Raw genomic sequence first — 72,089 nt, 5'->3', positions numbered from 1 at the left:
TGTGTATATCTCTGTGTACTTTATCCTTAAAACTAATAGTTAGGAGTAAAATTACTAGGTCAAAGATTATGCTCATTTTTTAGTAGTCATTGTTTATGTATACTAGATGTTAGTGTTTAATAGGTGTATTCAAGACCTTCTTAGTGAAGTTTAATTTTGCTCTATAATATAAAGTATTGAAATTTTTCTAATTTTTTGATTTCAAGAAACCTTGTCGTGCAAGTGGCAGCATTACAAACATGATTATAAGTACTCAGTAAAGAACATAGTGTAAAGTGAGTAGTCAGTAAATGGATGAATGACCGTGTTTGCTTAGGATTCTGTCAGGCTGCAAAATTTAATCAGCCTAGATGGCATGAGTAATCTTACATGCATACAGTGTGCAGCGCCAACATATCCACAGATCTCCTTAGTGTTTTTTGTCAAATGACAGATTATATTGTTTTGGAACAGTGACTCACAACCTTGGCTGCACATTGTAGTTGCCTGGCAAGTTTTAGGAAATACTGCAGACTAGGCATTGATTTTAGAAGCTACCCAGGTGATTCTACTATGCAGTCAAGGTTTTATATTCTACTACTCAGCCTTTGAACCATACTAGACCATTAAATCAGAATCTCCAGGGGTAGGACAAGGGCAACAGCACTTTCTAGAGTGCCCCATGTGAATACCACGTGCAGACCAAACTGAGAACCACCGAAAGGGTCCTCAGGATCAAGTCTCCAACCCATTTGTTTTACAGGTGAGGATAATTGAGACCTGAGTGCCCAATAGTCTTCCCCCAAGGTTAAGTGCCTAATTAGATTCCGTGTTAGAAGTCAGGCCACATTTAGCATAGAGATTCAGAGCACAGGAGAAACCATTTTAAAAGACAGACATTTTTCAAACCACTAAAAAGAGATGAAAATATGGCATCATTTAGAATCTTCTAGGAGAACTAGCCAATTATACATCTTACCTATTTATTGCTTCTACGCTCTCTGGTCCGATTATCTACTGACTCACCTAGGCTCACTTTGCACTTTAAGTGATTCTGAAAGGCCTTTGAACTAAATTTGGGGAGAGTCTTGGGGTTATGAGTGTTATGCTCCTGAGGGTCCCATGTCCCAGTAATTGGTCCACTAATGTGTTAATGGCTGGAGTTTAACAGAATGAAAACAATAGGAAAAGAGAAGACATATGGTTAGAGGACTGACTGTTCTGTGCCGGGTTTCCTGTGTGGAAAATCAAACGACTTGATACTAATTGTTTGTGTGCAAAAGTCTTTGGCAGTGAAGCCAACAAAAGCACTGGATAGTGTGTCGGCTCAAAGCAAAGCACATCAAATCATGTATTCAGAAGTCCTTATAATCAGAACCTTGGTCATGTGAATCACTTGCTTTTTACTTAGGCTTCAGGAGGCCCTTCCTGTGAACAGAATGTCTGGCCTATTAAACACAGAGCTGCCAAGTCAGAGCCACAGGTGGCCGTGATTTGGCAAGTGATAAAACACCAGGCATGCTGAAGACAATAAAAAACGGATAGGATTTTTTTTTCATCTGGTTTTCAATACATACATACAGAACAAAAGACTTTCTTGGGAGAAAGCTGAGTTTTATGATTGAACATAACACCCAATATGATTCCCTAATACATTACCAAGCCCCTACTTAAGGTTTGGGAATTTTTTATTGAAAGTCACTGATTTATAAGTCTGTATAAAAGACAGTATTATAGCTGAATAATAAGTAGCTATATTCATTTAATTTTTCCCCTGTTTCTTCTTATGTTTTTAAGGATTCATCATAGATATTTACATTCTCCGTAACCTTAGAAAAAAGGCACATAGAACTTGTGTACTGAGAATTTTACAAATCCACAGTCAAACTTCACCTTCTATCTCACTCCCAGCCACAATACACAGCCAGCCAATGCTCACAAGATGTCATCCACTTAACTCTACAGACATTTGCACTCTTCCTCTCTTAACAGTTAGGTTCAGTGTATTTCTTATCAGTCTGATCTTTCTCAATCTCCCGAGATACCTATGTTGACCCAAACCTTATTGCACCTACCACTCTTCAATTTCACCCTACATCGTGTTCTGTATACGATCCTGTCTCAACGTTATCTATTTCCTCTCCTGTAAATCCTCCAAATTAATGTATATGTAATGGAGAGCATGTGAGCAAACCCTAGCACCGGCATCTGGGTATCTATTTGCTCCTCCTGTTCTCTGGGGTTATAAACTCCAGCTCCAGGACTGAAAAACAGGACCAGTGCCAGGGAAACTGCAACCTATTTCAGGTTCTGCCACTTCATAGATTTACCAGAGCGAACGATTTTGGGGCCCTATTTTCTTCATCTATAAAATAAAAATACAATTTTTACAGCGTTTTGTTCAGAGTGGTTGTTAAGATCATGGAAGCCAATGAAAAGTGACCATCTTACAAGGCATGTGATTGAAAATCTGTGTCAGAAAGAATTTCCATATTTCCAATTTCTTTATAGTTTGAAGAAACCTTAAAATGTAACTAGTCTAACTTACAGTTAAGTGCAAATTTTCATTCTTACTCTCTGATAGACGGTTACCAGTTTCTGCTTGAATATATTTAGTGATGGGAACTCTTTCTGTCTGAAAGCTACTCATTCCAGTCTTAACAATGTGTATTTATCTGTGATAGTTTTTTTTTTTTTAAAAAAAGCACCATCTCTGATATAGCTTATAAATTGACAAGATTTTACCATAGGATATCAGGAAAGAGAAACAAAGCAATTTATTTCCTTGTTTCCTTTTTGCTTTTTGTAATTATCACCAAAAGATAGATAATTTACAATTAGGTTCAAACCTCCTATTTAAAACAGAATTGGTAAAAGACCACAAGCATAAAGACGATCATTTTCTGTTCTTAAACTTAGACTCCTGCACTCTGAGATATTAGAGGGTCCATCTTGCAGTGATTTTTAAGTGCAGCAAATCTAGGTTTAGCTTGCAAATAACTAACAAAAAGGAAACAGTGACAAGAATATTAAGAAGTAGTAAAAGACTAAAGGCCAAAAGGAATTTTTGAGTAACTAGGGATAAAAAAGACAACTTGTATTATGGCCCAAAGCATATGGAAAGGTGCTCAACACATTATGAGGGAAATGCAAATTAAAACTACAATAATATATCAATACACACAGCAGATTGTTGAACAAGAGAATAACTGACAATACAAAGTGATAGTGAAAACGTGGAGTGACTAGAACTCTTATGCATTGCTGGTGGGAGTGACAGTTGGTACAACCACTTTGAAAAATTATTTGGCTATATAGTAAAACTAAAAATACCTATGACCCAACAAGTCTGAACCTGGCAATATACGCAACAATAATGAGTACAGTTCATGTCTTAGATCCACTAAAAGACATGAACAAAAATGTAAATAGAACCTTTATTCATAATTGTCCAAAACTGAGTTTGACTCAAATGTCCCTCAACAGTAGAAGGGATAAACCAATTGTGTAGTATTCATGCTCTCAGTAATGAAAAAGAACAAACCATTGTTACAAGCAACAACGTAAATGAATCTCCCAGACATGATGTTCAGCAAAAGAAGACAGACTCAGGAAAGGAAATACTGTATGATTCCATTTACATGAAGTTCAAAAATAGGAAAAATTAACTCATGGTGGTAAGTTATAATTATCCTTACCTTTGTATGCTGACATGGGGCGTGAGGGAACCTCCTGAGGTGCTGGAGATATTTTGTATCTTGATCTATAAGGTGATTACCCAGGCATCTACATTTATAAAACAATTGATTTGTATATTTAAGAATTATGCACAGAAAGACTACTATCAGTAGAGACTTACAGCTTTACTATATTATATTCTAAAATATAATTCACTTTTTTCCATCTCAGCCTTTTTAGAATACACCAAGATAATACTTCATGTAATTGGAAAGAGTTGTCAAGAGCTTAATTTGAATTAATTATTGTGTTTAAGAAAAGCTGCTCTATAATTGTATATCTTGATAGTAAAAAAGTATATTTAGCACTTCTAAATGTCCTTCTATTTACTTAATATAAGCACTTATTAAAATGAGTTGCAGAGTTTCTCACTGATGAAAGCATTCGTGAAAAAATAAGTGTATTTTAAATAGAACTTACTTTATTTACTACGAACGCAAATCAGGATGACCTGGGTCAACAAGTGCATTTAACTGAGAAGGACTACCTTTTAATTTGTGGAATTCTATAGTAAATTTGAACTAAAATGATTTTTACCACATAACTCTCTTTAAAAAAATGGAATTTGCTAAAGAAAGCAATTATTTAGAAAAGTGTTCTAAGAGTGCATACCTGAGTATCATAAACTCGAGGACGCAAAGTTTCTAGTCACTAATTCCCTGAGGCAAACACTTTGAGAGAAGTGGTTCATCCGCCCATGAGCTCCCTTCTCTGAAAACTGTACAGCTGCCTATGCACCCAGGTGCACTCGATACTTTCCTTATTCAAAACTATTCATGTGATTTTCATTGAAAAAAAAAAATACTATTCTAATAGCATCTACCCCCTTAGAGAGGAGTATGAAAACAAAAGTAACCTTACTCTTTTGCTGTTAATAAGATAAAAACTAAAGAAAAATAGAGAAAATCTACTACTTAAAACACCTAGTACTTTACAACTAAGCCACAAAAAAAAAGAAAGAAGGAGAGAGAGAGAGAGAGAGAGAGTGTGTGTGTGTGTGTGTGCGCACGTGCACACAGACTGGAGAACTAGAAAAACATCTAATCCCTTCCGTGAGAATTTTTTTTTAATTGAATGGAAAGAGAAATTAATCAGACAAAGGAAGGAGGAGAAAGGGTCCATTACAGAATTGAAAATCAGATGCTTACACCTTTTATGATGTCATATAACATTACCTGAGTAGGGCCTATGAGAAAAAAAGGAGCATTTCTAAGAAGGGCACAGAAACCTTGCTCCATGGGGGAGCATGTAACTTAAATCCTGCCTTTTAGCCCCACCAGAGAGCAAGCTTTAGGAATCTCCCCTGCTAGAAACGGCTGCTCATTTTCAGCACCACCACTCGCCTCTACGGTCTTCTTAAACCCCTGCCCTCCACGTCCCCACACTATGCTTGTGTTGGTTTTGTTTTTTATATTGAAAACGCAGAAGGTATGCTGTAAGATGCAAGGAAAATGTTCTAGTTTCTGGGGAGTAGTCCAACTCTTGTGGTTTTATTAAATAAACATTCAGCAAACTTCTACTACATGCAAAGCACTATGATAGATCCAGGAGAAGAAAGATGATTAAAGGAAAATAAAACACATTCTCTGAAAGGTTGACTTCAAATTGCTTAAAATCCTGGAGAGGGAGGGGTGCGGTGGGGATGTTTGAAACCAACAGAAAAACATGAATACAATTAAGGAAGTAAAAGAGGGAAAGGATATCCTAAATGCATCATATCTGGAACAATTCAACTTTACTTTTCCATAGGAAATAAGGGCATTTTAAGCCAGCGAAGGTCATTTAAAAATCTGGTCCCAGTGTCATGGTGAAGGTAGAGTCCAAGATGGTCTCTAAGGACGGGAGTGTAGAACAGGGCTGAACTCAAACTGTTCTACGGAAAAGTAAGTATAGAGTAAAACAAATAATTCTGTTTTTAGGAGGCTAAGTACATTCAACTATTGCGGGCACTAATAACTACCTTGGAAGCTTCAGAAATTCCTAAGTAGATGAGTCTAGGGGAGTAAACTGGTTGAAGAAAGGTAAGCAGACTTGTCTTCAAGCTTAATTTTCATAGCAAGCGAATCATTTAGTTTCACTTGTTTGTTTATTTTGCAAGGTTTAGGAGAGGCTAATGGACACCAGTCTGGCTCCCCATACCTCTTCCCCCTTCCCCTCCCCCATATCACTTGGTGCCTCCACTGATCATGAATAAAAATAATAATAAAGAACATGAAGAAAAACCAAGCAGTTGTTCCTTAATTAATCATTTTAAAGGCAACAATTTAGAATAACTAGATATTGTTTATCATTTCAGAATCAAATGATAATTTGCATAGCTATTGGCAGGTTGGTGATTCTTGAACTTTTGTTGATTACAGAGGCTTGTGAGAATTTCGGAAAATATGACAGCGTCTCTTTCTTCCAAACTACCTATATTTGCCTCCCCACATATACTCAAATTGTATCAATTTAATGGAGTTTATGGGTCCCTGGGAAACTCATATACTGTTTTTATTTTAGCCTTCCCCTCAACCTCCCAGCCACTCACCCCTCACCACTAATGTTTGGAAACGATAGACTGTATTTCTATTTTCTTACTGCTCTCTTTATATTTTTACACAAACATCCTTCACTATAAAAGGAAATACAGAGGTGGTTTACAGATACCAATCCTAAATGAAAATTCAGGAATTTCTGTATGATTTTTTAATTTGGTATTGGTTATTATCACTGCTCTTGGTTTTTTTTAGAGCAATAAAGAGATAGAAAAAAAGGTCAAGGATTATTTGGATGAAAATTTTGACTTTGGTGCCTGTAATAGGCTGCTTTTACATACTACAGCTTTTGATATGTCTAATAGTTTAAATAGAAGTAAATTATTAAAGTAAAATAGGCTCATCCCCCAAATACAGTTCTATTAATAAAACTTGGAGATCTGAAACCATAGTAACAAAATGCTCAACAGTAATAATTTATTTGCCTTAATACCTTCTATCAAACTTACAAATGCAAACAAGACAAATAATATGAAAATTAAAATCTTTTCCTTCAAAATATTTTACTTATAACCAAAAGAAACAGAAATTAATACCCAGAAAAATAAAATTAATTTATTTCAAGATATTAAATTATTTATAACAATTATTCTAATTCCTTCTGAAGAGTATCTCTTGAACATAATCTCAAGGACTAAATTTTAAAAAGAAAGAAACCAGAGGAGCTTCAAGATGGCGGAAGAGTAAGACGCGAAGATCACCTTCCTCCCCACAGACACATCAGAAATACATCTACATGTGGAACAACCCTTACAAAACACCTACTGAACGCTGGCAGAAGACCTCAGACCTCCCAAAAGGCAAGAAACTCCCCACGTACCTGGGTAGGGCAAAAGAAAGAAGAAACAACAGAGACAAAAGAATAGGGACGGGACCTGCACCAGTGGGAGGGAGCCGTGAAGGAGGAAAGGTTTCCACACACTAGGAAGCCCCTTCATGGGCAGAGACTGCGGGTGGCAGAGGGGGGAAGCTTCGGAGCCACGGAGGAGAGCGCAGCCACAGGGGTGCGGAGGGCAAAGCGGAGAGATTCCCGCACGGAGGATCGGCGCCGAGCAGCACTCACCAGCCTGAGAGGCTTGTCTGCTCGCCTGCTGGGGCGGGCGGGGGCTGGGAGCTGAGGCTCGGTCTTTGATCGGATCCCAGGGAGAGGACTGGGGTTGGCGGCGTGAACACAGCCTGAAGGGGCTAGTGTGCCACAGCTAGCCCGGGGGAAACCTGGGAAAAAGTCCGGAGCTGCCGAAGAGACAAGAGACTTTTTCTTGCCTCTTTGTTTCCTGGTGCGCGAGGAGAGGGGATTCAGAGCACGGCCTAAAGGAGCTCCAGAGACGGGCGCGAGCCGCGGCTCTCAGCGCGGACCCCAGAGACGGGCGTGAGACGCTAAGGCTGCTGCTGCCGCCACCAAGCAGCCTGTGTGCGAGCACAGGTCGCTATCCACACCTCCCCTCCTGGGAGCCCGTGCAGCCCGCCACTGCCAGGGTCCCGTGGTCCAGGGACAACTTACCCGGGAGAACGCACTGCGCACCTCAGGCTGCTGCAACGTCACGCCGGCCTCTGCCGCCGCAGGCTCCGCCCGCATCCGTACCCTTCCCTCCCCGCAGCCTGAGTGAGCCATAGCCCCCGAAGCAGCTGCTCCTTTAACCCCGTCCTGTCTGAGCGAAGAACAGACACCCTCAGGCGACCTACATGGAGAGCCGGGTCCAAATCCAAAGCTGAACACTGGGAGCTGTGCGAACAAAGAAGAGAAAGGGAAATCTCTCCCAGCAGCCTCAGAAGCAGCGGATTAAAGCTCCACAAACAACTTGATGTACCTGCGTCTGTTCAATACCTGAATAGACAACGAATCATCCCAAATTGAGGAGGTGGACTTTGGGAGCAAAGATATATATATATATTTTTTCCCTTTTTCTCTTTTTGTGAGTGTGTATGTGTGTGCTTCTGTGTGTGATTTTGTCTGTATAGCTTTGCTTTTACCAGTTGTCCTAGGGTTCTGTCTATCCGTTTTTTTTTTTTATTAAGTAAAAATTTTTTTTCTTAATTATTTTTTATTTTAATAACCTTATTTTATTTTATTTTACTTTATTTTATTTTATCTACTTCTTTCTTTCTTTCTTTTTTTCCTTCCTTTTATTCTGAGCCGTGTGGACGAAAGGCTCTTGGTGCTCCAGGCAGGCATCAGGGCTGTGCCTCTGAGGTTGGAGAGCCAAGTTCAGGACACTGGTCCACAAGAGACCTCCCAGCTCCACATAATATCAAATGGCAATAGACTCCCAGAGATCCCCATCTCAATACCAAGACCCAGCTCCACTAAACGACCAGCAAGCTAGAGTGCAGGACACCCTATGCCAAACAACTAGCAAGACAGGAACACAACCCCATCCATTAGCACAGAGGCTACCTAAAATCATAATAAGGCCACAGACACACCAAAACACACCACCAGACGTGGACCTGCCCACCAGAAAGACAAGATCCAGTCTCATGCACCAGAACACAGGCACTAGTCACCTCCACCAGGAAGCCTACACAACCCACTGAACCAACCTTAGCCACTGGGGACAGACACCAAAAACAATGCAAACTACGAACCTGCAGCCTGCGAAAAGTAGACCCCAAACACAGTAAGTTAAGAAAAATGACAAGACAGAGAAACACACAGCAGATGAAGGAGCAAGGCAAAAACCCACCAGACCTAACAAATGAAGAGGAAATAGGCAGTCTACCGGAAAAAGAATTCAGAGTAATGATAGTAAAGACGATCCCAAATCTTGGAAATAGAATGGAGAAAATACAAGACACGTTTAACAAGGACCTAGAAGAACTAAAGAGCAAACAAACAATGATGAACAACACAATAAATGAAATTAAAAATTCTCTAGAAGGGATCAATAGCAGAATAACTGAGGCAGAAGAACGGATAAGTGACCTGGAAGATAAAATAGTGGAAATAACTACTGCAGAGCAGAAAAAAGAATGAAAAGAATTGAGGACAGTCTCAGAGACCTCTGGGACAACATTAAATGCACCAACATTCAAATTATAGGGGTCCCAGAAGAGGAAGAGAAAAAGAAAGGGACTGAGAAAATATTTGAAGAAATTATAGTTGAAAACTTCCCTAATATGGGAAAGGAAATAGTTAATCAAGTCCAGGAAGCACAGAGAGTCCCATACAGGATAAATACAAGGAGAAACACGCCAAGACACATATTAATCAAACTATCAAAAATTAAATACAAAGACAAAATATTAAAAGCAGCAAGGGAAAAACAACAAATAACAAATAAGGGAATCCCCATAAGGTTAACAGCTGATCTTTCAGCAGAAACTCTGCAAGCCAGAAGGGAGTGGCAGGACATATTTAAAGTGATGAAGGAGAAAAACCTACAACCAAGATTACTCTACCCAGCAAGGATCTCATTCAGATTTGATGGAGAAATTAAGACCTTTACTGACAAGCAAAAGCTAAGAGAATTCAGCACCACCAAACCAGCTTTACAACAAATGCTAAAGGAACTTCTCTAGGCAAGAAACACAAGAGAAGGAAAACACCTACAATAACAAACCCAAAACATTTAAGAAAATGGGAATAGGAACATATATATCGATAATTACCTTAAATGTAAATGGATTAAATGCTCCAACCAAAAGACATAGATTGGCTGAATGGATACAAAAACAAGACCTGTATATATGCTGTCTACAAGAGACCCACTTCAGACCTAGGGACACATACAGGCTGAAAGTGAGGGGATGGAAAAAGATATTCCATGCAAATGGAAATCAAAAGAAAGCTGGAGTAGCAATTCTCATATCAGACAAAATAGACTTTAAAACAAAGACTATTACAAGAAACGAAGAAGGACACTACATAATGATCAAGGGATCAATCCAAGAAGAAGATATAACAATTGTAAATATTTATGCACCCAACATAGGAGCACCTCAATACATAAGGCAGATACTAACAGCCATAAAAGGGGAAATCCACAGTAACACAATCATAGTAGGGGACTTTAACACCCCACTTTCACCAATGGACAGATCATCCAAAATGAAAATAAATAAGGAAACACAAGCTTTAAATGATACATTAAACAAGATGGACTTAATTGATATTTAAAGGACATTCCATCCAAAAACAACAGAATACACGTTCTTCTCAAGTGCTCATGGAACAGTCTCCAGGATAGATCATATCTTGGGTCACAAATCAAGCCTTGGTAAATTTAAGAAAATTGAAATCGTATCAAGTATCTTTTAGGACCACAACGCTATGCGACTAAATATCAATTACAGGAAAAAATCTGTAAGAAATACAAACACATGGAGGCTAAACAACACACTACTTAATAACCAAGAGATCACTGAAGAAATCAAAGAGGAAATCAAAAAATACCTAGAAACAAATGACAATGAAAACACGATGACCCAAAACCTATGGGACGCAGCAAAAGCAGTTCTAAGAGGGAAGTTTATAACAATACAATCCTACCTTAAGAAACAAGAAACATCTCAAATAAACAACCTAACCTTACACCTAAAGCAATTAGAGAAAGAAGAACAAAAAACCCACAAAGTTATCAGAAGGAAAGAAATCATAAAGATCAGATCAGAAATAAATGAAAAAGAAATGAAGGAAACGATAGCAAAGATCAATAAAACTAAAAGCTGGTTCTTTGAGAAGATAAACAAAATTGATAAACCATTAGCCAGACTTATCAAGAAAAAAAGGGAGAAGACCCAAATCAATAGAATTAGAAATGAAAAAGGAGAAGTAACCACTGACACTGCAGAAATACAAAGGATCATGAGAGATTACTACATGCAACTCTATGCCAATAAAATGGACAACCTGGAAGAAATGGACAAATTGTTAGAAATGCACAACCTTCCGAGACTGAATGAGGAAGAAATAGAAAACATGAACAGACCAATCACAAGCACTGAAATTGAAACTGTGATTTAAAATCTTCCAACAAACAAAAGCCCAGGACCAGACGGCTTCACAGGCAAAATCTATCAAACATTTACAGAAGAGCTAACACCTATCCTTCTCAAACTCTTCCAAAATATAGAAGAGGGAGGAACACTCCCAAAGTCCTTCTATGAGGCCACCATCAGTCTGATACCAAAACCAGACAAAGATGTCACAAAGAAAGAAAACTACAGGCCAATATCACTGATGAACATAGATGCAAAAATCCTCAACAAAATACTAGCAAACAGAATCCAACAGCACATTAAAAGGATCATACACCATGATCAAGTGGGGTTTATCCCAGGAATGCAAGGATTCTTCAATATACGCCAATCAATCAATGTGATACACCATATTAACAAATTGAAGGAGAAAAACCATATGATCATCTCAATAGATGCAGAGAAAGCTTTCGACAAAATTCAACACCCATTTATGATAAAAACCCTTCGAACAGTAGGCATAGAGGGAACTTTCCTCAACATAATAAAGGCCATATGTGACAAACCCACAGCCAACATCGTCCTCAATGGTGAAAAACTGAAACCATTTCCACTAAGATCAGGAACAAGACAAGGTTGCCCACTCTCACCACTATTATTCAACATAGTATTGGAAGTTTTAGCCACAGCAATCAGAGAAGAAATAGAAATATAAGGAATCCAAATCGGAAAAGAAGAAGTAAAGCTGTCACTGTTTGCAGATGACATGAAACTATACATAGAGAATCCTAAAGATGCTACCAGAAAGCTACTAGAGCTAATCAATGAATTGGGTAAAGTAGCAGGATACAAAATTAATACACAGAAATCTCTAGCATTCCTATACACTAATGATGAGAAATCTGAAAGTGAAATTAAGAAAACACTCCCAGTTACCACTGCAACAAAAAGAATAAAATACCTAGGAATAAACCTACCTAAGCAGACAAAAGACCTGTATGCAGAAAATTATAAGACACTGATGAAAGAAATTAAAGATGATACAAGTAGATGGAGAGATATACCATGCTCTTGGATTGGAAGAATCAACATTGTGAAAATGACTCTACTACCCAAAGCAATCTACAGATTCAATGCAATCCCTATCAAACTACCACTGGCATTTTCCACAGAACTAGAACAAAAATGTTCACAATTTGTATGGAAACACAAAAGACCTGAATAGCCAAAGCAATCTTGAGAAAGAAAAACGGAGCTGGAGGTATCAGTGTCCATGACTTCAGACTATACTACAAAGCTACAGTAACCAAGATAGTATGGTACTGGCACAGAAACAGAAATATAGATCAATGGAACAGGATAAAAAGCCCAGAAATAAACCCATGCACATATGGTCACCTTATGTTTGATAAAGGAGGCAAGAATATAGAGTGGAGAAAAGACAGCCTCTTCAATAAGTGGTGCTGGGAAAACTGGACAGCTACACATAAAAGAATGAAATTAGAACACTTCCTAACACCATACACAAAAATAAACTCAGAATGGATTAATGACCTAAATGTAAGGCCAGACACCATCAAACACTTAGAGGAAAACATAGGCAGAACACTATGACATAAATCACAGCAAGATCCTTCTTGACCCACCTCCTAGGGAAATGGAAATAAAAACAAAAATAAACAAATGGGACTTAATGAAACTTAAAAGCTTTTGCACAGCAAAGGAAACCATAAACAAGACCAAAAGACAACCCTCAGAATGGGAGAAAATATTTGCAAATGAAGCAACTGACAAAGGATTAATCTCCAAAATTTACAAGCAGCTCATGCAGCTCAATATCAAAAAAACAAACAACCCAATCCAAAAATGGGCAGAAGACCTAAATAGACATTTCTCCAAAGAAGATATAGATTGCCAACAGACACATGAATGAATGCTCAACATCATTAATCATTAGAGAAATGCAAATCAAAACTACAATGAGATATCATCTCGCACAGGTCAGGATGGCCATCATCAAAAAATCTACAAACAGTAAATGCTGGAGAGGCTGTGGAGACAAGGGAACACTCTTGCACTGTTGGTGGGAATGTATATTGATACAGCCACTATGGAGAACAGTATGGACGTTCCTTAAAAAACTAAAAATAGAACTACCATATGACCCAGCAATCCCACTACTGGGCATATACCCTGAGAAAACCATAATTCAAAAAGAGTCATGTATCACAATGTTCATTGCAGCTCTATTTACAATAGCCAGGACATGGAAGCAACCTAAGTGTCCATCCACAGATGAATAGATAAAGAAGATGTGGCACATATATACAATGGAATATTACTCAGCCATAAAAAGGAATTAAACTGAGTTATTTGTAGTGAGGTGGATGGACCTAGAGACTGTCATCCAGAGTGAAGTCAGAAAGATTAAAACAAATACCGTATGCTAACACATATATATGGAATCTAAAAAAAAAAAAATTGTCATGAAGAACCTAGGGGCAAGATGGGAATAAAGACACAGACCTAATAGAGAATGGACTTGAGGATACGGGGAGGGGGAACGGTAAGCTGGGATAAAGTGAGAGAGTGTCATGGACATATATATACTACCAAACGTAAAACAGATAGCTAGTGGGAAGCAGCCGCATAGCACATGGAGATCAGCTCGGTGCTTTGTGACCAACTAGAGAGGTGGGATAAGGAGGGCGGGAGGGAGGGAGATGCAAGAGGGAAGAGGTATGGGGACATATGTATATGTATAACTGATTCACTTTGTTATAAAGCAGAAACTTACACACCATTGTAAAGCAATTATACTCCAATAAAGATGAAAAAAAAAAAAAAGAAACCAGGTTATTAGTCAGTATTTAATAAAATGTTGCTCCATACTTCTTTTGAGATTTTTTAGTTAATAGTAAGAAAGGAATGGATAACAGACATTAGAACTTAAGTTACTCCATTAAGCTAGTTAAGCAGATGGGTAAATAACACATGTTACAAAAATGGTCAACTTTGCTATTATAATAAAGCAAAAATAATAATGAAGGAATTATAGCTTTTTTTTAGTTGAATGGACCTTAGAATTATTTAATAAATCCTTGTTTTAAAAAGAAGAGGAACGAGAGGGTTGGGGTTGGGGGAGGGATAGACTGGGAGTTTGGGATTAACATGCACACACTGCTATATTTAAAGTAGATAACCAACAAGGACCTACTGTATAGCACAGGGAACACTGCTCAGTATTCTGTAATAACCTAAATGGGAAAAGAACTTGAAAAAGAATAGCTACATGTTTATGTATAACTGAATCACTTTGCTGTACACCTGAAACTAACACAACATTGTGAATCAACTATACACCAATATGAAATAAAAATAAAAAAAAAAAAAGAGGGAGCAGGAGGTGTTCACATTAAGGATATATTTACAAAACAAACAAACTGTACTTGGAGTCAGATGACTGACTCAGTATCAGTTACTGGACAAGCCATTTAACCTGCCTAAGCTTAAGGTTTTCAGTCAAAGGATTATTTAACAACCTCATAGGATGGTCAGACTCATAATATAGTTAACTTAAATAAATGCTCCATAGGAAGATGATTTATGATTTGCATTGCTTTCTTCAAATATCAGTTATAATTTTGAAGCCCTGGGTCATGAAGTTATTGAAGAGGCAGAACCAGGATAAAAAACACCGGCTTCTTCCCTCTCATTTCTGTAGACTGGTGAGGGCACAGAACTGCTAGGATCCCGCAGGTTTCTTACAGGGCCAGGTAAGCCTAGACTTCTCACAGCTCATGGGCTGGTTGGAACTGGCTGTAGTAGTTGGCTTTTTTCCCCAACAGAAGTACAAATAAGAACCCCTCCTACTTGTGCAGTTCCAGGACAAAGTTCCAGAGCAAAGCTTCATTACCGTGGACCCCTCCTGTAGCCCCACTAATGGTTTCTCCTGGTGGTCAGGACTTGATAGTTTGGGGTAGAACAGTCACTGAGTGCTGGGAAGGCAATTGGAGCCCTTAAGCTACTGGCCAGAAGCAGAGCTGCCTTCCCACGGCAGCCAAGGAGGGCCTTCAGGCAGCCACAGAAATGTCCTTCTGGCCAGCTCTGTGGTGACTGTGCAATGATGTTGTTGTCTGAATTATGGACACAAGGTTCAAGTCTATTCCAATTTTCCTTGGAAATTTTGATATGTACCACTTTGACTGTTTATACAGTAAAATGCTGGTGTACGTTGAGGGAAAATAAGTCAGCCGAAGATTTTCTGCCCTAGTTGAAAAGCAGCATAAAATCAGTGAGAAGGCTCATTGCCCTTGGAGCCCTCAAGTCACCTGTGGTGGAGGCCAGTCCTCTGAAGTTATAAACCCTGTAACTGGCAGCACTTAGTAGAGATGCAAACAGGTCCACCTTCTTCTTGAGGGATACAGTGAACTTCCTCAGCAAAGAACAGAAAAGCGAGTCCCCTAGAATTTCACTTCATGGAGTAAAGATGGCTCATCTTGAAGGACAAATATAGTCGCTCAAAAAGACATCAAAATCTCTCCAGACCTAAGTGACTGAGGCCAAAATTATCTTAAAGGCATCTTAGAATAATGTAGAATAATGTCAGAGGAAAATAGCTAATGGTTTTGAAGAAAATGTTCAGGAAAGGCTAAAGCTGCTTGCCCAAGAAGATGCTAAATGGTAGGACAGAGTGGCAGAGCTGAAGGAACAGAAAGAAATGCTTGAAAACTTTAACACACAAGGAAGCAGGTTGTGGATGATAAAAAGAGCCAATTAAAATCTGACTGAACCTGTGCTGAAAATGATAAACTTACCTGCTCTCTTTATAGAAGATTATACAATGATGCAACAGGAAATTAGAAAAAAAAGAGTGAATCAGAAAACGGAAACCAAGATTATGGATCAGTTGACAATTTGAGGAAACTCATTGATGATGTTAACTTAAAAGTTAACTTTAAAAAAACTTGAAAAAGAAAAACAAGGAAAAGTTATGTGATGAAAATCAAATACACAAATTACTTACAGTTCAAATCAATCAAAAGTCCCCAACCACAGCAGTGTGAAAATTCACAATTTTAAAGTAAGGTTAAAGGTTTCAGTTAAAACACCAGACACTTCCTGAACTACATCCAGAATATGAAATGCAATTTCACAGAAAATCAATGGAGGGGGGAATTTACCTCTTCGAAGTAAAGGAGAAACTTCCCAAAGTGGATGAAAACATCAGCCTTAGACACCAAAACCTTGGCTTAGTACAGGAAGATGGCCCAATGCCGGGAGGAAAAAAATTGGAAAGCATCATTTCCTTCAATCGAAGGTGGATCAGCTCCCATGAGAAAATAGCTCAAGGAAGTTGGTTGACAGTTCTGTTGACCAAGAAAAAGCTCAAAGATCTAAGGAAAAACATCCTTACAACAGGAAAAAATTGCCTGAATTAGAATTGTAAATCCAGCTTTTTCCAGGGGACCCCATAGCACCTATTCCACACGTGGCCCTGAGCAGCAGTCAAACAGGGTCAGGAAATCTCTGCATCCTCGGGGCTGCAGGGGAGCTGGAGGGGTGAGCTGTGAGGGCACCTGGACGGACAGCAATCTGCAGGTTTGAATCAGGTGTACAGTGGGCAACCCCTCCCCACCAACATCCACAGGTACAGCAGGATAGCAAATGTGTTTTCTCTTTAAATTCATTCTGATTGATGCCGTTTTAGTTTAGTTACTTAATTGATACTACAGTTGCTCTCACTGAAGTTTTATATAATTATTTAAGATAGTGTTTCCAGAATATAAATGGCTTTAATATAATTCTTAACCATAAAACATTCCCAGTTCACTGGACCCTCTAGAATTAGATCTCATATGTATTGCATTTCAGTTTAATTGGTTCACTATTATTTAAAACATAATTGAAGTCTGGCATGACCTGGTAGAAACAAGTGAAACATGAGAAAACATGTTGTACGGTGTGACAAGAAATCTCTCTACAAGTAACGTCACATTTATTTCAATAAATGTTGCTTGGTTTTAAAAACAAAACAACAGGTGGCACAGTGGTTGAGAATCTGCCTGCCAGTGCAGGGAACACGGGTTCGAGCCCTGGTCTGGGAAGATCCCACATGCCGCGGAGCAACTAGGCCCGTGAGCCACAATTACTGAGCCTGCGCGTCTGGAGCCTGTGTTCCGCAACGGGAGAGGCCGCGACAGTGAGAGGCCCGCGCACCGCGATGAAGAGTGGCCCCCACTTGCCGCAACTAGAGAAAGCCCTCGCACAGAAACGAAGACCCAACACAGCCAAAAATAAATAAATTAATTATTTTTTTTTAAAAAACACAAAACAAAACAATCAAATCAATTATCACACCCTTGTTAACTCATTCATATTTTTATTAATTTAGCCCTAAATTCATAGATCAATTTTGGGGAGTTGACATTTGGTAAGCGTCTGTTTCTTTCTTAAAATTTTGTTGTGCTGTTTCTAACACTCATTATACTTTAAACATTTCTAAATTATATACAGTCAAAATAAAGTTTTCTTTTATGGCTTCTAGTTTTAGTTTCTTACTTGGAAACAATCTCCTCTAAGTTTTTTTTTTTAATTTCCTCTTTGGTATTTCTATGGTTTCAAATTTGTTCATTTAAAAGTAAACCCCACTCAGCTTTACATAAGAATTCAAAATCCAGCACTATTTTCCCTACACCATCTGCCAGTTTTCAAATATGATTCATGAGATAATTTGTTTTCTAATTATTTGAAATGTTACTTTTATCAGTTATTAAATTCCCATGTGTATTCAGCTCTATTTCCACTATTTTATAACAGTGATCATACGGATTTTAAAAACTAACAGGGATAGAGAGTCTCTTACATTTTTTTCTTTCCTAACTTTTCTTGGGCATTTAATCTTTCACTTGAAACTAGCAGCATTTGGTCAAGTTCTCCCCCACACCCCCAAAACACAAAATTTATAGCTTAATTTAAGACAACTGACCTTTTCCTAATGTCTCCATTCTAAGAAAAAGCATACTTTTATACTTATGCTCTCATCCATATATTAGACTTCACCCATGTAATGCATATTTATTTTTAGGTTTATAGGCATTTTAACTTGTTCTAATTATGAGTACATGATGTTTTGAGATATTAATCTTTGTCTTCTTCAACCTGTATCTTTCCCATTCTTTAATTATGTACTGAGTAAAATGCCTTAGGAAAGGAATATGATGGTAAACCAAAAATATGCAGAATATTCTTGCCTTTTATTTGGAAAATCACAAGCCCTAGAGGAGAGTGAGAATTTGGAGAGTGAAGAAAATATCTTGGCAAAGAAGTTAAGGAAAGTAGGATACCTCCCCCAACCCCTGCCACCTACTACCACACACAAACACAAAGCACAAACCTTACCCAGACTCTGCGGGAAGCTGAGAAGAGAAAAATGAGGTGGGGCCGGGTCTTCTACTATCCATGCTTCTTCCAGCTTTATTTGAGACCCTAGAAACCTTTTGCAGCAAAAGACATAGGAACCTAATGAATCATAATGAACAAGAAGATAAGCAGAAGGGCAGAGTCCCCACCCTGACATTCTTGCCAATGTGTAGCATATGCAGCCCCTCTCCCAATAGCCCACATAATCCTGTCTTCCAGAAAAAAACCTTAAACTCCCCCAACATACTCACAACAAAAGCCATTTTCTTATAACTATGGCGTGCTTCCTCATTTTAGTCTTATCTTCCTGTCATTTTGTGGAGTGATTTGGAATTCCTCCCTTGATTTTGTCATGTCAGCTGAGAAATAATAAGTTTATATCATTTGCTGCTATTTTTAGAGAATTCTGTGTGCTGCTCCAAATCTAGAGAAACACACTTTCTCTTGGACTCTTCCCTTGATTTAGTCCATATTTCACTAAATTGGGGGCGTATGTTTCATAGTTTGAGACAGAGTTTTGGTTGCTTCCACATTTGATTTTTTTTCATTTTTTGCTATTATACACTTTTAATGTCAAATACAACTCACATTCACAAAACTAAATAAACCATAGCATATTGTTACCCATAAGTACAAAGTGACCCCCCTCTCTCACAGTGCTGTGGTCAACAGAAATATCAGCAGTACCCCCAAAAGCCATCCATCCCCCCATGCCTTGCAGAACCAAGACACTTAGCCACATGAGATATTTTTTTGCTTTTGTTGTTATTCTTTTTTAAATTAATTAATTTTTATTTTTTAAATTTTATTGAAGTATATTTGATTTACAATTAATTAATTTCTACTATAGAGCAAAGTGACTCAGTTATACATATATTCTTTTTCATATTCTTTTCCATTCTGGTTTATCACAGGATGTTGAATATAGTTCCCTGTGCTATACAGTAGGACCTTGTTGTTTATCCAGAGATTTTGTTTATGGATATGAATCATGAGTGAGACCAACATTCTATTCCTTTTTCTTTTCTTCATTTAAAGCATTAACATATAATTTAAATACACTAAAATTTACCCTTTAAGTGTACAGTTCTGTGAGTGTTGACAAAAGTATACAGTCATACAGTCACCACCGCAATCAAGATATGGAGCAGTTTCATCACCACCTCCCAAAGTAACCTCTTTCCCTTTGATGGCAGTCTTTCCCCACCCCACAGCTCTTTTCCCTGTTCCAATAGTATGGCCATTTCAAGAATGTCATATCAGTGGAATCAAACAGTATTATAGCCTTTTGAATCTGACTTCTATCACATAGTATAATGCATTTTGATTAATCTATTTTACTGCATGTGTCTGTTCTGCATCCTTTTTATTCCTGAGTATGAGTGTACTACAGTTTATTTATCTCTTCACCACTGGAATGACATTTGGATTGTTTCCAGTTTGGGTGATTACAAATAAAGCTATCAATACTGCACACATTTGCCTACAGGTTTTTGTGTGAAGGTAGGTTTTCATTTCACTTGAGTAATGACAAATTGGATTGCTGGATCATAAGGTAAGTAAATGTCTTCCTTTATGAGAAACTGCCAGATTGTTCTCCAAAGTAGCTGTGCCATTTTGCATTGTACCATCAATGTATGAAAGTCCCAATTTTTTTGCATCTTTGCCAGTACTTGGAGCTTTTACTTTATTTAAAAGCCATTCCAAATAGATATGTAGTGATTTATCCACGTGGTTTAATTTGCCAAATGAGTAATGATGTTAAGTATCTTTTCATATGCTTCTCTGCCACCTTTGTGTCTTCTTTGGTGAAGTGTTTGTTCTCATCTTTTACGTGATTTGCTATTTTTGTTGTTATATGTTTTCTTATAAGTGTTAAGAGGTGTTTATTATTTACATACAGGTGCTTTATTAGATGTGTGATTTTGCAAATATTTTCTGCAATTCCTATGGCTTTAGTTTTTAATTTCTTAACAGTGTCTTTCACGAAGAAGACATTTTTAATTTTGTAAGTCCAATCATATATATATATATATATATATATATATATATATATATATATATATAGTGTTTTGGCAGTGTATCTGAGAAATCTTTGACTAACTGAAATTCACATTTCACATAGAAATACCAAAGAGGATAATTTTTTAAAATTCTTACATAGAGGAGATTGTTTCCAAGTAAAATAGTAGAACTAGAAGCCATTTAGGGAAACTTTACTTTGACCATATATAATTTAGAAATGTTTAAAGTATGATGAGTGTTATAAACAATATAACAATTTTTTTTAAAAGAAACAGATGCTTACTAAATGTCAACTCAAAATTGATCTAAATTTTTAGAGCTAAATGGATAAAAATATGAAAAAGTTAACAAGTGGTGTGATAATTGATTTGATTTTTTTGTTTTTTTTAATTTTGTTTTAAAAGCCAATCAACATTTATTAAAATAAATGTGAGGTTACTTGTAGAGATTTCTTGTCACAGCTTAATAGTGTATAAAAATGTCTTTTCATGTTTCCATTGTCTCTAACAGGTCATGCCAAACTTCAATTATGTCTTAAATAACAGTGAACCAATTAAATTAAAATGCAATAGAATGAACTGGGAATGTTTTATGGTTAAGAATTATATTACAACCATTTATATTTTGGAAAAACTATCTTAAAATAAGTTGTTATTTCTATATGGTTTTGTCTAGAAATTTTATAGACTAGGTTTACACTTAGGTCTATCACCCATTTTGAGTTAATATTGTATATGTTGAAAAGTGTAGCGTTTAGAAGAATGACAATCACATACTAATCACCAAGTAAGTATTTGTAAGTACTAAAGTATAAGTATTATATTAACATAGTAAATAATATATTACATACTTAGTATCTATTATATACTAAGGTATAAATATGTAAAGTATGTTATATATTGAGTTGTATAATAACTCAAGTATTATATCAGTGCATTTGTATATACACATGGTCACATGTATACAGGTAATCACCATATAGGTATACAACCATATTCTTTCTTCTATTTCTCCAATTTCCAAAAAGAATACAGCACTTTTCGATTTGCGAGTAGCTGTCTTAATTGGCATTCTTTACTTTAGAACCAGAATTTTGGAGAAGCTAACACTTTTCCTTCTCTATGTGCAGTGATGAAAATAACGGCAGCAACAACCACAACAAAAGCATTGTATTTTCCTTTTCAGAGATCAAAATTACATTCACACTTTATGTTTTAAATGAAATAGTTTCTTCCAGGATAGAGAGTGCATATTTATGTTTAAAAACACAGGCCTTCCATCATAATCCTAGTAAGCCAAGGCTGTGTGCTTCTTTTCTTCACTCATTTAAAATAGAGTGAATGTATCCTAAGTGCTTCCACAGGACATATTATTTATAAAAAATCTTTGTAAATAGGATTAGTATAATTAATATATATTATATATAATGCTTATTACATATATAATTTCATACTATACAATAGCAGGCAAAACATTAGAGAATATTACAGAGCACGGCTAATTAGTTGCCTAAAATGATTTGAAGAGATATTTAATTTTCACTTTCCATTTCGTTATTTCAATCAAACATATAAAACTTCAGAGCTGCTAATTTATAAACTAGTCTTTTAATCAGAATTCTACTGGGTGCAAGTGACAGAAACTCAACTGAAACTAGCTTAGTTAAGATGTGGACTATATTGGCTCACTAATCAAACTACAGGCCTTGGGGCAACCAGAACAAGGACCTTGAGAACCACAGGGGCTGGGGATGGGGGGTGTTTCCCTGTCTCTCTCCTTCCCTCCCTTTCTCATTTCTTCTCTTGCTCTGCTTGTTCATTTTCTCATACCTTCTTAACAAGGCTAGAATCATTGCCCCCAGCAGATTCCAGGCTCTGTCTCTTCTCTTAGGTTCACAGCACAACATAAAAAGAGCCAAATCCCATCATTCTAACTTAAAAAAATTCACCAGAAGACCTTTGATTATTTTGCTTGGTCACATGCCCCCTCCTATGGCATAGGAGGAGGATACTAAGGGAACTCCATATAGAATCACAGACCTGCTCTGGGGAATACGTTATAGGAGAACTAAATATGTACACAAATAAACAAAAAGAGCTTTTCATTTTCCAAAAGAAGATGAGTGTGGTAGGCAAGAAAAAAACAACTGTTGTCCACTTTCATTCCTCCAATTATTTCAGTGGAAGTTCCTATCAAGTATTGACTGAAGTAATCAAATTAGCCAAAATAAAAGCTCAGAGGAAAACGTAGAATTTAGTCTAGAAAATATGTTAGTAATATGTAACTAAATAAATATTTGAGAATTCAAAAATTGCCTAACCTCTTATTACTAAATTAAACATACTTATTATAAGTAAACTCATCTATAAGAATTAATTACCAGAAATAAAATTCACCATACCTCAGCTTACAAATAACATTTATGTTCTTAAAGATTTCTGAGACTCCAACCCAATACATGCAGTCAACCTCGTATTACCATCTCATATACATATATTAACAAAGAAGCAAGCATTTGACTTTTTTTTTTTTTTTTTTTAATTTTATTTATTTATTTATTTATGACTGTGTTGGGTCTTCATTTCTGTGCGAGGACTTTCTCTAGTTGCGGGAAGTGGGGGCCACTCTTCATCGCGGTGCGCGGGCATCTCACTATCGCGGCCTATCCTGTTGCGGATCACAGGCTCCAGACGCGCAGGCTCAGCAATTGTGGCTCACGGGCCCAGCTGCTCTGCGGCATGTGGGATCTTCCCAGACCAGGGCTCGAACCCGTGTCCCCTCCATTGGCAAGCAGATTCTCAACCACTGCGCCACCAGGGAAGCCCAAGCATTTGACTTTTGACTCATATTTTAATGGAACTTCCCATTCTTGTTGCCTCTATAAACATATCTCTGAATCAAAGATCATGTGTCTTAACCTAGATCATTTCCACTGTTTCTTATAAATTAATTTCTTTATCATTATTTTTGTGTGTGATTGCCTAAATCAGCATTATATTTTAATACATCAGGAAATCTAAAAAGTGTAAAGTATTCCATGTTGTATAATCTTGGGTTTATCTCCCTGCTAATCCAGGTTTAAAAGACTACGAAGATTAGCTTGTTCTGGAAAGGGAACACACTGGGAAAGAATGGTAAAAGTAGGCAGGACCAGAACAAAGGCCATGGGACATATAACTTCCAGAGGGAGCAAAAATCAAAGAAGTATTTAGTTTGGACTTCACACTAGCAGCTTGGGCACCTTGCAAGATACCAGGAAGGCTGCTGCTGAATGCCACGCCCAAGTCGGGGCTGTTTCATGCCAAGGTTGCAGAAGAGCATGTGTTTACCTAGGTCTGCTGCCAGACTGTCTGCTGATAAACACACTAGTCTGAAGCACAGCATTGGATGCCATTGCTTCTTCATCAATTTCCTGCAAATGTGTGAACCTGGAGCAAACCATCACTGATAGAAAAGATAGACTTTGGGATTTAGAGAGAGAAATACTGAAAAGAACCATCCTCAATATCTAACTTCTCCTTATATCTCCCATGCAAAAAAGTCAAATGGTGGGAGAGGGGGACAAGAAGAGGAGGATAGGAAAGTGACATTATACAAGTAAATTATAAGTTATATATACAGCAAACTTCATCAAGATTTTGATCTTTGTAATGAAAGTCATAGCTCATACTACTGCCAAAATTACCAAATTTTAAAAGTCAGGCTCTGACTTTTTTCCCCCAAGAACGTTTGTTAATAGAAACAAAAGAAATAGAAAAACAAACAAGGAATAAATTAATCCTAACAATAGACCACTATTTGTTGCATACTTACTCAGTGCCAGGTTACATGGATTATCTCATTCAAAGCTCACAACAATGCAATGGGATTCACAAATCCCACTACAGGTATTTAATAATACCTGGATTTTCAAGCTCAGGAAATGAAATCTTAGAGACGTCAGATAACTCGCCCTGAATTTGGACCTGGTAGCCTTACCCCAAGTCCTGTGTTAATAAGCACACATGCTGCCCCTTTTAAATTAGTGCTGCCCCCAAAGTATGAGGAATGAGATTTCTTGCCCTGTAAAAGCAAAGCACGCTCCTGGAGAGTACACGACTTACCATGATTCACCAAAAATGACCTTAGGAGTTGATAGCTCAAGGGAGGAATATTCTCTTTAATTTTCTTATGCCTCATGAAGCTTAACATCAGCAGAGGAAATAGGGTCATCTCTTCCTTCTAATGTTAATTCATCAGCAACCTGAATATCTGAGAGATGTCTTCTGCCACAATAGCACAGAACATAAGGCAAGAATTATTTTCCAGCTCCTAATTTCACTTAGCTAAAAAAAAAAAAAAACACCCATCATCAGGTCTTTTTCAAAGCCTATTCCATAGTATCGGGGACGTAGAGAATCTTCATTTACAAAGCCAGAAGACCTGCAGAAATATTTTCAGTATCCACCTAAGTATAAACTCAAAATAACTCACAAAAGTTTTGAATCTCTAAGTAGAATGGAATTTTAAACATTCTTTTTCTATTACATTTTCTTTGGAGAAAATATAAAGTCAACACCAATTATACATGAGCTAAAGTACAAAAATATAAGAATCAAAAAAGCACAAATATTATAAGAATAAAATGTGAAATGATAAACCAATTTATTCCATTTACTGGGTTTATTTACATTACATTTTAAATATGTTTGACTTGATGGCTACAACTCCCAGCATATATCTTTTGACAAATAATTGCTAAATTTACATGATTTCCATGTTGCTAGACTTAGAAAATTTCTTCTGTGCTCTCCTGCTCTTCAGAGGTTATTGATCATCTTGGGGAGTTGAGTCTACAGTTCTTGCATAAATGTGTTTTTTCCCATTTATGTCTGTATTGAAAACTTTAAAAAATTGCTGGTATGAGTCAAAAAACTTGTGAAAATGGCAAATTATTCACGACCCCCTTTTTTTCCTATGGCTCACCTATCTCTCTTGAGATTTCATTCTCTTTAATAGACCAGCAGGTACTAGTATGTTGACCCTCATAGGTGATGACTGTGATATAAGAAGTTTCTGGAGATTTAAAGGACAGGCCCTGTTGCTGGGAATTTCAAACTCTGTAAAGTTTGGGACGGATGGCTCCTTGTAATGCCAACAACTCAAATTGTGTTCTGGGTTCTAAAAAGAAAAAGCAACTTAGAGAAGCAGGATTATTAGAGTAAAAATTATTTTCTGTGCTATTTTTAAAAAATCATCAACTCATTACTCATAATCCTATGCATAAATCCAACAATATTAACTAGGCACCTGTTAAGAACTTGTCTTTCTACTAGAGATGCAGATAAAAAACTAAAGTACAGTCTTGCTCTCAGGGGAGTCCTAGAAGAAACCACACAGCAATCATGACAATGGTACTATGATTTCTATATTAGGAGTATGGAACAGTAGAGGCACAAACAAGTAGAGGCCAAAATCTGCCAAGTGGGGGCAGAATGAGAAACATGATGAAAGCCTTCAGAAAAGGTAAAATATTAAAAATAAGTTTTAAAGAATACAGAGATATAGCATGGTGACAGGGACTTCTGGTGTTCAGGAAGCATCAGGTGTCACGGCTCAGTAAGGCAATGATACAAGGCACATGAATGGGACCGTAAGTGATTCAGAAGGGCAGGGGATGCAGCTAAAGTCGAAGACAGAGACCAAATCATGAAAGGCCTTAGAATCCATGCTAAGAGTTTGATATTATCTTCTGAGTAATGATGTGATGGTTAACTTTACGAGTCACTGCTTCTCTGGAGAACCCCAACTAATACAAATGGGAAACCACCAAAAAGTTATAACCAGGGAGTAATGGGATCAATTTTACATTTTGAAGAATAATTCTGGTGAGGGTGAGTGGAGTTCCATTCTTTTGTTAATTTTTAAAAGATGTGTGTGTGTGTGTCTGTGTGTGTGTGTGTGTGCATTTAGTTATCTACTACGTGTTAGGCATTAAGATGGCATTAAAGTTATAAACAAAAAATAAACACAACTCTTGTCCCCATGGAGATAGTCAGTTAAAGTAGTTACAAGATACTTTTACTAAAGGGAGATCAAATAAGAGATTACTGGAAAACTCCATCAAGAAATAATGAAAGCAGAAGTGACAGGCTAGTTATGAGATGGATTAGGGAGATATTATTGACAAGACCTAGCAAAACAATTGAATTTGGGGTAGACATGGTTTAAGAGAGAAAAATAAGTTGAAGATGATGCCCAGGTTTCTGTCTTGGGAACAGCAGAAAGATAGCATTTAGAGTAGAAAATAAAGCAATTCATTTAGGAGTTAAACTTTATTGTATACAAATCTAGGCCCTTCACATAGATTATTTATTTAATTTATAGAACAATCCTATGGGGTAGGCTTTCCATTATTCTCCTTTTGTGGATAGGGAAACCGAGTGTGTGGAAGTTCAAGATGTCTAAAAACTGACACATTTTGCAAGTGGCAGAACTGGGTTCAAACTCAGATAGGGCTGAAGCCAACCCATGCCCTTTCACATGAAGCATGGTGACCATAGCAAGTTGCTTCTCACTTAGTTTTCAGCTGTCTGAGTAAACAGAAAGATGCAGAGTTAGAAGTTCCTTCAAAAAATGTAATTTTATCACCAAAAGCATAGCTTTCCTGTTTGATTCTCTGGCATGTGAGTTTAGCATGACTGATTAACACTCTTCTAAAAGTCATAAGCCAACACATACTTTCTGATTAACTGGTTTATTGAACTAGAGAGGTCTGCTTTCTAATAAACTATTTGTAAATTGTTCACCCAACACTTCCTTTGTACTATTTCAGCCACTGCAAACGATATCCCTTAGATATAATCACTGATCATGTGCATGTACTTGCTTCTGATTTACACATGATAATCCTATGCCAGTGTGCAGTAATTTGGGTATATTTAACATAAGTGTGTTCCCACTATACTTTTGAACAGTATCTTTAGGCATAATAAAGATAGACTGTGCCACTGTCTTTCACAAGTGCAAAAAAAAGTTCTTCAATGCCAAATGATATAGAACATTTATGTAGCACTTACGTGTCAGGCACCATTCTAAGCACTGCATAGATATTAGCTCATTTATTCTTCACAATGGCCTTATGAAACAGAAACTATTGTCCCCATTTTACAGATGGGGAAACTGAGACATTAGGTAACTTCATGGTCACAGGGCTAGAAAACAGCAACAGCCAGAAGTAGGATCCACAGTCCAGAGTCAGCTCCTAACTGCTGCACTACACTGCCTCTCACATAAAGGGTCCTCCTCTTTCAACCCTCAGCCTTCCACTTTCAGAACCAGTTGCATTCCTTCTTTGGGAATATTGAAAAGCAATGGTGATAGAATTCTTCCAAGCCACAGAATGAGGGTTGGCTGTAGGCTAGAATTCTGGGTCACTACAGACTCTGCAGGACAGATTTGGAGGAGCCCTACGTCACATGGCTCTCATTTATTTTCCCCTCCATATAAATTCAGGAACTGAAAATTCGAGTGGACTTCATGGCCCATCTTCCACTCAGATGATCCAGTAAAGCCAGGACTAAATTCCCTACTGCTACCTATGGGGCAATGCAAGAGCAGACAAAAGCAAACATGACTGTGGCAGAGAAGAGAAAGACAATAGGGCTGAAAATGCACATCTCAGGAGTCAGAGTCTCTGCCAGTAATTTAACTGCCAAATTATTATTAGTGACCCTGTGCTTTTTACTGCAAGATTGAGGCAGCATGGGTTAGGGGAAAGAGCAAAAGTTTTGAATTTAGACAAGTCAGGAGTTCAGGCATGGCCCTGCCATCTGCTTGGTGAGTGAACCCACAGAACACATGTATCCTCCCAGAGTCTCTGTTTTCTCATTCGCAAAAAGGAGATAGAAACAATTGTACAATGTTATCTGAGATAATAAATGGAAGAACTATGAAAACCATAAAAGCACTACTCAAAGACGAGATATTATCATTATGGCTCAGCAACCAGAGTTTATTATCCCCAGTTGCTATGCACATTATCCAGTTAGTTACGCCATTCTAAGTGTGAACTACTGGGTCAGAGCACTTTTCCCGATGGGATAGGCCACATTACATTAGTATTTATTGATATGCAGAGAAAATACCTTGTAGATATATATATGTATGTATATTCGTTTTTTTTGAATTTTTGAATTTTATTTTATTTTTTTATATAGCAGGTTCTTATTAGTTATCTATTTTACACATATTAGTATATATATGTCAATACCAATCTCCCTATATATTCTTATAAAATGTTTGTTTGTATTCTGCTTTCCGAAATACATTTTTCAATAATTTGGTGACTTTATAGTTCTCCTTAGTATCTTAACCCTATTGACACTACCTAATGATATCTTTTTCCGGGAGATGTAAGAAATGTGGGGATACTGGAAAAGAGGAGATATAGTAAAGGAGGAAATATATTTGGTGGGAAATTCTCACAATAGCTTGTTTGTAACAAAAATGTTTAAATCATTTTTTCCTTAGAGATTTATTATTGGGGATCATATGTGTATGTGTTCTGGGAAAACCTACAGATTTAAAACTTCTTTCCTGAATTACTTTATGAAAATTATATCAATTACTAAATATTACATAAGCAAATAACAATGAGGAAAGAATTCATGCACAATTGTTTGTCAGAAGAGATCATTCAAATTTTTAAAAAATAGATTTATTCAGGTTTTATACTAGAAATCAAGTCTACAATTCAGCAACAAATGCTTTGTTTAAGGAAGAAGGAAATTGTTGCAATTGTAACTTTCAAGATCCTATTTCTTTCAAAGAAAATAGTTTTTCGTGACAAAGCCCCAGCATACCGAAAAAGGTTTACCTTATTGTTTCAGAGAAAAGTAATTTCCAGGTAAAATCTAAACACAGGTAACAAACTTTGTGAAAAATGGCCACAAGCTGACCTATTTTCAGGACTTGTGGAACTCCAGGTATGAGCTCTGAATAGGGAATAGAAAGGTCTGGAAGGAAACATAGCAAAGTTCAAGGTAACAGCTGACTTGAGAAGAGGGCAGAAAAGGGAAAAAGTGCAGAGATGGTGGTTGAACTTTATCTACAATGGAAAAATTTCATTTATATTAATGCAAGGACATTTTAAGTATGATGAAGGTTTTCACCTTCATTAATTTTATAACTTCAATTTTAACACTGTTTTGCCCCTAGTATTTTTGGAAACTGCTCAGATATAAAAACCCATGTAAAGAAAGATAATGATCATGAATAACCATATTTTTAATATCAGCACCAAAATAAATGTATCATTTTTACTACTCTTTCATTCAACTGTGAAAAATAGGCCTTGCATTTCTGCTGTATTTAAAAGTGTGACCTATTTCTCATGTACTTTCTAAGTGGGGAGATACACATGAAAATATTTCAAATATAGAAAGACTTCTGAAGTGAAACATAAGTAAAACAAATAAATATGATATAAAATGCTTTCACATAACTGGTCATGTCCCTTGATTGAGAGGTGCTCATTTTTCTTTAAAGTTTTGAATAGATTGCCACAAATATCACAAAATGACATACCACTGCATTTAATACTGTGACAATATCCCAAAGACAAATTCAGAGACATAGCATTTTCCTTCACCACAAATGCAGCTACAAAAACGAACAGCCAACAGCAACACTCTATGGCGAACACAGTGTGCTCCTGGTGTAGTCATGTGAATATCAAGATGAGATCAACAATGTAGGTTTCAATAATGATCAAATACTAAGGTGACATCTACAGGTGACTTCTTGGGTCCTGGAGTCTACCCAGTGATTGCACTGACCCTGTAGTGAAAATGTTCTCCATTAATATTAATATCAATCTTCTGCTTTGCAGATTTTATAAATGAGTGTGAACTTAGACCCAACACTGGTGGTTTTCTAAATGTGGAGATGAGACACTGGGAATACCTTTATAACAGTAATTGAAAATTCATGTGCACTGAAAAAAAAAAATCCAACTGAATAGCAAATTCTTTTGGAGTTATTCTTTACATATTAGAAGAATTCTTTGAACTAGGTATATTGAAAATTTTTTCTAGCTATTGCTTTTTACATTTACTTATTTGTTTATTAAAATTATCAATCTAGAGATATTTACCAACTTCTTTAAACACCATCATAAATGATCTATATGTTATATTTTGGTTAAAATCTGATCCTAGATCTAGGAGAAAGCTATTATGAAGTACAAGGGTAAAAACTTAGGATACAAGGATTTGTCTTCTAGAGGGTCAAAATTAACTCTACTCAAAATTTTGTTAACCTTCAAAGGTTAACAAATTGTGAAGTAATTATGATTATTCTCTAAGGCAGTAAAGGATAGCACAATATGCCACCTCAAAGTATGCCATTTCGGCATATTGATTATTTTGAGTTGAAGGCACTTGGAAAACAGGAAATGCAGGAAGAGGATTTCTCTGAACTCCACTTATTTGCCCGAAGACAGATCCTCCAAAAGGAATTCAATTGTCATAAATCCTCTCCCTGGGAGTTTCATCAACCAGGGAAGATTGACTCTCATCATAGGAGAGGAGACTAGAAGTTAATACTAAACCCTAACAAACTTTGTCACAAACTGTCATACCTCCCATCTATTCTGCTAAGTGCCCATTCATCTTTCCTAAAAATCATTTATTCTTCTTTAAGAGGCCTAAATTTCCCCTCCCCTTTCCCTATTAAGGTGATGTTTAAACCTGAATTCTAAGCTACCGCTCTGAGTTACTCATTTTTCCTGGGTATCTCTCATGTATACTTGAGTTGTACATATTAATAAACTTTTGTTTGTTTTTCTCTTGTCAATCTGTCTCTCATTACAGGATCTCAGCTAAGAACTCACAAGGGTAGAAGGAAAATTATTTTTCCTCCTCTATGGCAAAACACCAGAAAGGTTATAAATATTAAACAATAATATCACTTACATCAAGTGAGGTATGGGCTATATCTGACACAGCCTCTGAAAATTTCATTACCAGTTCTGTGTGGAAATAGGAATGGGAAAGTCAGTTGATAGGAAATCCACATATATCTTCATGGAATTTTCTTTATTTTCAATCAGATTTCTGCAACCTGTTCCAAGTGGCAACTTCTAAAATTAAACCATAATTATGCTTTGTTTATTGCAGGCCAATAAGGGGTAAGTGTATATGATGTTTTCTCTTTTCTGGAATCATTCAATAGCACACCAGGATCAGTTTTTAATTTATTATAATGGTAAAATATGCTCATAGTAAAAATCTCAAAACTGTTCAGAGGGTAAAAAGCAAAACTTAAAATCCCTTTTACCCAAAACAATCCTGCAGTTTCACTCCACACAGGTAAACACTGTTTATAATTCCCTGTGCATCTTTCCAAAACTCTTGTAAATTGCATTAATTTTTGTCTCCACAAAGGGTATAATTACCTAGTCTTGGACTAAAATGAAATCAGTAATGAATATGATGAAATTAATGTATCAATTGGCAACTTTCTTGTGTAGAATCTTTTGATTTTTTGTGCATACATATAGGCTATCTATGCAAACAATCATATAGGAAATAATGTAACTATCACAAATGATCCAAACTTACTAAAAAGTTTCCAGAAAATTGTTTATCCTCTAAAAAAATCTCGCTCTTATAGTGGCAAAATTAAAAAATCACTTTAAATATCAAGTTTTTGAATATTTTGTATAAATATCTTTAATCTAAACTCTATTGGGAGACAAGCAATAACAACTGTTTGGGGATTGGATGAAAACCTGGCTGCTTTTAATGCAATTTGTGGAAATCCCGGGTGTGATGGATAAATGTTTGCCCACTCACACCATCTGCATCACCATTTAGAAAAAACTTAACAACAAATGGCAGTATTAATTCCAAAACACAGTCTCCAAATAGGCCAAAGATTTCTGGAGAGCAGTACAACTGGCCCAGACATTAGCAAATCTCTTACTGACATGAACAAAAATGTTCACAAGAAAGCAATTTTTATCCTAATGTAGGAAGAGAGGGGAAGGTACAGTAAGAAAGAATTATGAGAGCAGAGTGCACGGGATTTCTATTCACTTAATTATATATAATTTATCATTATTTGCCATGTACATTAATTTCAAACAGTTCTTCATACTGAAATTAAGGATTTCTCAAACTTACTAATAACTATTTCCCACAAATGCACAAATAATAAAACAGTAGTTAATAGGTATTTATTGACTTTCTATGGACTAAAATTAAATTACTTGAGAATAAAGACAGAATGATATATGATTAACAGTGCTAAAATAGTTTAATAAACCTGGTCCCCTGCTAAGAAAAAAAAAAGTTACCAATTTTAACAGGATAAGGAATCTTAAGAGAATGCATAGCTCTGGTGATCTTTCCCTATCTGGGTCTGTAAGTTTTCTACAGCAAACACATTTATGAGAGCTTTTCCTCAGTTAACTTTACAGAGAACATATTTGTATATGAACATATGGACATATATTTATCCATCCCTCCTCCTTATTCTTTCATCACAACAAATCACAAAGAATCACCTGTAGCTGTTTGCTGAGGTACATATCTACCTGAGCCTTCAGAATACATCCTGTCCCTAGCAAAACTCACATAGACAGAGAAAAAAGTCTTAAAAACAAAACTCAGATGTGGAAAAATCAAGTTGTTTAAATCTTGTTTTGCCTCTGACTTCAAAGGACTCATACACGAAATAAACTTTGTGAAATATGAAAGGAAGAGAAGGATTTGCCCAAGAGAAGAGAAGGATAGGATCAAAGTACAAAGCTGTGAGAATGCCTGAAAAGCACTTCACTGCACTCAGAACTCTTGGCTGGGCGCTTTGAACAAAATCAAATTCAACCAGACTTGTCAACTAAGTGAAGAAGCAAGTGATGTTAATGATGGCATTTTAATTGTTTTAATGGAATGATTTAAGTTATTTAAGCATAAATAAACTTTTCTTTTCATCCAAGTCAAAGTAAACTGATATATATTTTCAATATTGCACATTTCTATTTGCCATTCATTTTGAATGTGCAGATTAATTAATAATTCAAGTATGCTTGGGGTAAAAAAATCAACATTTTGTGCTTGTTTGGATTTCTAAAAATAAATCAACACATATAAATAAGTATAGTCTACTTTAATTATAATTTAGCTATTCACAGATGTCATGTAATCATTGTTCCAGTAATGCTACTGTCATTCAAAATATTTTTTGAATTCTCTTTATAATAAAATTTTGGGTCCCTGACGAAAATTACTCCCAAACTTCCAATTTTTTAAATGGAAATCGATATTTTGTTCTGGCTACAAACTAGTATCTCCCTCAAGCAAAATTTTGAAAAAGAAATTTTAAAAATACATGTAAATATAATGAAAATAAAATCACTCACAATTCCTTTACCACATTAACTTTTTAATATACAGTGGATCCTTGAACCACATGGGTTTGAACTGTAAGGGTTTACTTACACTCGGATGTTTTTCACTAAATACGTATTACAGTACTACACAATCTGCAGTTGGTTGAATCTGCAGATGTGGAACCATGGATATGGAGGGCTGACTGTAAAGTTACACGAGGGTTTCCGCTGCACAGAGGGTCAGTACTCCTAGCCCCTGTGTTGTTCAAGGGTCAACTGTATCTTCTTCCAGAATGTTCCTACGAATTTGCCACATGGAGATACCATTTTACAAAATGGTATCATTATTTTACTTAACATATAATACATAATATACATAATACATATATATAATGCATATATAATATACGATATATATATATATATAGTTACCAATATGATTTTTATATATTACTAAGACTTTCTATGTTAATAAATATGCCTCATTAAATTCTTTGTTAATTAGCGAGTAGCATTTTACTGAATTGATCTAATACAAATTTTTTAACACTCTGTTTGCAAAAATACTTTCTGAAAGTCTTCCAAGAGGTTCTGAATCATAGGATGGGAAGGAAATGAGTGATCTGAACCAAACAAAATTAAAACAGTTGTAAAAGATCTTAATTGCAGGACTTCTCAGAGTTGTTAATATGCTAATTCAAAATGTTAACTTTCCAAAAGTGGTATATATTATGATGCATTTATAAAGCAAAATAAGCCACTGGATTTTTTTTTTTAATAAAATCCTATTAATGTCCTGAATTACTCAAATACCATGTTATGTACCTGTAAAAACTTTGATCTCCCTACTGTTGTGTTTTTAGGTTTAATTTGATTAACTATTATTAATAATTCTTTGATAAATATTTTCAGATACTCAGCTTTAAGCATTTTTCTGATTATTTCCTTTAAACAAATTTTGAAACATAGAACTGCCTGGTCTGTTTTTAAGGATTTGATGTGTATCACCAAATTGCTCCTAAAGATTTTACCATTTTACATCCAGCACTTTCTGAGACTATTTCGCATAAACTAAGCAATATCTATTTTCATTCCTCAAACTGATTTTTTTTTCTACCTTATTCATTAGCCACCTGAGTCAAGAGCCTTACCTCTGGGACTTCCCTGGTGGTCCCGTGGTTAAGACTTCACCTTCTAGTACAGGGAGTGTGGGTTTGATCCCTGGCGGGGGAGCTAAGATCCCACATGCCTTCGGGCCAAAAAAACAAAATATAAAACATAAGCAACATTGTAACAAACTCAATAAAGACTTTAGAACTGTTCCACATCCAAAAAAAAAAAAAAAAAGCCTTACCTCTAAATGACTTTGGTAACCCCTTATGTAACAGACCACCTCGGGCTGAGAATACAGATAGGGTATAAGAAGAAATTAATCTTTGGAGTCTCACAAACTTCTATTCCCTCTTCCCTTATCTCATCCCTTATCACCACCACTGGTGCTATTTCATAAATTTAATTTCTGTGACACAGCAGGAAAGGTACACATGAAGTCACACCTGTCTAACTTACCTAAGTAAATGGCATCATGATGACATTGCAAAAAACAAAAATTAAAATGCACGTATTGAAGGCTTTCAGATCCCTTAACTTATACCTGATAATTATACCTCCTCTACAAATAGTGCTAGAACAAATAGATAGTAAATCGCAAAGAAGATAATTCCTCAACCAAGAATTTCCAATCATTCAGGGAAAAACAATACTATGAAAGAGAGGCAACAGACTAAAAGAAATAAATATTATTTACTAATAAATATGAAAAATAAATAAAATATTAAAAATACTAAAATAGTATTTATAAAATAGTATAGATAAAATATTAATTAAAGATTAATAAACAGAAAGGGTACGAATAAACCAAAAATAACATTTGGTAATGTAGAGGAAACAATAAAACCTTAGAATCATAAGAGAATAATATAAACAACCACATGTCAATAAAATTAGATGAAATAAATAATTAGCTAGGAAAATATGAAATTAACAAAACTGACTAAAGAAATAGAAAAACTAAGTGGACTTGTACCATTTCAGAAGTGAAATCAGTAGGCATCATATTATTACTCATCATAATAAGCACCATGCCCATAATTTTACTCACTTCACTAAACCTATAAGAAAAATGTTAATCCTTACCTTATATATACAATTGTTCCAAATTATAGAAAAAGAGAAAAAGGTACCCAAAACTTTTATAAGGTTTTCCTAACATTGGACTCAAAATCAGACAAGGACTGAGTAAGAAAAGAATATTATGAACATAGATTCAAAAATCTTGTACAAAATATTAGCAAACAATATAGCAACATGTAACAAATTAACATATTATGACTATTTATAGTTTGTTCAAGGAATGGAAAGCTGATTTAGCATGAGAAAATTATTTACTGTCATTGCTACATTAAAAATTTAAAGAATAAATTATTTTTATCATAGGAGTTGACGCAGGAAAAAATAATTTAAACTGTTTTGATGTCCATTCATACAAAACAAGAAAAGCTCTTAACAAACCAGGGATAATAGGGAATATCATATTCTATCACAAACCTGCAGCAAACATTATAGGTAATAGTGAGATAGTAAAACTAGCTTGTTTAATATCACGAGCAACATTAATTTGTCACCACCCAGAAATTTTTTAAATAGTAAGAATAGCTAAGAGTGGAGGGAAACTGGCACTGTCATACACATTCTCTGTGATACACACACGTGAGAGGGGAAATATGCAATGTCTCTTAAAATAAGAAAGTATGCTCACTTTATGACCTGGCAACTCTCTGTATTTCCCCATACTAATACTTGCGCATAAGAACAAAGAGGCCTGTACAGGGATGTAAATTGCAACATTGTTTATAATTGTTAAGAGTTGGAAATAACCTAAATGTCCATAAATAAAGGAATTGTTAATAAACCGAGATAGATCTACTATATTACTAAGGCAGAAAAATCTCTAAGACATATGGTTGGGGAAAAAAGGAAAAGTAAATAGCAGAAAATGATGTAACTATGCTATAATTTAAATTCTAAAAGAAGAGCAACCAATATCATGTATTTTACAGGCATGCGAAAATGTACGTATATGCCTATAAATAGTCCTGGAAGAATCCTCACCAAACTGATAATAGCTGTCATTCCTGAAAAGTGATTATGGGTGTGGTCCTGGAAGATTTTAGCTTCCACTGCAATGACTGAATGAGTTGATATTAATATCCTAAATGTGTAATTATACATAAATATATTTTTAATTATTGGAGGCCAATAAATAATATTTTCCCAAATTAATAAGATCTGAAATTTGCTACTTGAATTTTTAAGAGAATGTTTTCACTATGACAGTAATCCCCAAATTCCTTAGAAAGATGCTAAATTTGTGACAAGACCAGAGTTAGACTTATGACAAAAAGCTAAATACTAGACATACTAAACACTAGGTAAGACCAGAATTAGCCTTAAAACAAAACAAACTACAGAGAAAACTTGGGAAATCGATTATGTCCCAGGTTTTCTCATCTACAACATTTTTTAATCATAATGAATTCCAGACTATGAACTGCAGAACCTTCTTTACTGAGCAATCCTCTTCCCATGTGAAGCTACTGTCGGTTCCCCAAATTTTCCTGGGGAAAAACTGTAAGAATTCTCATTTGCTATAGAACTTTTAGACCCAAATTTGACCCAAACTCCCAATGAGCACACATCTTCACCTTAGCCCAGAGTTAGGAGCAGGGTTCTTGGGCTGCTGGATAGCATGGGTACTGAACAGGAAGTGAAGGGTTCCCCCCACCCCCACCCAGGAGCATCAGGCGCCCAACCTGGGGGACATGGGCTGCGCTAGGGAAGGGAAAGTAGAGTAGGCTGGGGTGTTCACGAGTAAATACTTGCGGGCTTCCCTGGTGGCGCAGTGGTTAAGAATCCGCCTGCCAACACAGGGGACACAGGTTCGAGCCCTAGTCCGGGAAGATCCCATATGCCGCAGAGCAACTAAGCCCGTGCGCCACAACTACTGAGCCTGCACTCTAGAGCCCGCGAGCCACAACTACTGAGCCCACGTGCCACAACTACTGAAGCCCACGTGCCTAGAGCCCATGCTCTGCAACAAGAGAAACCACCACGATGAGAAGCCTGCGCACTGCAACCAAGAGCAGCCCCCGCTCGCCACAACTAGAGAAAGCTTGTGCAGCAACAAAGACCCAATGCAGCCAAAAAAAAAAAAAAAAGAGTAAATACTTGGCAAGCTGGGTTGGACTGAAGGAGGAGATGCAAGGCGCCTTGGCCTAGGGCTAAACTCTTGCCAGAGGCTGTAATTAATTTTAATCATTTCAGAAGCCATTTTGCTAATTTTTTGGTTTGTGCTTCACTACTTCTTATAAGTAGTGCTGACTCATTAAGATTAATCCCACCTCTGGAGTTTTCTGATTTTTTTTTTCTCCTAAATGAACAAGTTAACATCATGCAAAAGGCTTTAACACCTAAAAATAATCCCCCTGTTGAAAGAAAGTAGCGCAAGTTTGCCAAAGTCCACACTAACTGGCATAATTGCATTTTATCCCCTAGTATTTTGAGTATGATCACCGCCTCCACCTCACCTTGCCTCCGTGACAGTCAGAAGGAAACTATAGCAAAATCACTCCCCATAGTTATAGTGGATATAAAAGCAGGATGGAAACTTCATGACTAATTACACACAAAAAAATTATATAATTAGCTAGATGAGATTAAGAAAGAATGTGTATGTATATGTTTACCCAAGCTTATTGAAGTACTAGACCAAAAATTTGAGTTAGTTGCTATCAATAACTGAGAGAATGAAAGAATATCTATTTAAGACTGAATGCTAGGCAAGTGAAGGCTAAATTGATTCATGATGGATTGCTGTCGTTGGCTCAGTGTCTTTGTGTTCCTTGGATGGCCATTTGGAATCCATACAGACAACTGGACTTGAATAATTTACATAATAGTCAATGAATTCTACTGACTCTGAGGGTACAATTTGATGTATTCAAATATAAAGTCAGTCATGTGGAATTGCTTCACCAAAAATAATCTATTAAAGTTATTTTAAATGGTGTGGCCACTGACGAGTTGTATTGACCACCTTTAACTTATATATATTAAATTTAATTTAATATTTTTTCCAATAGTTAATTTTGCACTATCCAAATGTCATTACCTTCTTTCTTCAAAATTTGGCATCTTAAGTTCCATCAATTCCTAGTATCGATGATGTTCCCAACTGAAAGAAAAAAATATTAAAATTCCCTCAATAGATACGCATTTCCTTTAAAAAGATTCATTGTTCCTTTTGTGAGCACAAAGTAGGACCCTTTTAAATCTCTGAATCAAAAAGGCTTAACTCTCTTTATCTCAATTTAAGAGTTTGACCAATAAACCCAGGAGAAAATCAAAGATAAGAACTAAGTAAACATAGCTTCCCAAAGCAGTTAAAATTACATTTATTTTCACTTTTACTCATTCTTGCTATAAAACTTCCTTATTGCCATTTGAGCTGAGAAAACTTTCTGAATAACTGGGCTCAGTATAGGAATTGCCAAGAGTTATTCTATGCACTAAAACAAAGAAATGACTTAGAAAGAAAGGGTTTCCATTCCTGCTAGGCTCTAAGTCCTTCTGTGGCATTAGACTTTCCATGACTTTACAAAATAAACATGCTACAACCTGTATTCAGAACTGTCTTTTTAATTAATGAATTTCTTACATGGTATAAAATGGCACATAAAACCTAAACACTTTTATCTCTGGAGACCTTTTATTAACACTTCCTATGTCAGGACTAACTTTAGTACCTATAGAGAGAATTAAAAGCCTTAGGTAATCTCAAGAGAAGGGAATAACTTCCCTGTTAAGTACACATTTGCATGTATTAAAATTATACAGGCACCCATATGCCAAAGACAGAAACTGGATATCTACCTCACACTATTCAAAAATACTAACTCAGAGTGGATCTTAGGCTTACGTGTAAGAGTTGAAACTATAGACAATATCAAAAGCACAACTGACAAAAGAAAAATTAGGTAAATTAGACTTAACCAAATTTGAAAACTTTATTGCTGTATAAAATATTATGAAAAAAGAAAACACACAGAAAGAGAGAAAATATTCATAAATTGTGTGTCTGATAAGGATCTAGTACCTGGAAAACAAAAAGAACTCTTATAACTCAACAGTTTAAAAAAAGACAAACACCCGTGATTAAAAATGGGCAAATAATTTTAATGGGCTTTTGTCCCCAGAACATATATCAATGGCTAAGAACATGATAAAATGTTCCACCTCATTTGTCACTAGAGAAATGCAAATCAAAACCATGGTGATATATCACAGTAAAATGCAAATCAAAGCCACAGTGATTTCATAACCACTAAAACAGCTATAATAAAAAAGACAGACAATAAATTTTTCATGATGCTGTAGAGAAGGTGAAACCCTTATACATTGCTAGTGACATTATAAAATGGTACAGCCACTTTAGAAAATAGTATAGCAATTTCTCAAAATGTTAAGTTACCATATGACCCAACAATTCAACTACTAGATCACATAACCAAGAAAATTGAAAACATGTATTCGCACAAAGACTCGTACATGAATGTTGATTGTGGGCATTATTCAGAATAGCCAAAAAGTTGAAACAACCCAAATGTCCAAAAACTGGTGAATGAATAAACAAAATGTGATCTATTCAATGAAACATTATTTGTCAGCAAAAAAGAATGAAGTATTAATACATGCTACAGAATGAATCAACCTCAAAAACAAGCTAAATAAAAGAAGCCAGTCAAAAATGACCATATATTTGTGATTCCGTTTCTATGAAATGTCCAGAATTGGTAAATCTATAGAGGCAGAAAGTAGATTAGTGGTTGTCTAGAGCTGGGCAGCAGTAGAGGAGAGGGGAAGGGAAGGGGGCTGGTGGAAAGTGACTGCTAAAGCTTACATCCGGATACTGTGTTCTAGATCATACAATGTTGCATACATGGAATTCAATTCAATGATATATCTGGTATCCCTAAAATTTTGTCACTCCATCATACACAAATTATTCTGCTATTCAACTATCAAACAGAACCAAATTCCTTTGCTATGGGAAAAAAATAAAAGCCACATTTATTCCTAAATTATGTGCTGAGAATATTGTTGGAGAGAAAATAAAAGAAGGCTAATAATGTTATATGACAGGGGTTATTATGGTATAAGGTAGTGCGGTGGTCTTTTGGAATCAACATCTTGCAGAGACTTGGGGCTGAGTTAGCGGGGAATACTTTTGGAATGTATGAGTGTAGTCATTCATCAGTAGGTACAGATGATTTGCTTGTGCCAGTTGCAACATTGATGTGGCTGAGCCCAAACTGGATCCAGATATGTCTGGACTGATAGATGATGGCTTTGGCCCCAGAGAGAAGTAAGGAGCTCTGTGGAAGAAATCCAAAGGGAAGAGAGCATTAGGCATACCAGATAAACCTGATAACCAAGTATAGCTCAGGAAGGCAGAGCAAAGTTCTCTGTGGTCTCTGTTACTGTGATTTGCCTTCTGGTCCCATCTCCCAAGAATCTATGTCTGACATCCATGACACAGAGTAGATTGCAGGTAAAAGCTGAAGAAAACAGATATTTTTACCAAGAAGGGAATCATGCACATTCTGATCTTATGTCTTTACTTTCCTCATCCGTGTATGTCTACACTCAAAGGATAGGACAGTGTGTACAGCTCACCATCATTTGTGTAAAAAGTACATTTATTTATATTGTATTTGACTGTATATATATATTATATATATATATATTATATATATATATATATAGAATAACTCTGAAAGGATTACCAAGAACTGATAACATACATTAACTCATATGAGGAAACTTTGGGGTCTGGGAATAGGTGAAGAGGGAGATTTTTTGTACTTTTCTTTTGTATATCTTTTGTACTTCTAAATTTTGAACTATATGGATATATTATCAGTTGAAAAATAAATTAAAATTTAAATTAAAAGGTGCCATGTATATGTAAACACATATATATATACATATACATATATGTATGCATATGTTATATAGAAATACAGATATATATATCCCCTGGAACAATTCTATTTACCTGAAAATACAAGATAATCAATTGAAAAATTATTAGAATCCATATAAGAACTTACTAATGTGGCTACTTAAAAAATTAGTTCACAAAAATCAACAGATTTCCTATATTACATATATATGTATAATGCAAAAGAAGAATTGTGACTATTTGAAAAGACAACACATCTATAAAATAATAGAAATAAATAAAATGTTCTGAAACAGGATCTAGGTAAAGAAAACTTGAAAATTCTAATAAAAAAATTAACAGGTTCTACTCCACAGATGCTTTCCCTCAGACTCTTAACCCCTCTTTCAAGGAGCCCCGTGCTTGTGAGAGCCCCTCAAAGAACTCTCTGTCTCCCCACCTCCTCCCCCAGAGGCCACACGAGCTCCTTACATCTCCGACCCTCGGAGCACACACCCCCCTCAGCCGTGTCGCCTAGTTCCCTCTGCCTCCCCCCCATCTGACTCCCCCCACAGTCACTGACACCCTCCGACCCCCATCCTGTCCTGAGGGACTCCCCAGCGCGAGCGGAGTGGGAAGGTGCTGAGAGAGCTGCGGCGGCAGCGGAAGGGAGAAAGTGAAGCATTCCCTTGTGCACTCTTGCATGCTCACTCCTGGGCTCGGCTACGACCATCAAGCTGGAGAAGGAAGAGGAGCCGAGCCAAGTCAAGCCGAACGAGCGCAGAAGTTTTAGGCTTATAGAACAATTGACCAGAAACTACAAAGACCTCAGAGGAGACTTTCAAGATGGTGGAGGAGTAAGACGTGGACATCACGTTCCTCCCCACAAATACATCAGAAATACATCTACATGTGGAACAACTCCTACAGAACACCTACTGAACGCTGGCAGAAGACCTCAGACTTCCCAAAAGCCGTGTGGCTGACAGGGTCTTCATGATCCAGCTGGGTGTCAGGTCTGTGTCTCTGAGGTGGGAGAGCCGAGTTCAGGATATTGGTCCCCCAGAGACCTCCCGGCTCCATGTAATATCAAACAGTGAAAGCTCTCCCAGAGATCTCCATCTCAATGCTAAGACTCAGCTCCACTCAACGACCAGCAAGCTACGGTGCTGGACACCCTATACAAAACAACTAGCAAGACAGGAACACAGCCCCACCCATTAGGACAGAGGCTGCCTAAAATCATAATAGTCAATCAAGTCCAGGAAGCACAGAGAGTCCCATAGAGGATAAATCCAAGGAGAAACACACCAAGACACATATTAATCAAACTATCAAAAATTAGACACAAAGACAAAATATTAAAAGCAGCAAGGGAAAAACAACAAATAGCATACAAAGGAATCCCCATAAGGTTAACAGCTGATCGTTCAGCAGAAACTCTGCAAGCCAGAAGGGAGTGGCAGGACATATTTAAAGTGATGAAAGGGAAAAACCTACAGCCAAGGTTACTCTACCCAGCAGGGATCTCATTCAGATTTGATGGAGAAATTAAAAGCTTTACAGACAAGCAAAAGCTAAGAGAATTCAGCACCACCAAACCAGCTTTACAACAAATCCTAAAGGAAGTTCTCTAGGCAGGAAACACAAGAGAAGGAAAAGACCTACAATAACAAACCCAAAACAATTAATAAAATGGTAATAGGAACATACATAGCAATAACTACCTTAAATGTAAATGGATTAAATGCTCCAACCAAAAGACATAGACAGGCTGAATGGATACAAAAACCAGACTCATATATATGCTGTCTACAAGAGACCCACTTCAGACCTAGAGACACATACAGACTGAAAGTGAGGGGATGGAAAAAGATATTCCATGCAAATGGAAATCAAAAGAAAGCTGGCGTAGCAATTCTCATATCAAACAAAATAGACTTCAAAATAAAGACTATTACAAGAGACAAAGAAGGACATTACATAGTGATGAAGGTACCAATCCAAGAAGAAGATATAACAATGGCAAATATTTATGTACCCAACATGGGAGCACCTCAATACATAAGGCAAATGCTAACAGCCATAAAAGGGGAAATCGACAGTAACACAATCATAGTAGGGGACTTTAACACCCCACTTTCACCAATGGACAGATCATCCAAAATGAAAATAAATAAGGAAACACAAGCTTTAAATGATACATTAAACAAGATGGACTTAATTGATATTTATAGGACATTCCATCCAAAAACAACAGAATACACTTTCTTCTCAAGTACTCATGGAACAGTCTCCAGGATAGATCATATCTTGGGTCACAAATCAAGCCTTGGTAAATTTAAGAAAATTGAAATCGTATCAAGTATCATTTCTGACCACAACGCTATGAGACTAGATATCAATTACAGGAAAAAATCTGTAAAAATTCAAACACATGGAGGCTAAACAATACACTACTAAATAACCAAGAGATCACTGAAGAAATCAAAGAGAAAATCAAAAAATACCTAGAAACAAATGACAATGAAAATACAACGACCCAAAACCTATGGGACGCAGCAAAAGCAGTTCTAAGAGGGAAGTATATAGCAATACAGTCCTACCCCAAGAAACAAGAAACATCTTAAATAAACAACCTCGCCTTTCACCTAGAGAAGTGAGAGAAAGAAGAACAAAAATAACCCCAAAGTCAGCAGAAGGAAAGAAATCATAAAGATCAGATCAGAAATAAATGAAAAAGAAATAAAGAAAACAATAGCAATGATCAAAAAAACTACAAGCTGGTTCCTTGGGAAGATAAACAAAATTGATAAACCATTAGCCAGACTCATCAAGAAAAAAAGGGAGAAGACTCAAATCAACAGAATTAGAAATGAAAAGGGAGAAGTAACAACTGACACTGCAGAAATACAAAGCATCATGAGAGATAACTAGAAGCAACTATATGCCAATAAAATGGACAACCTGGAAGAAATGGACAAATTCTTAGAAAAGCACAACCTTCTGAGACTGAACCAGGAAGAAATAGAAAATATAAACTGACCAATCACAAGTACTGAAATTGAAACTGTGATTAAAAATCTTCCAACAAACAAAAGCCCAGGACCAGATGGCTTCACAGGCGAAATCTATCAAACATTTAGAGAAGAGCTAACACCTATCCTTCTCAAACTCTTCCAAAATACAGCAGAGGGAGGAACACTCCCAATCTCTTTCTACGAGGCCACCATCACCCTGATATCAAAACCAGACAAATATACTACAAAAAAAGAAGATTACAGACCAATATCACTGATGAATATAGATGCACAAATCCTCAACAAAATACTAGCAAACAGAATCCAACAGCATATTAAAAGGATCATACACCATGATCAAGTGGGATTTATCCCAGGGATGCAAGGATTCTTCAATACATGCAAATCAATCAATGTGATAAACTATATTAACAAACTGAAGGAGAAAAAACCATATGGTCATCTCAATAGATGCAGAAAAAGCTTTTGACAAAATTCAACACCCATTTATGATAAAAACTCTCCAGAAAGTAGGCACAGAAGGAACTTACCTCAACATAATAAAAGCCGTATATGACAAACCCACAGCCAACATCATTCTCAAAGGTGAAAAACTGAAACCATTTCCACTAAGATCAGGAACAAGACAAGGTTTTCCACTCTCACCACTATTATTCAACATAGTTTTGGAAGTTTTAGCCACAGCAATCAGAGAAGAATAGGAAATAAAAGGAATCCGAATTGGAAAAGAAGAAGTAAAGCTGTCACTGTTTGCAGATGACATGATACTATACATAGAGAATCCTAAAGATGCTACCAGAAAACTACTAGAGCTAATCAATGAACTTAGAAAAGTTGCAGGATACAAAATTAATGCACAGAAATCTCTTGCATTCCTATACACTAATGATGAAAAATCTGAAAGAGAAATTAAGGAAACACTCCCATTTACCATTGCAACAAAAAGAATAAAATACCTAGGAATAAACCTACCTAAGGAGACAAATGACCTGTATGCAGAAAACTGTAAGACACTGATGAAAGAAATTAAAGGTGATACCAACAGATGGAGAGACATACCATGTTCTTGGATTGGAAGAATCAATATTGTGAAAATGACTGTACTACCCAAAGCAATCTACAGATTCAGTGCAATCCCTATCAAATTACCAATGGCATTTTTCACAGAACTAGAACAAAAAATTTCACAAATTGTATGGAAACACAAAAGGACCCCAAATAGCCAAAGCAATCTTGAGAAAGAAAAACGGAGCCGGAGGAATCAGGCTCCCTGACTTCAGACTATACTACAAAGCTACAGTAATCAAGACAGTATGGCACTGGCACAAAAACAGAAATATAGATCAATGGAACAGGATAGAAAGCCCAGAGATAAACCCACACACATATCGTCACCTTATTTTTCATAGAGGAGGCAAAAATATACAATGGAGAAAAGACAGCCTCTTCAATAAGTGGTGCTGGGAAAACTGGACAGCTACACGTAAAAGAATGAAATTAGAACACTCCTTGACACCATACACAAAAATAAACTCAAAATGGATTAAAGGCCTAAATATAAGGCCTTTAAAACTCTTAGAGGAAAACATAGGCAGAACACTCTATGACATAAATCACAGCAAGATCCTTTTTGACCCAGCTCCTACAGAAAGGGAAATAAAAACACAAATAAACAAATGGGACCTAATGAAACTTAAAAGCTTTTGCACAGCAAAGGAAACTATAAACAAGACCAAAAGACAACCCTCAGAATGGGAGAAAATAATTGCAAATGAAGCAACTGACAAAGGATAAATCTCCAAGATTTACAAGCAGTTCATGCAGCTCAATAACAAACAAACAAACACCCCAATCCAAAAATGGGCAGAAGACCTAAATAGACATTTCTCCAAAGAAGATATACAGATTGCCAACAGACACATGAAAGGATGCTCAACATCATTAATCATTAGAGAAATGCAAATCAAAACTACAATGAGATATCATCTCACACCGGTCAGAATGGCCATCATCAAAATATCTAGAAACAATAAATGCTGGAGAGGGTGTGGAGAAAAGGGAACACTCTTGCACTGTTGGTGGGAATGTAAATTGATACAGCCACTATGGAGAACAGTATGGAGGTTCCTTAAAAAACTACAAATGAAACTACCATACGACCCAGCAATCCCACTACTGGGCATATACCCTGAGAAAACCATAATTCAAAAAGAGTCATGTACCAAAATGTTCATTGCAGCTCTATTTACAATAGCCAGGACATGGAAGCAACCTAAGTGTCCATCATTGGATGAATGAATAAAGAAGATGTGGCACATATATACAATGGAATATTACTCAGCCATAAAAAGAAATGAAATGGAGGTATTTGTAGCGAGGTGGATGGAGTTAGAGTCTGTCATACAGAGTGAAGTAAGTCAGAAAAAGAAAAACAAATACAGTATGCTGACACATATATATGGAATCTAAGGGAAAATAAAGGTCATGAAGAACCTAGTGGCAAGACGGGAATAAAGACACAGACCTACTAGAGAATGGACTTGAGGATATGGGGAGGGGAAGGGTAAGCTGGGATGAAGTGAGAGAGTGGCAATGACATATGTACACTACCAAATGTAAAATAGCTAGTAGGGAGCAGCCGCATAGCACAGGGAGATCAGCTCGGTGCTTTGTGACCACCTAGAGGGGTGGGATAGGGAGGGTGGGAGGGAGACGCAAATGGGAGGACATACGGGGATGTATGTATATGTATAGCTGATTCACTTTGTTATAAAGCAGAAACTAACACACCATTGTAAAGCAATTATACGCCAATAAAGATGTTAAAAAAATCAATAAATAGAAATATACCTTGTTCTTGAATATAAAGACAATATTGTAAAGATGGCAGACATCCATGAATTAATTTATAAATTCAGTGTGATTACCAACAAAAGTACAAATGAAATTTAATATTTTGGAATGTGACAAGAATTCTGTGGGGAAAATGGAAAATAAAGATGTGGAAATATAAGCACGTTAGGATAGCTAGAATAGACTTGGGGAAAAGAAAAAAGAGTAGTGATGGAGAATTAACCCTTTAATGTCACACATTAAAATATGACAGTGCTTCAGGAACAAAGTGATCATCAGGGTAGAATCCCAAATGGAGCCAAATGTATGTGAAAAGTTAGTATATGTTAAAAGTGCCTTTACAAATCAGCTGGAAAAGGTGGGATAAATCAATAGTGAAAATGAGAAAACTGGTGTGGAAAAATCTAGACCTTATATATAAAACTATTTCCAAATGTGAAATATTTCAAAATAAAATATGAAACCCCAACTATCCTATGGAAACAATGGGCACTTAGGAAAAAACTTGGAATGGGAAAGGCCTTTCTAAACAAGACATAAAATCCAGAAGTCTATAAAAGAAATGATTAATAGACTTGCTTTCATAAACATTACAAATTCCCACATGGCAAGAAATTTAGCAAAGTTAGAAGATGACTAAAACACTGGGAGAGTTTATGTACAACACATGTAAATATGTTTTAATTGCCTTAATACACAACAGTCCAACAACCCACCAGAAAAACAGGCAGGGAGCAACACTGACTCAAAGCAGAAAAAAGAAAGACAAATAGACTATATATATCTGGTACATTTTTTCACTTTTTAATATGACAAGCATGAAAAATATTGATAATACATAGTGTTGGCCAAAGTGTAGAAAATTAGGACCTATCATCAGTTCTGGTATGAGTGAAAATGGTGCAGACTCTTTGGAGAGTAACTTGGCAATATGTACATTATCTATCAAAATTCTAAATGCAAAATATCATTCAACAATTTTGCAGAGAAACACATATATATAAGCAAAAATGGAAGTAGAAGGGATTCATTTCTGTATCTTTAAAGCAAATATAAGAGAAAATGTGGATGTCCATTTATATAAAGCTGACTAAGTAAACAAAGATTATACCACTGTTAAACAGAGGGAAATATATCCAAAACTGTTATGGAAAAACATCTCCAAAGTTAAATGTTAAGTTAAAATGTCATTACATATATACATTTTTTGGTTAGCAGGTATTTGATCCTGTCCGAAACATCCATAAGACTTTTGTTCCATGACTAAAGTTCCTTGAAATTTGGTGCTATCCAAAACATCTATGAGCATGATGCATGTCAAGTAGTTTTTCTCCGTGTGCGAAATGTCTCATGGACATTTTAGACCAGACTAAATGTCCTGCAAGGCATTTTCACAGATACATGTACAGTGTGTATAATATATTTCTTCTTATGTAAAAATATTTTAATGTATTTTTACAACTATGCCATTTATATATTTTACATATATAGAAAATTCTGGGAAAATGCACAAGAAACCATTAGCAATGGTTGCTTCTGTGACTGGAATGGGGTTGGAAAGCGGTGGTTTAGGATGTGTGGGAGACTTTTTTCTCATTGTACATGTTTGCACAATTTGAATGTATTTACCAAGTAGATGTGTCTTTTTAATTAAAATAACTATTTAAAAATAGATAATTTATTATTTGAAAATGTAATAATATTTGACAAAATATCTTAATTCCTTCCCTATTGCAGGAATTGTAACCCAAAGACAGTTACTGGCAACCCACAACTTGCCATCTGCTCTAATTTCTGACCATTGATCTGCTTTTATCTAAGGTGATTTAAAGGCACTGGTGACCAGGAAACAGATCTGATCTTTTACTGCCAGTTTCTATCACCTCAAAGGTCAGACTGAAAGGATGATGCAACTAACTAAGCTTGCCATGCAGCAGCTAACTGGAGGACTCTGACCATCGTATCCCACTAGGTTTCTGATTGTTTAAAAAGTTATTACCCAAGAAGAGCCCATTCTGCAAAATAAGTAATGTGGAATAATTTAAGACTTGCACTTACTATTGTTATTAATATTTAGCTGGGAAGTAAAAGGACACACAAAAATATAATGCTCCTCTGTACTCATCCTGCAATCATGTGGGCCTAAAAAGTTAAACTGCCTTTGGAACTAGGCATAAAAACCATGATAAACCTTTGAGATCTAAATTTAGGTGATGGGATAGTTCTGATCCCAAATCCAAGTTCAGAGACCATGTCCATGTCCAGAGAGACAAAGATCCTCAGTGTTTTTCCCAGGGCCATTTTGTAAGAGTGAAAACATTAGAAGCATTCTTTCTAGAGACACTAAGTATTTGATCTTGCCTCCTTAGAATTTCTAGAGTAACCAAGCAGTTTTTGAAACTGCTGAGGAGAAGCCTTCTGATATTTGACCCCTGCTCAGTATAACACCAAGAAAGTCTCAGAGGAAGGTATCCTGATTAAAACAATATGTTTATCATAAATAAACAATATGTTTATTTTATCATAAAAAAAATAACAATATTTATCTTTGAGAAAATAAACTGGAATACCAGGGCTGAGGTAGCAGGCGAATTTGTTTTCATGGTATACCCTATTACCTTCTTTAACTGCTTTGAAATATATATATATATATATATATATATATATATATATATATATATATATGAATTTTTAGAAATAATAGTAAGAGTGGGCTTTTCAAACATGAGGACAATTAAGTATTGTGGGATGTTATGCCAGAAAGCAGCAAGCTGATCTTTGTGCTTCTATTTCTTTTACATGCCTCTTCATTTCTTGATGGCTCCATTCCTACATTATTTAGTTGTGAGCCGCAGTGATTTCCAGGATTAACTTAGAAATGCTTGTATCCCATCTTGCTTTATACATACATAAAAGTACATAGAAGGGATATTGTTATATCCCTCCACACACACTAGGTTCCCAGTACGTGTTTTGTATGTTAGATAAACTAATGACTGAGTAATCCCAATATTGATTCCTGAGGAAACCTATAGTTAACATTTATCCATAAAAGGACTACTATCAAAAAGAACTTACCACCACTACCATTACCATTATTAAGAAAGAAATAAAAAGCCTCACTTACTACATGCTTACAATTTTTAAGTGAGCACATGTTACTATTTTTCAAATCAAATATCCCTTTGAGAATCTGCTGAAAGCTATAAACCCACTCTGTGGGGTAGGGTGAGGTGGGGAGGATCATGTAAGTGTATTTACACACAATTCTGTGTATATCAGGGCATTCATAGGGTATATCAAGTCTTCCCATGGACCACTTCAGTCTCAGTAAAACCCAGATTAACACCATCTATTGAAACCAAGTCTCTGTATATCACAAAATGTCAATCTCAAGTTAAAAATATCTAGATTCTTGGGGCTTCCCTGGTGGCGCAGTGGTTGAGAATCTGCCTGCCAATGCAGGGGACACGGGTTCGAGCCCTGGTCTGGGAAGATCCCACATGCCGCGGAGCAACTAGGCCCGTGAGCCACAACTACTGAGCCTGCGCGTCTGGAGCCTGTGCTCCGCAACAAGAGAGACCGCGACAGTGAGAGGCCCGCGCACCGCGATGAAGAGTGGCCCCCGCTTGCCGCAACTAGAGAAAGCCTTAGCACAGAAACGAAGACCCAACATAGCAATCAATCAATCAATCAATCAATCTTTAAAAAAAAAATCTAGATTCTTGTTAAAGATCTTGTTAACGGATTCTTAAACATCCAAATATAATAAATCTCAATCACAAGTAAGTCTACAAAGAAGATTGATTTAAAAAAAAACAATCAATTAGTTCTTCCCCACTAAATGTAAAAGGGAGACTTTTTCTGTGTGGGAAGGTAAGCAAATAGTTTGGGGAAATAAATATTCAGTAAAAGAAGTGGTGACTGAGATAATCCTGTTTTAAGAAGTATTATGCTGTCTTACAAAACAAACATTTCTGAAGAGCCACCTAGAAACTAATCTTTTCTCTTGGGATTATTTTGTATTACTTATCATGCAGTAAGATTGCTAATCCTACCCTTCTGTGTTCACAAATGGGCTATAACTGCATTTTGCTCTGCAAATTCAAGGTTTAGTGAGTTGAAACTCCTGTACATCCATCACCAGACTTATATTCTAGGTTAATGCAATGCCAGTCAAAAGGCAAAAATGTAAAACATTGCCACTTCTCTGTGAAATATGCACTGATTTAAGTTTATTATTATATTAACAGATGATGAGATTACCTGGGAACTGAAATCCATATCTTGAAACAATTGCTGTCAAATGAGTAAAATGAGGTAAAAAAGTTATTTAAAGTTCAAATTAAAATAAAGTTTTCGAGCCCTGAGAAGAGCATAAATTGGTATTTTCAACACTGTCTTGCCACAGTCATCAGTCTTTTGATAAAGGGAAAAATACTTAGAGAGTTAAAAGTAAGCATCCCTCTTTGACCCAATGAGTGTTTCTTTTTTGGATTCTATTTTCATCTAAAAAATAAATTCTGTCTGGAGGCTGGGTTTTTAAGTTTGGGCCTAATAAGAGACTCCACATCTGGCCATCATTGACCGACCCCAAGTCTGGGACAAGTATGACCTCACATCAATGCCACCATCATCCCAGGCTCCTGAACGCTTATGACGTTTCTTCTTCTATCTCATGTTGCTTCACCAAATCTCTCCAAAAACTAAATCTAAAGGAACCAGATGCAGTGGAAGAGAGGATTCACAGAACTAGCAAATGATGTCTTAATAGTCTGTTTAGTTTCCAATAGCTCAAAGTGGGGTTTTTCCAATATCTAGTGTAACGGGTTTGAGGAAATTCTGTACCCCAGATGCAGCACCAAGTTCAGAGAGATTGAAGGGAAATTCATTATCATTAAGGGCATAGTTGTAAAGCAAAATCCACATTTATTTCAACAAATTTCTTTGAATATCTGCATGAATGTGTACTCAAGACATCTGCATTCTTCCTGTAGCCTTTCCTCATTTTTCTCCTCTGGTTTTGGATTCTGCTTCCCAAGCAACAATGATTAAACATTAAGCAAGATCACAGAGGGGATTTAAACAATAATGATCATTATTCTGAGACACTTTAAGTCAAAACATGTCCTAGACAGCACACTATAAATTTTGGAAGTCTGATACACAAACTTTGTTAACTCACATTATAGGAATTAGTCCTCTTCTCCAATTACACTGTGTTTACTGGTATATAAATCGGGATTCCAACAGGAAACAGATGGTGCACTCAAATTAGGAAACTCTGAGGAGGGTTTATTTACAAAGGGACTATTTACAGAGGTGTGGGTGTAGGAGAATCACAAGGGGTAGTTCAAGAATGTTGAGCTGCTTACAAGGAGTTAACATGCCTAGGTTCCTAACGACAAAGGGAAGGAGCAAGCATTAGAACTGGAAGGAGAGAGTCATGCAGAGACATTCACCTTGAAAGGATGGGTGACCTTCCAAGGTGAGGAAAGCTGGCCCAACTGTATCTGGCAGGGAGGTCACTCTCTTTCCATCCCCTGTTCTACAAACCAACAGGAAGCATGGAGGGAATGGGAGCTTTAATGGCCTCAGTTAACAGTGCCACTCTAGATGCCTCTCCACAAGCTATCAAGGAGAATGAATAATTCTGGATCTCCTGCAGTCGTTCCCCAGTGGCCAAACCTAGCCAAAAGCCAGAAGGCACATTGGATAAAGGATAAATGAGTCAGCTTCCTGGGGCAAAGATCAGGATGCAAAAATGGCAGCCCCATAAGAAGATACACAACACACATCATTAAATCCTGTATCCACACATACTCCTTAACACACGCATATACTCACACATATAACTTCAAAGCCTCTCAGAAAGGAATTTTCCCTGGAAATTTGCATGTTATTAATATCTTTCATGTTCAAAATTTCCACCATCAGTTACTTCAGAGATTTGATACTGCTGATAATCTATAAATGTTGGGTAGCATCAATAGTGTACTGGAAGGCCAAAACGGAAAGGAACATTTTTGAATATTACCCCCTTTACATATCTTATCTCATTTAATCTTCAAAATGACCTGATGAGTTATAAATTATTATGCTTTAAAGATTCATGGAGACTCAAATAGTTTAAATAATTTATCCAAAGCCACACAGAAAATACAAGGTGAATCACTGAAGCCAGGCCTGTTGGATTCTGAAGCCCATTCAGCTGATCCCTCACCACATGGCTTATTGTTAACTTACTGCACTTGAGCACTTTAATGAAGATAATTCAACACTTCTCTAGCAGAAGGTAGGGAAAGCAAGAGTCAACTAAACAATATAAAAGAAGAATCTTCATTGCATGGTGCCCAAAGTCTATCTGGTAGAATATGAAAGGGAGAATCCTGGAGGTAAAGGGAGTAAGGTAGTTAAGAAGGGGCTGGATGTCCAAGAAGAAAGGGAAATAGAAAGAGAAATTAAATACAGTCTTTGAGTTCTTCGCACTGCCGTATCTTGCTGAGCCAGCCCTGCCACTTTTCAGTGCCTATAGACTTTGCACTTGAGGTTTACACCCTTCCACAGAGGAAGCATTTTATTATGTCTATGCTGATGCAACACCTCACCCTTAATAATAATTTCACCAGCATTCCATCTTCCCTTGCTTCTACCTGCTGTAAGCAGCAGTGTGCAATGGTCAATTGATCGTAGGCTTACTACGATCACCCTGAGGGCCAATGAATCTGTCAGTTGCACCTGCCTTTGTACATGTGTGCTGTCACAGTAAAATTAAAATCATGCCTACTCAGGTAGGAAGATGTTGTTCCCAATGAGTGAACATCTTGCTAGGACTGAGTCAGTGACTCCAGCCAGACATTACGATTTCACAGGAAATCATAAAGGGAATGTGCTACCAGATGCTGCGGATTAGTTTGCCTAGAAAACAAACATGGATCGCAAATATGAGTGAGTCCTCTTTTACTTTAAGAAGCCTGCAAGCATGAGTTTAGGCCCAAACAAGAAAATCCATGCACCTGTGCTTTTTCCCACAGGCAAAAATGGCCAACCGGAAGTGACTAGTACGAAAGAATATGGAATTATGTTCTTTTCATCTTTTTTTTACAAGATGGACTCAATGCCCTGATGTCGGCATTCAATGTTTTCTTTTTTAGAATAGAGCTAGAAACCTCTAAAAACAGAACACAAAGAAAGAACTTCCAGGGCTGGGCAGCCACTCCCTGAGTCAATGGGGAATCACCAGCAGTACTTGTATTTTTGACTCAAATTCCACAGTTGTCACAAGGCCATTCTCCTAGCTTCCTCAATTTCCACACTGGATTCTACAGAACTTATTTGTGAATGTTCTGTTTACCCAGCCAGCCTTCCTGCCTGAGCTGTGAAATCATTTCAGACAGCTAAATGGCTAAAGAGCTTAAAATAGGGTGGCTTTTATTCTTTATCAGCTTAAAATTGCCAGCCAGCAGCCAATTAGGGCTTTGGATAAATGCAGAAATGCTTTTGAGCTATTTATGTTTTCTTTGCCATCCATGGAATAATTTAATTCAGAACTAATTTAAATAACAGAGGCTCTTTAACTCATGGAGTATTTTTTGATCAACTATCTGATTAGCTAGACCTCTTTGAATTACTCAAATGTTTTAAAAATTAAGAGTTGGTAAATTGTTTGGAAATCAACAGACAGTTTGAAAATACTCTCTCCATAAAATTCATATACAAACAAAAAATTATGCAATATTTGTATTATGATCCATATGTAGACATGTGAGTGTCCGTGTGTCTTGATGGAAGAAGCCCTAGTCCATGAGTCAAGAATACAGGATTTGAGCCATGTTTCTGCCACAAATTACCTGGAAGATTCTGATAATGTCACTTAAAACCCTATGCCTCGGGACTTCCCTGGTGGCACAGTGGTTAAGAATCCCCCTGCCAATGCAGGGGACACGGGTTCGAGCCCTGGTCCACGAAGATCCCACATGCCGCAGAGCAACTAAGCCTGTGTGCCACAACTACTGAGCCCACGCGCCTAGAGCCTGTGCTCCGCAATAAGAGAAGCCTGCGCACCGCAATGAAGAGTAGTCCCCGCTCACCACAACTAGAGAAAGCCCTCATGCAGCAACAAAGACCCAGAGCAGCCAAAAATAAAATTAATTAATTAATTTTAAAAATAATTAAAACAAACAAACAAAACCCTATGCCTCAGAGTCCTTCTCTGTAAAATGAAAAGTTTAGACTAATACATAGTTCTCAAATCAAGATCAGAAGAGCATTCAGCACTTTGGAGGGGTGACTCATGGCCACCACCGCAGGCGGCAACTGGGCCCCTACTGAATCCCACCACCGCCATCGCCACCATCAGAGCAGCTCCACATTTTCCGTTTTTGTGTAAGATTTTAGTTGAAGATCACTTTCAAAATATAGAAGAACTTTGACTACAGCATCTCTGATCAAATTCTATGACTTTGGATTTTTACTTCCATTGACATATAGGTGTGTCCCTTTGCAAAGCAAATAACATTTCCCCTGATGTATTAAATAAGTATAAAAAAATTGGTGTGCTTCACAAGATAGATGTAGGATTATGATAATCTTATTCCTTTGAAAATGGGCAAACTCCTTGGTTTGGATAGATTTCTGCAATTTTCCTTATATTAATGCTTTACTACTTACATTTGAACAGTTTGAAAAGACCTAAATGGATTTTCAAAGTTGAGAAGGAACTAACTGGCAACTGAAAGAATGACATCTCTCTTTGAAATGGCCAAATTATGTAATTGGTCCTTCAAAACACACAAGCACACCACACATACACACGTCTCCTTAGAAACATGTCTGCATTTATTTACTTATTTTTTTTAATTTTTTTAAAAAATTTATTATTTATTTACTTATTTTTTTGGCTGTGCCGGGTCTTAGTTGTGGCACATGGGATCTTCGTTGTGGCACAAGGGATCTTTAGTTGCAGCATGCGGACTCTTAGTTGCTGAATGCATGCAGGATCTAGTTCCCCGACCAGGGATTGAACCCTGGCCCCCTGCATTGGGAGCTCGGAGTCCTAACCACTGGACCACCAGGGAAGTCCCAAAACATGTCTACATTTAGACAACAAAATTCCATCAATGATCAAGAAAAACAAAGCAGGGTGGTGGAAGTAAAGAAGTATGATTTTTCTGGTTCATCCTCTGAGTTTGGAACAAAAATGGGAGAGGTCCAGACCTCACTCAGTTAAAGCTGCCTTGGAGGCCAATGCACACATATATGTGTGGGAGTGTGTGGGAGGTGGAGCAGGGAGAGGGAAGAGACGGCTAAATCCCTGGGGAAGACCGACGGCTAAATCCCTGGGGAAGACCCCAAAGGAGGCAAACTTCTGCTATCAGTCTAAGAACTGCTGCAATTAGAAGGGCCCAAAGCCAAAAGAACCCAGGAGGCCAATCATCACATTGGAAACAAAGCAATGAGAAACTGCAGACAAAGGCCTGAGGGGCAGAGTGGGCTTGGAATCAAAGCACAAGAGAGGTGAAGGCTGTTAGAGAATGAATTTCCTAAACAGAGCTCATCTCATGTGACGTAATTTCCAGGGTTTGCCATATTTTTGATGGACCAGAACCTATCCTTAAAGTTCACCGCACATCATGTGAGATATTTAATCTTGTGTTTGTGTGAGATATAATGGGACTGGGGAGACTTTTCCCTACAATGTAAGAATTTATGTTAAACTCCAACCACAACTTTTTTTTTTCCTCACAGCACTGATTTCAATTACTTTGACATGTTAGTGCTTTGGATATAATAATGACTGTGTATTTTAATAATTTCATGACATTTCTTTGGATAATAGGAGACATCTTCATGTCACACAAAACTAGAGAAAATTAAATTTTTATAGTACCTTGTAGGCTCCTAGTCCAATTAAAATTCCATCTCCCATCATATACACTATCTTTAAGAAGATAAATATATTTTATATTGTTTGAACTTTTTAAATCTATTTAAATATTCCACAAAAATTCTACCAATATACTGTTGAAATAATTCCTGGTTTTTTCAAAACAAAGTCAGAACTAAAAAGGTCTACTATTGCTTCCATAAAAATATACTTTTTTTTTCTAATAGATCTTTAATGGAGTATAATTGCTTCACAATACTGTATTAGTTTCTGTTGTACAACAAAGTGAATCAGCCATATTCATACATATATCCCCAAATCCCCTCCCTCTTGAGCCTCCCTCCCATCCTCCCTATCCCACCCCTCTAGGTCATCGCAAAGCACCAAGCTGATCTTCCTGTGCTATGCTGCTGCTTCCCACTAGCTAACTATTTTACATTGGTTATTTGTAGTGAGTTGGATGGACCTAGAGTCTGCCATAAAAATATACTTTGAAATAAGAAAAATTTGATTTGAGCCAAAATTTGTAAGTGAATGGCCCTTAAATTTAAATAAATATGATATTCTGTTCCCTCTCAAAAAGCATTGGAGAGGAATTTTTGGCCTCAGAATTGGGTTTCATAAACCTTTATTTCTGGCCTTTAATAGTCTCATATGTAAAAAGGAGGTCAGATGTACCATATTTCTCAACTGTCACATATACAAAGGACCAGTTACGATTTTCACAAATTAAAATAAGCAATAGTAAGTTTTGACAGTATACACAATTTGCCTAAAGAGAAGTGTCATTATTCTCATTTTATCAACAACAGAGTCTTTGGAAAAAAGCCATAAATCACTTTGACATGAGTGAGGTAACAGGAAACTGGCTAGCAACTGGGTGATCTATGCCATAATTTTGTTTGTACATGTTTTCTTCGCCTATGAAGCAGAAGAAACCTGGATTTTTATCTACAAAACCACATGTTATTTCTCTCATGATTTTCTTCATTCAAATGTAGGGAGAAATCACAGATTTTTAAAAATAATATAACTCCTCACAAAGATACTGCACATCTGACAACACCAAAGCCATCACCATCTAGATCATCACTATGTTTTCACAGGAAGTACTCCTATTGTTTCTGGAGGATGGGAGCACCAAAATATAATGTCCCTTGAGTTAAATTTCTCCTAGTATCTCAAGAATTTCTATATGGCCCATAAAAGAAACTAAACAAACCATCAAGAATCTTGGAAATATGTCACTTGCAGCATTTTAAGAGTCACTGATGATCTTACTAGTCATGAATGCACTTGTGCCTTTAAGTATATATTTCAACCCTAAAGGATTATGTAAATAGATTTCAGATTAGCAGTTTTATGACTGCTGATCATGAATAGGACATATTATTTTGTTGGCACCACTACTAAAAACAAGATGAAAATCAGAAGCGCAAATCTATTAAATTGACAACTCATATTTCAGAGTAAAAATAAGGGGGTTATGTGACTGTTTTAAGTAAGGGTCCTCAAGAAAAAAAACTAAGGAACAGAAATTTGTGTGCAGTAATGTTATTGGGGAATGCTCTGGGAATGAATTCCCTTTTAGGGTGTGAGAGAACCAGGATCAGGCAGAATTGAACTTCAGTATAACAGAAGATTCACCAGCTACTGCTATGGAAATGGAATGGCCTTTCAGCATTGCCCTGGGTGAGGCAACAAGGCTGAGTCTCTACTACCGCATTCCCCTGACAGTCATTGGACATGATCTACCACTGGTGAGAGTTTGTTAACCTGGGTGAAATAGTTCCCTTCAGCAGAAGGCAATGTTCTGAGAGGTATTCAGATGTGAGCCTTCAGCAGTTGGTACCATGAGTGTCTTGATCATAAAGGAGGCAAATGGGTAGCACACCACAGCGTCCACTACAGTGATGAAATTTTTACAGCACCTAGGATTTTCAGACTCTTATTCTAAATGAAGTAGCAATTCTATTTAGTTTGGTAAACTAAATGGTTTAAGCTTTAAACTTTGGCATCTCTAGAATAGCCACCACCATTAATATCTCTCTCATAGACTGACATGAAATAAAATTCAGAGAGAGAACTGACAGAATACATCAATATCTTAAAAAATAATTGCAAAGAAACTAATCATCTTTGGTGCTAAGTTCCATACAGCTAAATCTCTGGACCTCTGAACTGTAAAACCATTCTTAGGGATTTATCTCTGAGTCACATAATGAGAAGAACAATGAAAAAGTAACCCTTGTTTCCTAACAGCTTTTCATTTTTAACCTGGTGTCCCAGTCTCCTTATTTTGGAGTGTGGCTGGGTTCTTCATGTCTACGAGCCCAAAGTAGATGGATGGCATGGGAGGTGCAGGGGTCAGGAAGAATATTGTGTACATATTGCAGTTTGGCAGTGAAGACATAAACATTCTCGAGATACTGAACAGTCTTTTTCTAACTTTTTTCCTTTTTTTGCCAACTTGAAATGGAATAACACTTCTATTAGCTTATAAGCTCCTATGAGTTCATTCTCTCCTAATGCTGTATGCAGCTCCAGTTAGAAGATATTAAGGAGATGTCCTTTATCTTCGAGGCCCTAGATCATCTCAACTCAGCAAATGGACTTTAAGAAAAGATAAGAATAAATATAGGCCACATTCTAAAAACCAAAAGTAGGAGCTTGTGACTTGTTTTTGAAAAAGAAATGTGCATATTTCAAGATGACATTTAAATTTTCTTGGAACATTTTCCTAATCTGAGAAAAAAATAGTATTTTGCTTTAACCTGTGCTAAAGCAACATATCTCAATGGGACACTTCCTATACATCATAGAAAAAACTTTAAAAACTGAAACCTTTCAAAGTTGTGGAAAAGAACAAAAGGAAAAAACAATTCACTTTCATTTTAAAGTTACAAATTGAGTCTTGAAATCATTTCCTTGACAAAAGGGCTCTCCACTTTCATAAAATACTAGGATTTAGAGGAAAATTAGTGCACTGTATAAAGAACATTAAAACTGTCTAGGAATAGATTTTAGTGGAATGACATTCTGTACATTCTGCCAGGTACAAATAGGTTCTCCTTAAAGTGATGTTTACCCTGGTACATAGACCACAGTTCAAGATCTACTCAATGGCTCTTCCAAGCTTAGATATTTGATTTTATGTCCCAGAGTGTCTTACTCTCAAGAACACAGATTCAGACTAACAAAATCACAAGGGACTGATAAATAAACCAGGTTCTAATAAAACAGGTACAGCAAGTGTCAGCTAATGAGACTAGTTACCCCACTGAACTGACCAGCAGATCCTCTCTTTTTAGGAAAACTACATGGAAAGCCAAATCATCAGGCAGTGGCTGGATGTACATAGAATATGATTTGGTTATTTAGTGGACTCACATTCTGATCGACAAACACACAATAGATAATAGATAATTCTGAGAAGTAATCAAGAAACTTACATAAGCTGGGCCAGGCAGCATCTCCCCTAAATAGAGAGTTCTTTGATGGAATCTGGCAATGATTGTGTGATTATTCTTTTTCTATGATTTCATGGATAGATCCACATTTGGTTTGGAGTTTATATAATTTGGTGATCCCTCAGGGGGGAAAATATATATATGTGTGTGTGTGTATATATATATATATATATATATATATATATATAAAATTAGGTATAAAAGTGACTATTTATTTAGAATAATAAAAGAAATCACAAACATTTACAAATTTAGAAAGCTAGTAAATATCAAAAGCACCAAAAAATCTATAAAAATTATATATTTGTATTCATATTAACTAACTGCCTGATTCCCCATTTAATACTTTCCTACATATGTGATCCCTTCTTCAGATGACTACAATTTTGCAATATTATTTTCTATAGAGAGAATAGAAAGATATTTCAGTCTTTCCTCTAGCACAGCACATCAGAATTTCTTTTTTATTATAGAGATTTAGAAAAGTTAATTTTTGTTTCTCTAGTAGTTATTGTAATGTCATATCTGTATCTTCCTCCCTTGTTTCTTGCTTAGGTAGTGAGGAACAAATCGGGGGAGGGGGGCAGTGGAGAGGGGGTTCCTTGGAGACCCCCAGCCCTTTGATCTTGATGGCGAACTTCTGACGAAGTTCCAGCTCCACGTGGGCCAGTTGCCGCTCGTGGTCCACGCAAGTCGACAAGTGGAAGTACTGCTGGCAGCAGAGGCCACGCCCCCGGCCACAGGCCTGGCTCCGCCCAGCTTAGAAGGGACTCCTCACCACCCCCCAAGTTGGGCTAGAGGCTACTGCCTCCTTCAGCCTCCAAAAAGAACAGACACCGAGGGCCTTGAGAGGAGCCTGGCAAGTGAGGGTCCTGAAGCTTAAGCTTCATTAACATCGGTCAATAGAGCCCCACCTCACTCAAGTTAGACAAGTTTTACTAGGGAATCTTCCTCTCTCAAAGGGAAGGTTATTAAACACACAGATTTCAGGCTCCTCCCTGCAGATTCTGTTCAGAATTTGAGGCAGGGCCCCAACTGTATTTTTAATAAGTTCCCCAGGTGATCGATCCGTACTCTGTGGTGCATTTCAGATAGTGGGCTTTAAGGCAATGTAGCATATCTCTACTTTGAACCTTTCAAGTGTGCGTTAAGTATTTTAAATCTCAACGGGCAATCTTATTCCCCTCACCTCCTAAGTTTCTAAGGCATGACTGTTGGGCATGTGTGTATGGATGGTGGTGGCGTGAGTGTGTATGTGGTGGCACGTGTGAGAATGTGTGCTGTGTGCATTTGTGTGGTGGGAGTAGTGTGTGTGTGGTGCGTGAGTGTGTGGAATGGTGTGTGTTGGTGGCCTGAGGGAGAACACCTCACTTGCACTGCCCTGTACTGCCTACAGTGGGTATCTTGAAAATCAAGACTCTCATTTGTACTAGAAATATATGATGCTTTCCTGAGAGAGAAGTAATGAAGCTTAGTTTTCAACCAGACATTCTTAAAAGACTTATCTTTTAAATTGATATTGCTTTTCCTCCTCCTGGATTTCTACTTTTTACCAGGTTTCTGTGGTTAGTTGTTACTAAGCTGAGCCTAACCCAATATGAGTCTCATAATTAAATTCAAAGAAAAATACTGTTGATTCAAAGAAAATTATGTGCTTTAAATAGTAGATTCATGCTAAAATGACACTGCCCATAAGCTTTGTTTTTGTAGATATACTTTGATTTGATGAACCACGGAGCTAAATTAAAATTTAAAAAAAAATAATAATAATATAGTAACTGCCTTTATCTTTCACTTGAAAAGCTCTATTCATATTAAAGGTATTAGTTTGTGGCACCTGCAAAACAAACCACAAGTGGTCAATCTTTGTGTCCATTAAAGATGAAAAATAACAGGCCACGATTTATTAATAGCCCATTCAGTCAGTGACAGAGCTAGAAATCAGACACAACTGCCTAAATGTCTATTTGGTGTTATGCTCTATTTTCTCTTACCTTGAGGAGAAAAGTTTGTGGACTTAGGAAGAAGAGAGACCTGTGTTTGAATCCTTGCTCCACCTCTTACTTGAAATTTTGTCACCTGTAAATTATGGATAATAATACCTACCTCATAGGTTTGAAGAAGTTTAAATGGGATAACAATTGGTAAACATCTGCCTATAATAATAAATGTTAGTAAATTTCCTATTTTTTCTGCCCCTTTTAGTGTTCTATTCCTAACACCGTTCTCCATGCTTTAAATACCACGTCACAAAATGTATTCACTAGCAAAAAAATCCTTAAAATTTTTTGTCATCTCCACATAACGTCAACATAAAATTATATTTCGTTTCACATATTTTCTTTAAATAAACTTACATTTTTTATTTCACTCACCTAAAGCACTAATATGTGTGAAATAGTGGGTTTAAAGTTTAGTGGTATTGTAATACACGTTAACATAAATTACAACTATTAAAAAATCTATCTCTACGACACCTGAAGTCATGTTCTGTGCCACTGGGGTACAAGAACCATGCTTCAGCAAGTACGGGCTGAAAGTGATCGTCTCTGGATTTGTCAATGAAAAAGATGCTTCTCCTGCTCACAGCCTGCCCTCATAACCCAGGAATACAGGCTACTGAGTCTATCACATACATTTACCACAGCCCCAAAACCACCTTGAAGACCCAGAGTTAAGCCATTAAATAAATTACAAAAAATTCACAAAGCTCCTAGATAACTGCACTTTCCAACTAAATGCGCCTGTTTCTAACATACATTGAACAATATATATGAAGGCATCTTGGCCATCTGGCTTATCTGTGTGAAAACACACATCTCCCTATAGCAAATCCATAATCATGCACCCCTTCAGTGCCAGAATACAAAATATTAAGAAAGCTAATTATATGTCAGTAGAAAAATCAATTAAAATGTATGAGATTTCTTTCTAAGGTTTATATTAGAACTTGTTTTCTAGGCCAGAGGCACACGAATATATCAATCTGCGTGTTGCTTGGCACGTTAACATGAAAGATAAATTTAGTCATTTTAGTCCATTATACAAATAATTTACTCTGTGTGTTCAAGTTGACTAGGCATGTTTTAAATATACTGGCTGAGTTACAACAAGATATGGTACACAAATTTAGCACAGACAGAACAATCAGGAGAAAGTCCTTGAAATAAGAAGGACAAAAGAATACTTGGGTTTATCAGTGGGCTTGCGAGCCTTTGGTATTCAGCATTTTCTCAGAAGAACCAGAAGCCAGGTCACTGCTGCTGGTGAGTGGATTATTTTAAACTAGATGCTGTCATTAAAGTGAATACCAGTGCTGTCAGGTAAGAGGTGTGAGACAATGATCAGGTCTACTGAAGTCTGCAAAACACTGGGACCACAAAATTCCTTTGGAAAATAAGTTAATAGTTCAAAATAAATGTATGATATTTTACATACCCTAATAATATAAGAATTAAAATTTTTCATAAAAAGGAAACTTAATTTCATATTTAGACATAAAATCGATCTCATTTTGGAAAAAACGGAACATAAAAACCACAAAAACTAAACTCAAGGAATTCTTTGGGACATAGCTGTGCTCCCTTTCTAATCAATTTCTGAACTGAGACATCTTAATTGTGGAACAGAAATCAATTGCCTTTGCCACACTGAAATTCAAGACAGTGCTAGAAAATCTTCCAGCGTGGACTTTTTCAAGCCAATTATGATTTGGCCCAAGAAAAGCCAAACATTTAGAAATTCTAACCAAAAACATGAGCAAAAGTAGGAAAAATGTGTGCCATTTCAACACACTCTCTTCGTCAGGAGCCAACATTATTATCCTTCCTTTCAACAGAATTCCATGTTCATAATTTAAACACAGCTGTACCCTGTTCATCATAACAGATATATTTCTGAGAAGATGTTAATCAAATATTTTAATAGAGAATGATATTTTACATGCACTAGGATAATGGTTCCCTGCTTTTTAGGTTTTAATGACAATTATATTTTTTAACTGTTTCTTAAAAACTGAATTGGAATCAAAATCAAACAAAAAATAAAATATATAAAATTTAAAATTTGCAAAGATATAACTTCATAATAAAGAACAATACTTCTCAAGAAGATATTTGGTAGCCAACATGTCTAAATCAAAAGCTTTTTAAAAAGTTTTGAATAGACAAAAATAGTGTCTTATTTTAAACTATTGCATTGGGCTGTGTCTTTTTTACAAATTAACCTTCTAAAATATTTGACCCATATTATAAGATCTCTGCCAGTTGACTTCTATCTTATGATTCTTTTGGAATTGTATTATTTGGCAGAGGTAATCAGTTATTTTTAAAAACTACTGAATCATCAAACTTTCCAAAGCAAACACATGTTAAATATGGTTTAATTAACTTCCCAGAATTATAAATGACTTCTCGGACTTTGAAGCAAACTACATTACTAACATCTTTTTAACTTCTTATTTTGAAACAATTATAGAATCACAGGAAGTTGCAAAAAATGGTACAGGAAGATCCTATGCACCCTTCACCCAGCCTACCCTAATGTTAACATCTCACATAAATTCAGTACCATATTAAGACCAGGTAATTGACACTGGAACAAATCACAGAGCTTATTCAGATTTTACCAGTTATACATGTACTCCTGTGTATGTGTGTGTTTACTTCTATGCAATTTTATCACATGTGTAGGTTTATGTATCCACCACTACAGAAAAGAATTAAAATAGTTCCATCATCACAAACTCCCCTGTGCTACCCCTATATAGCTATTGCTACTTTGACCCCATCCTTAACCCCTGGCAACTACTAATCTGTTCTCCCTCTCTATAATTATGTTATCGAACAAATGTTATATAAATAGAACCATGCAGTATGTAACCTTCTAAGATTGGCTTTTTTCACTTAGCACAATTTCTTTGAGGTTTATACAATTTATTATGTATATCAATAGTCCACTTCTTTTTACTGCTGATTAGTATTCCATGACGTGGATGTTTAACCATTCATCCATTGAAGGACATTTGGGTAGTTTCCAGTGTTTGGATATTATAGCTGCTATGAACATTCATGTACAAATTTCTGTGTGAAAATAAATTTTCAGTTCTCAGAGATAGATAACCATGAGTACAATGGCCATACTGTATCGTAAGTCCATTTTTAGTTTAAAGGATTGCCAAACTATTTTCCAGAGTATCTGTGTCATTGATACCCTCCCACCAACAATGTATAAGTGATCCAGTCACTCTTCAATCTCGCCAGCACTTGGTGTTATCACTATTTGTTATTCTGATAGGTGTGTGGTGATATCTCATTGTGGTTGTAATGTGCATTTTTCTAATGACTGATGATGAACATCTTTTCATGTGCTTATTTGCCACCTTAAATCCTCTTTGGTTGAAACATCTGTTCCTATCTTTTGCCCATTTTCTAAATGGGTTGCTGGTGTTTTTTTATATTGAATTTTGAAAGTAATTTATATATTTTAGATACAAGTCCTTTGTCAGATATGTATTTTCTCCCTATCTGTGGTTTGTCTTTTCATTCTCTTAACAGAGGCTTTTACATAGCAAAAGTTTTAATTTTTATGAAGTTCAAACTCTCTACTATGCTTTTAAGAACACCTTTTTTTCTATTTACTACACAATGCAAAATTTTCAATTATGCTTTAAGTGTGGAACGTTTTCTTTCAATAAATACTTTGAATTTTGTATTGCAATGCCTAACTTTAAGTACCTTGTAAGTGTGATGGTTTCATAGAATTATTCCAGAGGATAACCCCATACACTACACATTCCAGGAATCATTTTTATTTACTTTAATAAACCTGAACTGATTTATGAATATTGCCCTTATTTCTCTCTTTGCTCCATGGACCAATAAAAGCTTTGCCATTTAAAGGGGCAGGTGCTGAGACCAGCCCTGGACAGCTACCACACTGAAGTATATAGTTCACTGAATTAAAATCAGAAAAGAAAAACTGACTTGGCTTGGATTACTATTTTGCCAAAGTGGTTCTGAGCTGTATTTCAGCTCTGAAAAAAAAAAGGAAAAAAATGACTTCATATGAGTAAAACCTTGAGAATCATTTGACAAGTGTCAAAAAATAGAGACCAACCTTCCAATATAACTAATACAAAGTTGAATTTTTTTATTTGTTAAGGAGAAACTGCTGGCAGAACACAATCCCTCTAAACAAAGCAAAGAGCCCAATTTATGTTACATTTATGGGAAGCAAGCAATTTAGGGATTGGCTGATTTTCCAAAGTAAAGGCACTGAAGCAGTGCCGTCACATGGAGTTGCAGGAATGGTGGTCTAGGGCTGAATTAAAATCTGTTCTGTGTATGGTTTAGGACTAGGACCAAGGACTCAGCCTGTCCCTTTTATGAGATCAGAGATAGGAATTTTTTTTAAATATGGAATCTGTCCACCTCCCATACCTATTGAATCAGAATCACGGGTGGTGACCAGGGATATAGATATAGATATACTTATAAATAAGAAATGCATAACTGACGTATATGTCTACATACGTCTATATATATGTATGTATCGTTACATATATCTATTGATACACATGCAAGTACAGAGATAGATATAAAGTTATAGATATGATATAGCTATTGATATATTCATCAGTTAACGCATTTCCCATTTAAAGTAAAGCAATGTGAAACTGCTTTGGGTTTGTGTTATTTTTGAGACCACTGGAAACATCCTAAGGCAGAGCAAACCAAGGTGAGGAAACGTATAGAAAAGAGGCTACAGTCTCTACAGGCTCTTTTTGGACCCAGAAAAGGCACCAAGAGCATTAACTGGGATGATTCCCCCTGTGTATCCTCAAACACAAGGCAGCCTGTTCTGTTCTTATTTCCAATTCTTTCTTTTTTCCTCCACAAGGGGTCTGAATCACGGAGAAGGAAAATCCTCTCAAAACCTTAGGCCTCTCATTTATCCCTTAGATGAAAGACATTAGCACATCATACACTTAGTCACATACTAAGAAGGTCAAAGTTCTTTTCATTATTGCAAAATGAGAGAGTCTTTAGATAAATTAGAGTAATTAGTTATTGAATCTTTTACTAGACCAATCAGCTCATACCATTGTGCCCTTTGGGATACTCAGTCCTATTAGAAGTTCAAATCTTTATGTTCAGACTGAATTTGCCCCATTTTCAGCCATCTCAACTCCCTACCTAATTATCTGCTCATTTATGTTTGACCCTGGAAACTTTTTAACTTAGTTACTCTTTTAAAAATGTTTGACTCAGTAATCCATATGTGTTACATCAAAAATAGATGGTTTTAGTAAAAAAAACAACAACAGCATATCTCTTATGTCTCCCCTCTCACAAATCCTCTGCCCAAAGGCTACAACTTTTAACTGGTTTTGGTTCTTCTTGGGGGTACTGCCATATCTATTTTTAAAAATATGATTACTGTACTAGTTTTCTAGGTCTGCTGCAACAAATCACCACAAACTAGATGGCTTGAAATAATAGAAATTCTTTCCCTCACAGTTTTGGAGCCTAGAAGTCTGGCATCAAGGTGTTGTCAGGGCCATATTCCCACTGAAGGCTCTAGGGGAAAAAAAAAAATCCTTCTTCCAATTACCTCACTCCAATTTCTGCAAATATATACAGCTGGAAAATATATAGCGCCACCAATATTAAGATTTCCATCACCCAGAAAAATTCCCTTGTGCACATCTGCATTCAATCTCTCCTACCCCCAGCCAGAGAAAACTACTTTCTTTTACTACAGATTAGAGATTCCTTTTCCATAATTTCATATAAATGGAATTATACAGTCTGTATTCTTTTGTGTCTGGCTTTTTTCCCTTGGTATAATGTTTCTGAGATGCAACCATATTCTTACTATATCAGTAGTTTGCTCCATTATGTGGCTATATCACAATTTGTTTATTCATTTCACCTATTAATGTTTCTACTTTGAGACTATTCTGAATAATGCTGCAATGAACACTCATGTACAAATCTTTGCATGGGTATATGGTTTCATTTATTTTGGTTAGAAACCCAGAACTAGACTTGTTGTATTATATGCTTTTTTGGTACAAAGTTGACAAACTCTTTTCCAAAGCAGTTGCACCATTTTACAATCCTATTAGTAAATATGAGAGTTCTAATTACTCCACCACCTTGCGAAAACTTGGTGTAATCACCTTTTTAATTTTAGCCATTCTAATGGGTGTGTAGTGATAAATCATTGTGATTTTCTTTTGCATTTCCCTGATGACTAATGATATCTAAAGCCTTTTCATGTGCTCATCGCCCATTTAAAGATCTTTTTGTGAAGTACCTGTTTAAATACGTTTTCGCTCATTTTTAATTGGGGTGTCTTACTACTGAGTTGTGAAAATGCTTCAGGTCTTTTGGGTATAGTCCTTCGTCATGTATATCATGCCCTAACATTGCTGGAATACATTCTAATGATAACTTCCTAAGAAACGATAAATACTACAGTTCTTGGATGCCTAAATAGCTTTATTTTCCCTTAGTCATATTTAAAATTTTGACTGAGTATAGAATTCTAATTTGAGTACCATATTTATCCTCAGAACCTTGAACAATGTCTTCCATCATTACGGTTAGTGCTGAGAAGTATAATACCTCTCTGGATAGTTTTCCCTTTTTAGATAAGCAGCTATCGTTGATTTTCTTTTCTCTCTTTAGAAACTTTTGGGTTTGTTACTTTTCCTTCATGTTATAAAGTTCTAGTGATTTTTTTGTACTCTTGTTGTACTTTTTTCAATAACTGATCTAAGCACTTGATGAGTCTTATCAACTTGAAGACTGATGTTCTACACTAACGGTTAGGAGCATAACCTCTCGTGTCATCCTACTACCATACTAGTTTCAGGTCACTAGGAATGGTTTATAACTTATCCAATATGAGAATTTAATTAGTTAATAGAGTTAAGTAAAATAGCAAGGCATTACATTATTACTATTAGTAGTAATATTAGTATCTCTTTGACAGTATTCTCCCATCTGGTTTTTCTCATGTCAATAACTGGAATACCAGTTATTGACATTCTGGACCCCTTGGGTTGATTCCCTATTTCTGTAAATTTTTTTCTCTTATATGTTCTGTGTTTTTGTTATCCACTTTCTGGATAATTTCATTGAGTTTTTCTTTCAACACTAATACTGATATATTTGTCAATTATGTTTTTAACTTTTAAGAGCTCTTGTTCTTCAGACTATTCTTTTTCATTGCATTCTGTTCTCATTTTATGGATGCAATTCTCCTTGACTCTCTCTAGGAATATATATTAGAGTCAGGGGATTTGTTTGCTTTTTTTCGTTGCTTATTTTTCTAAATCTTCTTTTGTTTTATAAATTTTCGTGTACACCAAAATAATTTTTAAAATTTGTTTAATTTGGACTTTCTCTTTAATTTTGCAAGTACTTGTTAAATATGTAGTGATGCATGATTTTCTGTTTATGCTTAATTAATGCAACACTAGAATTATTGGTGGTGAGCTCGGATATATAATGGGACTTGCTGGCAGGTCTCACGACCTGTACGCCTTCATGCATATTCTAGGTATGACCTACACTTCATCAAGTGCCCCTATTCCATTCATTTTCTGATTCCAGAAATCTATGGGGGAAAAGTACTATGTAGATGCATTCCTTACATTCACTTCATTTTTTGAGTTTCAACCCCTATGTGTTTCTTCATTCTCGTTATATTGTGGCCATAAGAGGAAGCAATGATAAACATGTGAGTTCACTCTACTATCTTCCCTGGCACCTGTTCTTTGTTGTTCGCTTGCTTGTTGGTAGAGGGTGGTGTTACTTATTTGGATTTTTTAATGTTGAAATCTGGTAAAAGTTGAAAGAAGAGTATAACAAACCCCTTCCATTCAAGGATGTGCAAATTGTCATAACTGCTCTATCTCCTTCTATACATGGATACATACTTCTCTTTGGCCAAACCATTTGCAAATTGATGACATACATCTTGACACTGTACCTCTACATACCTCAGAATGCGTCTTTCCAAAAGGAAAACATTTTCCCAGATAACCACACCACCACCTAAGAAATCATCATTAATCCAAATACATTATCCCACATTCCAGATCATAATCAAATCTTCCCAGTTATCACAAAAATATCTTCAACCAATTTTTATGTAATACAAATGGCTCTTATGTCTCTTTAGAACCCCCAGTTCAGAACAGTCTACCAGCTCCCTCTGTTCTTTATGAAATGTAATCCTTTGAAGGGTCTAGTCTGTCTCTTCCTTTAATAATGTCTTTAGTAATAGGTCTGCTTCCCTTCCAGGAATAAAACCTAATGGCAATTTACTATTCTCCATCCTGAAACTTCCAATTGCCTTTTTTTCTCTTTTTTCTTTCTTTCTCCCTTTTTTTTTTTTTTTTTTGCTTTTCTTTAAAAGTAAGTTCCTCCAACTGTTTTCCTCCTAGATGCTCACAGTAGCTCCTTTGCCCTATTAAATCACACTTTTTTTAGGATACTCATGTTCTCATTTTCTCTGAACCATTGTTTTAAATATCACCAAGCCATTTTTCACACTAGATTACTTGCAAATATCATGAACCACAGTCTTGTTATCATTCCTTCTCCTACATTAAGACCACCCTTGAGCACACCCATGTAAAGTATTCTCTTTGTATCAAAAAATTAGAGGCATGCTTAGAGTTCCTACACAAGCAAGCAAACGGATTGGTGCTTACACTCTATGGATGAGTCATTTACCACATTATGCTTTAAATAAAAGTTCTCTTT

Source organism: Balaenoptera ricei, chromosome 9 (assembly GCF_028023285.1).
Source record: "Balaenoptera ricei isolate mBalRic1 chromosome 9, mBalRic1.hap2, whole genome shotgun sequence".
Classification (NCBI taxonomy): Eukaryota; Metazoa; Chordata; class Mammalia; order Artiodactyla; family Balaenopteridae; genus Balaenoptera; species Balaenoptera ricei.
This window is presented reverse-complemented; position numbering follows the sequence as displayed.